The 72089-nt window shown below is 40.2% G+C and overlaps 1 protein-coding gene across 1 annotated transcript; it reads right to left on the bottom strand.

Moving 5' to 3' along the window:
* Positions 1 to 13296: 13296 nt before the first annotated feature.
* Positions 13297 to 47264, bottom strand: LOC126416938 (piggyBac transposable element-derived protein 4-like). The gene is made up of 3 exons (XM_050084819.1): positions 46199 to 47264; positions 16239 to 16478; positions 13297 to 13325 (listed from the first exon to the last, which is right to left on the bottom strand). The coding sequence occupies exons 1-3, from the start codon at positions 47262 to 47264 to the stop codon at positions 13297 to 13299; spliced, it is 1335 nt and encodes a 444-aa protein (XP_049940776.1).
* Positions 47265 to 72089: the final 24825 nt, after the last annotated feature.

Genomic DNA, 72089 nt, shown 5'->3' with positions numbered 1-72089 from the left:
TTAAAAAAAATAAAAAATAAAAAATAAAGAAAACAAAAAAACACAAAAAATAAAGTTGTTCTATTAACTTAAGTATGTTGTTAAATTAACCTAATTATGTCATGTATTGGAAAATTCGACTCATTACACATCATTACGAAATATCGTATTCATGATCCATGGAACTAGTATTAATCTAATCTAATCTAATCTGAACAGACTTTACAGTTACAACAGAGGAGGCTTGGTGATGTTAAAAACCCATCCCAAGCCTTCGAATATCAAAAGGATTAACAAAAAATGGCAGCTCTTACACTCAGGGCCACACAGAATCATGGAGATACCTCATGACGGGTGTTACCCTCTGGCACACACAAAGACAGGAAAAGTAAACGAATTATATCCCCACAAGGATCTAAAGCCATTCATACCCATGGACGCAGAAGCAGATGCTTGAATGAAAACAAACCTCATCTGGAAAGTGTACAGAGATTAGGTATAAAGTGTAAATACATAATTAATTAAGATTTATTTCGTGTATCTTGAATTTTGTGTGTATGCTTATTTTATATATATATATATGTGGTAGTTTTTAAGTATGAGTGTGAGTAAGTTTCTAGGGAATGAGAGTTATGTATTTAATTGTGTGTATGTGCACAGAGGACTAGTAAATGAGTCCGCTTAATGGCGCCTGGGACAAAATCGGAAACAAAAAAGGCATTGTGCATGGTTGCTGGAAACCAGCCGAAAACCATTAACAGAATGCGAGAAATCTGAGGATTTATTCGCTAAACAGTACAATAACTGAAGGTATGACAGATAACTAATATCTGCATAGATTCCAGCTTGGAAGCGCTTGCAGTTGCACCCAGACAAGCAAGGCGACTGCAAGTGCAACAAACAATAAAAGAAATGAATCAGTATTGAATGGCTATACATACTCCATGTAAAAACCTATTGAACTCACGAGTCCAGGTAGACCAATTGGTCGAAACTTTAAATAAGAGGTGCTAGCTAAATCAGTCACTCGATACACAGTGAAAAGTCGTATATGGGAGTAACTCTGATTTAGCTAATGGATGGAATATTACTGTGTAATTTGAGGACTGTTGACTGTATTTCACAGTGTATAACTATTGTTCAAATACAGCGAGTTAAGGTACATGGTGGTGCCTTACGCAAAATACATAATTTAATATGCAAAACAGTACGGCCATTTACAGTGTGAAAAAACGTTTCTGTGTATAAGATGAACTTCCTCTGAATGCAGTATTCCCAGTGGACTGTGAAGGGACGCTACAGGTAGCACACAGCGAACTGCAGATCCCAGAGCCAACAAACACACACTAGAAGCGACGCAGGGCCAACATAGCGAAGTGAGAAAATGTCACAGCTATGTACTCGCATGAACACTCACATCAGTGACAATGTGTAGTGCTGAGTAGTGAACATTTAACAAAAAACAGTAATTAAGTTAAAATAGTGAAATGTATGAGTCCGAGCCAGAAACTTATTTAAAGAACTAGATCTCATACGTTCGTACATTATATCAGTGCAAACAAAAACAAAATACATGAATGTCTGAGGAGTCTTGAAGACTAATAACATTTCTTTTAGCACCTCCAATATGTGTATTTATCCTGTTCTGCCCTTGAACTGATGCTCGGTCCAATTTTTTCATGGTATACGCGAGACTAGCGTCCAGCAGACATTACTGACTGCACAGCTGATGTGCAGAGCCTGGCGACTGATTGTCAGCTGTCGGCTTGGACATCACGGCGTAAGTCAACGAACTGTTGCTGATAGCGGCAGGCTGCTGTACATGCTTCCATCGGCGCGAAACAACTACTCGCCGACATCTCAACCACTACACCAGCAGCGATGGCTCTTACCTTGATGCAACATTGAAATGTACCTAATGTTGATGATGAAAAAATAATTACAAACTACAATGTAAACGTATAACTATCCTAATGTGCAAAGAACACAGAAAGTGAAAAAGTGAGTGCAAATGTTAAGTCTTAACGAATATTCCAAATAACTATATATATATATATATATATATATATATATATATATATATTTCTTGTTGTGATGTAGATGTGCATGTTATGCAAAACATGTGTCAAGACAATTACAAATAATGCAAGTGCAGACAGACATTTTTTGCAAAGATGACATTTAATAGTTCACGACAAACATACTGTGTACATAATTTCAATTAACATCTATTTTTTGTGGTTTTGTGTGTGTGTCTGTGTATGTGTGTCTATTGAATCAATGGACATATTATCAGCATAACTAATATAAAGAGATACTGAATGTCAACAATTCGAAGGCTCCGGGCGAGGTTTATGACCCCTTTTTAATTACGCCTGTAATCCAAATGGGGGAGCGTAAGCCAATTAGTACCAGGTCTGTAGGATTCCGGATTGTTCACATTCCTGGAAAAAAATGTTGGAACTAATAAATGTAATCACCTGTAACAGTGAGATCGAAATATATCTAAAACTCATGAACTATATATGACACATATAATTGTGTATATCACAGTGTATTGAACTAAATGGACCTGCCATATTTATGGGAACATGAACATTGAACTAATGATACAAGACAATAGTAAGACTGTACATAAATATGCAAACAATATTAATTACTCCCGCACTAGGGGGCCCAAGTGACGGTATGTCACATAAATTGACATTTTAAAAAAGAAAAGGGTGTTTGCTTGTGTGATGTGTGAACTATAAATTATTTCAAGACTGTGAACGTATGCACAATGTATAGCAAATATTAAAGAATGTAATTATTACCACCAAAGCTCACAAAAAGCGATGGGATTAACAAAGACCATTTTTGTGTATAATCTCTGTGTAATGAAAATGAGCAGGGAAGCCTAACACACACATCATTGTGGTCCAGAACCACTCGGAAGTGACATCAAAATGATGTGTACGCAAAGGCGCTGCACACTTGTCGACTGATCGAGATCTGTGGTCGAATCAAGTTATCGGGAAAATAGTCTGCTGTGTTCTTCACAATTCACTCAGTAGTGGTGGTGGGCCAAACGGTTATTCTGGAGTAACCGTTATCACATTTCCAGTTATTCTTTGATAACCGTTATTTTTCATATTATATATCTGTAGGTCATCAGTCGCTATTAGAAATATTATTCTCACAGCTGCTATAGAAAGTATGTGGAACATTGCCACAGTACTGTTTAAGTAAAATGTTAACAACATGCATTTTTAAGTATGAAGTAATATGTAAACTGAATACTGTAGGTTAAATTCGAAGCTTAATTTCTTGTGCTGCTCACTTAATAGAATAAGTGAACAGCCTTGTAATACAACAAAAAATATACGTAATGTGCTAGATTCGTTTACTCCTGTCCTGTACAAGATAGGCCTATTGGGGAAAGTGTAAGTACGCTAATCCAAGTTTTATGTGAGCTTGGGAAATCTGCTTGATTTCTCCAGCAACAGATATGTGTATAACATATGAAGATAGGTAGATCGAAAAGGTTGACAGTGTTAGATTTCTGGGACAACAACTCGATAGTAAATTCAGTTGGGAAGGGCATACCACAGAATTGATGAAGTCCGTATTTGCAGTAAGAATGATGTCATATGTAGGAGACATAAATATAAAAAAGCTTACATGCTTTCATTCTTTGTTTCATTAGGGATCATATTCTGGGGCAACTCATCAAATGGAGCAAAAGTTTTAGCCTGTAAAAGCATGTAATAAAAATCGTTTGTGGTATAAATTCAAAAACATCATGTAGGAACCTGTTCGAGGAACTTTATATTCTAACCACTGCTTCCTAGTATATTTATTCCTTAATGAAATTTGTTGCAATTATTTCCAACCAACAGCTCAATACATAACATCAATACAAAAATAGGAACAGGAAACTACATAAAGACCTAAAATCATCTACCTTGGTCCAAAAAGGGGTCCAATATTCAGGAACATGCATTTTCAATAACTGTCAGCAAGTCAGCAACCATTGAAAACTAGTTTTCAGATAAAGCACGGTTTACAGAGTGTGTGAACGACTTTTTGATACAGAAGTGTCCGAGTCCACCAGTGTGCTTTGACTCATGACGTCCTCAATATGGTGGAAATGGCTATTTTAAGTGTCTCTATGACGTCACTACATACACACGGCAACAAACATGGAGATACACATAAATAAGACAATAACATCTCCTTCCAAAAATGTAATCAAACTAACAGGACAACTATGGGAAGTTGGGTGTTTTAGGGTGAGGCCAAGCTAAATACAATAGTAAAAGAAACACACCACGATCCCTAAACACAAAATGCCGAACAAAAAGAAAAAAATTGCAGCATTCTGCTACACCAACAAAATCTGCAGGAATCGGACACTTCCCTTGAACTATATATGTCAACCATAAGTGACGATACCAAAACACCAATACCTACAACTAAAACTACAAAATAGGAATCGGAAATTTCCCTTGACCTATATATGTGAACCACAGGTGATCATACCAAAACAGCACCTACAACTAATAAAATGGGAATCGGTCATTTCCAGAGACCTATAGAGGTCCACCACAACTATTGATGCCAAAAAACCAACACCTACAACTGCAGAAAATAAAACTAAAACCATAACCTCAAAAATCCACAAATTAAACATCCCTAGATAAATTGAAACACATTCAATACACCATAAATACACAAAACAAGACAACTAGAAAAAAAATGTTACTTACCACCAGCAAATTCCGACACTGCTAACTAGATCAGCCAGCCCAACCCCCAACCCCCCCCCTTTCCTCACATACACACACACACACACACACACACACACACACATCAAAATTTTACCACACTACAAATAACATACCAATAACACCTAATAAAAACGCCAAACACATTAACAAAAAAACTTGATAATTCATTGAAAAAACTTCCAAATCTTACGTTTGAAATTACAATTACTGCCGCCAACGACTTCACACATCCAACGCCAAGGCTCAAATAAACCCAATACAACACACACAACACACACACACACACACACACACACACACACACACACACACACACACAGAGACAACCAACTCATAAACACCTGCCGTAATGACATTCACACACCAAAACACCTTTACATCAAAGCAGATGGGTGGAATCAGATGCTTCCATTGACCCCTCCTCCTACTCTGTAGAAGAATATCTTAACAGAGCCTGTTATACCAGCTTAAGTAAAAATTATGCTATATTTCAGTTCTGACAGCACTTGTTCACAACAGTCAATATCAAGTATTCTGTGTATGATAAATTTATTTAAAAAGTGCATAACTGTGTTTTATTCTGAAAGTGTATCAATTCTGTAAATATTAGCAGTTACTGTTATATATTCACATATTTTGACAATCTCCTGACAAATGACAATAATTATTGTATTCAAATGTTTTATGTTATACTTTCTGGTATGTTATTTGTCAATCGCGATGGCCAGCGGCATTTCTGAAGCAGTACGAAAATATTTGTCGCTCCAGTAACTATCCTCTCTGGAAATATCACCGAGTCAGGAAAACAGACATACAGTTATTCCGTTACCAACTTCCAGGTTACCTGTAGTGGTAGCCCGATAACTGCCAGAGAACGAGAACTGTGAGCCAACAACGATAACTGCCAGAGGAAAATACGGATCTCTGACAGTTATTTCCATAGTCGCTCGAATTCCTTATGGTAACTCACTTTGTACTACCCGACCAAGCTAAATGGACATATAAGGCGGTGGCTCAAGGGAACGACCGTATTTGTTAATGCCTGTATTGCAGCTGCTATCAGCAACCGCTCTGATATTAGCTTTATTTAATTGTTTGTGCTAAAAGTAACGAAGGCACACGTAATAGTACACAGATGGCGTGCAGGTTCACAGTTATTCTCATGACCTATAGAACGCCTTCCAAATGGTCTCTCCCTCTCCTTCGTAGCCAGATCTCCGATGAGATGACGCAAAAGCGTAGTACGATATTCGGTCAACAGATGGCGGGAGGCACTGTTGGCAGTTATTGAAATAACTGCCAGTATCAGATGAACGGTTATCACAGTAACCGTTACTTCTCAGTAACCGGTTATTTCTATCAGTCACATTAGTTTTTGCTACCCCTAGGGCCAAACATAGCGTCATCTGGTTTCCCCCTTCAAGCTAGACGAGTTTCTTTCTTTGTCACTATCAATGGACCACCCTGTATATTTTTTGTGTGAGGACTCTATGTTTCATTATTTAGGCACAACACACAAGTATTCTTACTGATTTAACCGTGGTGGAATGAACACAGGAAGAAGTTTTTTAAAGAATTTTATGGTGCCCTTGGAGGTTTCTTTCATGATCCTTTAAAACCGTTTTTGCATGATTAAAATTCATTTGCATGATCATAAAATCTATTATTAATAAACAAGATTAGCTGTCCTGTTTGTAGCCAAACAACCACCACTTAAATGTATAACAAAGGCTGCCGCTTCTGAAAAGTTGTTTAATAATTAACTGAGAAGAATGCAAAAGACATTAATTTCCTGTGAGGCATAATCTAGAAAACATACCTATTTTTTAACACAAGTAACAGCTCTTGGTAAAGCAATATTTCATTATAACTGCATAGGAATCTTACGTATCCCAGGAAATAAAAATTAATGGCCTTAGCGCGATACTATTCTTAAGTTGGTTTTTTCCCATGTATGAGCTGCATACTCGACAACAAATGCTATTTCTCGAAAGCAATGGCAATGTTTAGCTTCCCTCTACGGTTATACAAGATGGTTTATGGGATGTGTTACAGAAATACTGCATTTATTATTTAGGTATATAACATTTTATGCTACCTATTTGGTCCTCGACAGAATAAGCAGATCAATCACAGCAGGGCCAAGAAACAGATCAAACCCGATAAGATGAGAATCCGTATGATTTATTTACTTGTTGTTGTGTTGTTGTTGTCTTCAGTCCTGTGACTGGTTTGATGCAGCTCTCCATGCTACTCTGTCCTGTGCAAGCTTTTTCATCTCCCAGTACTTACTGCAACCTACATCCTTCTGAATTTGCTTAATGTATTCATCTCTTGGTCTCTCTCTACGATTTTTACCCTCCACGCTGCCCTCCAATGCTAAATTTGTGATCCCTTGATGCCTCAGAACATGTCCTACCAACTGGTCCCTTCTTCTTGTCAAGTTGTGCCACAAACACTTCTTCTCCCCAATTCTATTCAATACCTCCTCATTAATTATGTGATCTACTCATCTAATCTTCAGGATTCTGCTGTAGCACGACATTTCGAAAGCTTCTATTCTCTTCTTGTCCAAACTATTTATCGTCCATGTTTCACTTCCATACATGGCTACACTCCATACAAATACTTTCAGAAACGAATTCCTGACACTTAAATCTATACTCGATGTTAACAAATTTCTCTTCAGAAACGCTTTCCTTGCCATTGCCAGTCTATTCCAGTCAACATTGTTAAAAGCTTTCTCTAAGTATACAAATGCTAGAAATGTACGTTTGCCTTTCCTTAATCTATTTTCTAAGATAAGTCGTAGGGTCAGTATTGCCTCACGTGTTCCCATATTTCTGCAGAATCCAAACTGATCTTCGCCGAGGTCGGCTTCTACCAGTTTTTCCATTCGTCTGTAAATAATTTGCGTTAGTATTTTGCAGCTGTGACTTATTATACTGATAGTTTGGTAATTTTCATATCTGTCAACACCTGTTTTCTTTGGGATTGGAATTATTATATTCTTCTTGAAGTCTGAGGATATTTCGCCTGTCTCATACATCTTGCTCACCAGATGGTAGAGTTTTGTCAGGACTGGCTCTCCCAAGGCCATCAGTAGTTCCAATGGAATGTTGTCTACTCCCTTGTTTCGACTGAAGTCTTTCAATGCTCTGTCAAACTCTTCACGCAGTATCGTATCTCCCATTCCATCTTCATCTACATCCTCTTCCATTTCCATAATATTGTACTCAAGTACATCGCCCTTGTATAGACCCTCTATATACTCCTTCCACCTTTCTGCTTTCCCTTTTTTGCTTAGAACTGGGTTTCCATCTGAGCTGTTGATATTCATACAAGTGGTTCTCTTTTCTCCACAGGTCTCTTTAATTTTCCTGTAGGCAGTATCTATCTTACCCCTAGTGAGATAAGCCTCTACATCCTTACATTTGTCCCCTAGCCATGCCTCTTAGCCATTTTGCACTTCCTGTCGATCTCATTTTTGAGACGTTTGTATTCCCTTTTGCCTGCTTCATTTACTGCGTTTTTATATTTTCTCCTTTCATCAATTAAATTCAATATTTCTTCTGTTACCCAAGGATTTCTACTAGCCCTCATCTTTTTACCTACTTGATCCTCTGCTGCCTTCACTACTTCATCCCTCAAAGCTACCCATTCTTTTTCTACTGTATTTCTTTCCCCCATTCCTGTCAATTGTTCCCTTATGCTGTCCCTGAAACTCTGTACAACTTCTGATTTAGTCAGTTTATGCAGGTACTTGTATGAAATTTATAAATACATTTCCATTTCTCCACTACAGTGTAGATGCGATAGCAGCCACATTTCGTTCACATATCAGCGGATCACACTCGTTTCAAGACCACTCAGCAGACACGCACCGACGTGTAACTTAAACTGTTAAACTGACACTTCACACCAACGTGGTCCGAAAAATTTCACCTAACTCGATTCGATCACGGATCTCGATCAGTCCAAAAGTGTGCACCGCGTTTGCTTATACGTCATTTTGACGTCACTTCCGAGTGGTTCTGGACCACAATGGTGTGTGGGGTAGATTTAATCTCACTCTAGGTGAGGAGAACCCTACGTCATAGTGACGTAACGCTACGTCATGGTGACGTAAATAAACCTAAATCGACTTCAAGAGAACGTATATCGATCTTTGCAGTTATACCACAGAGGTTGCACCGATAACGTGAAAGCTAACTGTAAATACATGTGTAGAAAAGATGTTACACAAATTGTGTGGTATGTTGAGCCCAGTTGAATTAGTCATTAAGCTGGAATCCCAACAATTTTGGATGTTATTGTGTGTTTCTTGAACATAATGAATGTCTGAACGGAAAAACTATAACGAAAGTAAAAAAAAGAAACGCTTGCAGTCATTTTTTAAATCCTATGATTAATCGTCCATAAACCATGCGGACAGAAACGTTAAATAATTAATTAATAAGCTGTGGGCGAAAGAATTTGGGATGTTATTGGGTATTTCATGAACATAATGAAAGTAAAAAAAAGAGTGTAGACATTTTTAAAAAATCCCATGAATTGTGCATGACTGTGTCGACAGAAACGCGGAATAATTAATTACAAAGCTCTGATTCCAAGCATGTGGGATGTTATTGTGTGTTTCATGAACATAACGAATATCTGAACGAAGGAACCATAACCACAACGAAAGTAAAAAAAAACCGAGTAGTCCTTTTTTTAAGAAATCCGATTAACTGTACATAAATCGTGTGGATAGAAACGTGAAATAGAGGGAAATTAAAGTGTTTCGTATTTTTATAAAAGCCAATGGATTGTACATAATTCTTCTGGGCAGAAACATTAAACTGAGAAATTAATGTGGTTACAAAGATAATTCAGAATGTTGCTTGAATTTTAACTTGGCTTCATGTTGCAGATCAACTCAGAAAATTTTGCTCTTCATAAATAAATTACTGCTGATGATTATCATGTATAATGTACTCAGTTTATAACATGTCATTATTTTTCTTTTGTATACTTTGAAAACAATGATATTTCGCCTATAATTGTTACATTTTAATATTTGAGCAGTATCAACTATAAAAAAAGTAAGTTTCCTAGTAGTTGCCAAATGATGTTGAACTCTGACTGTCACAATGGTTGAGCAACTTGATAATATAACCTCAATAGCCCACAGTTTTTAGCAGCACTAAGTGATGTTTCATATGCGATGATGGACTGCTGTGTTTGTTTATTCTCTCAATAGACATGGTATAAATTTTGGGGGTGTTTGGTATGATTACTACAGCTATTTCCATATTGCCTAAGAGTAATACAAAAAGTAGCTGAAAATGGCAACAACACTCACTGCTTTAAGTTGCTTAAAATGCTGGTAAATGTGACATGCATGTCATTGTTTTTTCACAGAATACAACGTATAAAGAAAAATAATGACATGTGTTATAACAGGTCAGTACATTATAATCTCAACAATAATTTTTTTCTGAAGAGCAAAACTTTCTGTGCTCATCTACAGCATGAGGACAAAATAAAAATTCCAGCAACATTCTGAATTATCTTTGGTACCACATTAATTTGTCAGTTTAACGTTTCTGCCCAAGAGAATTATGTACAATCCATTGGCTTTTATAAAAATACGAAACACTTTAATTTCTCTCTGTTTCACGTTTCTATCCATATGATTTATGCACAGTTAATCGTATTTTTTTTTCTAAATGACTAGACGCTATTTTTGACTTTCGGTATTGCTATGATTCCTTCGTTCAGACATTCATTACATCAAGAAACACACAATGACATCCAAAATTGTTGAGATTACAGCTTAATAAGTAATTCAGCTGGTATGAGCATACCACACAACTGCTGTCAAATCGTTTGTACACGCCTATTTACATTTAGCCAAGGTTATTTAAGGCATTTAGCTTTCACGTTATGGGTGCAACCTCTGTGGTGCAACTGCAAAGATCGATACACGTACTCATGTAGTCGATTTAGGTTATTTATATCATGGTGATGTAGCGTTACGTCACTATGACGTAGGGTTCTCCTCATCTACCGTGAGATGAATGCTACCCTCGTGTGTGTGTGTTTGACTTCCCAAATCAACGTGACCAGAGACTATTGTTTTATTTAACTCTCTCTTCTATTTTGTTTCGTCTAGCAGAAGGCTGCCATTGTATAGGAGTCTGGTATTTAATGTAAGTTTGGCTGAAATTTAGAAAATATACTTATAATTGTTATGAAAAAGTGTGTATTATTGATTTAGTGGGCACCTCTCATGATAGTAATCATTAATTATAATTAACAAATTTATTTTCAGAACTTCATTTTGCAGGGAGCTTATCTCTCCTAGCAGCATTTGGTCAGCCATTATGCTGACGATATTTTATAATTAGAAATTCATGTCATAATATCAAATGTAAATGAGAGAGATTTCTCTACTTTGATCTTCCAATAGTTTCAGGGTTAACAGAGTAAAAATAAATTTCATTACTAAAATTTAGGCCGGCCAGAGTGGCCGAGCAGTTCTAGGCGCTACAGTCTGGAACTGCGCGACCACTACGGTCACAGGTTCGAATCCTGCCTCGGGCATGGATGTGTGTGATGTCCTTACGTTAGTTAGGTTTAAGTAGTTCTAAGTTCTAGGGGACTGATGACCTCAGAAGTTAAGTCCCATAGTGCTCAGAGCCATTTGAACCATTTTTTTTCTAATATTTAGAATACTGAATGAGTTCAATATGTTTTAAGTTTGACCGCTTAATAGCAAATGAGATTCTCTCCAGTTTTGCCTTGCAAATAACGAATAATAAACAGTGAGAAATATTCGATTCAACGAGCATAACACTATGTCATTGGTACAAAATATCCAGTAGCCCCCTAAGAACCAAAATAATTGTTACAGGTTGCGTAGAAACATAGACATTTTCTTTTTAAAATAGCAGCGCTCACGCGAACTATCTATTAGAAGGCAGTGAGTCGCACGTTGTGTTTAAAATATTATTCCGCACTTACTTCGATATAGCTGAGGTCCGTACGTATGTTATCGTGGTATTGGATAATTTCAGAGTCTCATGCTACCCCACAATATTTAACAAAGTAAATGATATTGCAGTATTTAATAGATATTTTATTTCATTAAGTACCGCGGTAAGAAAAAGAGCCAAAAATACCCATGTACTGTGATAAGCTGAGAGGATATTCTCCAGATCTGAGGACCAGTATGGTGTAGATATATTAAATACCTTGGTGATGGGGCTCCAGTTCGTTCGAAGCTCTAACAGATAAAAATCCATACAATACAACAATAGAAAAGTTGGAATGTTTTGGCCACCAAAAGAGGCTTTGTCGCTTGCCGAAAAGAATAAAGGTGAAATACTTGAGGATGAAAACCACTAGGAGGGAAAAGGCACACTTACTCGGAAAGAAATTGTTTCTCTTCAGTTATTTTATGGGAGAGATATCAAGAAAAACCCACAGAATTTAGAGACAATGCGGCATGCTGTGTGGGCAGTGGTTTTCCACAAACTACCCACTGACCAAACAACAATACACAATCTGTGTCCGAAAGACGATTGGTGTAAGTTCAACAACAGAAATGAGTCGTATTCACATAAACACTCATTATCAGAACCTGTTATGAGTGCAATTAAGCCAATATTCAGGTTTATTGCAAATCCTGAGTTATTGAGAAAGTATCTTCACAGAAAGACACAAAATGCAAATGAAAGCCTCAGTAATTTAATTTGGATTAGATGTTCAAAGAGGACATTCTGTGGACTTGAACTACTCGAAATAGGTGTCTATGATGCAGTTTTATGTTACAATGACGGAAATAATGGCAGAATTGAAGTGCTGAAGAGAGTTGATATAGATCCTGGTCTGTTTACAATAAAAGCATATTACACTATCAAAGTGAGCAGGGTCAGGAAGGCTAACAGATCAGTGTCTTACCTGCAGATGCAGGCCAGGCAGAAGAGAAACCTGGAAGATGAGGAGTATCAATATGGAGGGTTGGGTCAAGGAAAGTGTTCGATTCCAATGTGTTGTCGTACTGTGTTTTGGTTTTGTGGCCTGCTGCTAACCCATATAGGTCAAGGGGAGCGTCTGATTCCAACTTTTGTTGTTTTAGGTGTTGGTTTTGTGGTATTGATGGTTGCAGTGTGATTATAATTTCTCATTAGTTCGATTATAAATCTGGAGGGAGATGTGTTTGTTGGTTTTATATGTATTTTCGTGTTTGTTGTCGTGTTTATGTAATGGCGACATAGGCACGATATTGGAGACGTTAAGAACGGTCGTTTCCGCCATATTGGTGACATCATGAGTCAAAGCAGACAGATGTAATCGGGCGCTTCTGTAATCCATAAATATATTAACTACCATTATCTTACCTTGTAAGTCATAAGCGCAACAGATTCAGTACTAATTGTATATCCTAACAAAAAGTTAGTAAACTCTCAACTAATCTTTCCTTAGCCATGGATGGTCAAGAAGTGCTGTAATTAGTTTTCCAGTCTTAGCATCATAAGCTCATGTACTTCTTTCTATATCATGTGGGAGAAAGTGCCGGTCCCAAACCTGTAAAAAATAATAGATTAGGTTAAAATAGAGTGACAAAAATGTTTCCATATGTATGCCAAGTAATTAATTAATGCAAAAAATAAATAAAAATATTTAATGGATTTATTTACTAATCTATAGGTATAAAATTATCTCAGTGAACCGCTCTTACATAAGAATGAACATCAGATTTTTCATCGTAAATACACTAAAACTTGAAAATATAGATAACTACCTCACCTTCCTTAAGCCCACATTACATGATGCGCTTAAACCGTAGACCTATGCACCAGTGCCCCAAGTGTGCATATCTGTAACTACAGGCTGGTTCATCATCCACGCAGGATATACCTGGCACTGAAATGCAAACAGAACTGTCTGATCTCTTGTAGGAGTCGTTCGTTCGTTCGTTTTACCCCATGCAACATAAGGGGGACCATGTGACATAAAGGAACGTCATACGTTCGAATTATTTTTGTGACTCAAGGTTCCTATTTCATAAGAAAATGTTTATCATTATTTATTAAGTAATTGTTATTCTCTCATCTAGGTTACTACTGTTCTGAATTACAGACCCAACAGTTAGTTTTATATTACGACACTTCGTAACACAGGTATATGTATTTATACAGCATTTTGCACATGGAGGACCCACTTGTTTTTGGAGCTATTGCCCTGGTAGTGACGGCAAATCTTCGGATTAGGGCAGAACGGCGAAGAAAACAAAAAACCAGACGTTGTTGAGTTCGATCCTGGCTGAAAAGAAGGGACGACGGCAGGGGATTATATTCACTGCTTATGAAAGAACTGGGGCTTGAAGATCGGCATGAATTTTGGAGCTTTGTGATGACGCACAGGGCTTGTTTCGAGAAGCTGCTGTCTATGATAGAAGATGAAATTAGCAAGTGTGACACAGTCATGAGGGAGGCTGTCTCACATTCTCGAAAGTAAGAATTAAATAACATGTTTATATGGTTTGTGATTATACCAGCCTAGATCACAAATAAAATACTGGTAAATGCCCTGTTTCGTTGCAGGCTGGATGTAACATTACGTTTCCTGGCGACTGGGAAATCTTTTAAGAGTCTGGGTTTTAGCCACAGAATAGCACAGCCCACCATTTCAAAAGTTGTTGCGGATATATGCACTGCAATTTGCTACACTTTAAAGAACCAATACTTAAAGGTGTACTTGTGTTATTTTTCCATAATAAGGTAGTCGGAAATCGTTTCTTTATGAGTAACATGCATATAACGGTATATATATTATGATACAGTGGGTCATACATACACCTTTCCTCGCTGTATGCCTGATTTAAGACGCTTAATGCCTCCTTGCTCCATTTCATTTCTAGAACACAAAGCTATCAATAGCAAAAATCCTTACACAAATAGCTGGTATAAAAGAGTCTACTGAAAAAAAAGTTTCTTATCTGCATTTGTGAAAACTGCTTACTGAAAAAAATGCGAAAGAACCCCAACGCGATAAATCCCCAACACGAAAATCTGAAATTGGGCACTAGCCGCCTAACAATAACAAAACAACAAGCAGAAAGCACTGTGGTACACCCTTCTGCGCATGCGCGGATTGATGGCAGTTTAGAACTACTCTCTATTCTGGCGTGCAGATAATCTGCCTGCTAATTTTCGTTGTTTCACCCTGGTCCAGTCAAATAGCAGATATACCTTGCAAAAGGTGGGGTAGAAGAGTTTATTTTTCAACTCGTTCATATGGTAGGAAAGATTAGAAAACCGAGTTTTGCCAACAAAATTTCGCTTGGGAAAACTTTCTGCAATCAAAAAAACTTGGAAAATTTCGGCCTTTTTTCAGCTTTTCCAAAATATCTCAGTTTTTTTGCTCCTATCGCTTTAACGTCTATTTTCTTTTTTAAAAAGCACAAAATTCTCTACAAATTTGATTCTTGCCATTTTTTTCTACTCCCAATGTCTAAGGCGTTAAAGCGCCTAAAAAATACCAGTTTTTCAAATTTTGAACATAGTGAGAAGGTACTTTATTTTTGAACACTATTTTTTCAGTTTCTGTTTGTTGGAATTTACCACCTCACTTTCAGGTATTCAATTTCTCTGTATGCAACATGAGGATTGCTGGGCACCCAACTATTGTGATTCTTACATCACAACCTGAAGTTCACTATGGGCCACCTCAGCCCTGGTATTTGTAAAACTACAAATATAAAAATACATCATTGAGACACACACACACACATACACACACACACACACACAGATATATATATATAAAATCTGTCTGAACTATTATTAGCTGCAATAGGCAACCTAATTAGGTACGTAATTATTCTTGTGTATAAAAGCCACACAGTTGACATTAAAAGTAAGTAGCTTTGTTACAATTAAAATGCATTGTCAGTTACTAAAAAATGTTGACAGTTCTAGGTGTGTAATACTTGTAATATCGCACTTTAGCGCACTTGAGGCAGATTATAGCATCACTTCCAACGTTTTGATGGGCCAGGTTCCTCAGTGTCACCATAAATGCCTTGAGTTACGGATTCAGGGTCTGTACATAGAGTTGACCCCAGATTGACCTCCTCTTTAAACAGAGAGTCAGCCTCAGCAAGTTCGTTGATTTCGTCGGCGGTTTCCTCAACATCCTCCATAACATCTTCTTCACTGTCTTCATATAAAAATTTTGGCACGTTTTCACAGTTGACCCCAATACATTTCTTGCACATTGAAGAACATTTCGAACCCGCTTTTCTGCAGGAGCACGCTCCGCCACAGTTCAGCTTGCATGAGCACGAAACAATGTGAAGAAGTGCTTCAGATGCTGGATCTTGGCTCATTATAACGGGCATTGGACCGTGGTCACTGTGATTCCAGCCCCATTTCTCAGGAGGTTCCAGTTTCCCATCCAACTTTGGACTTGTTTTTAAGTCCGCAACGATCTCACCTTTTGCAGGAGCAATTATGTCCAAATCTTCAATTTTTATAGCCTTCAGCCCTCCAACTTGTGTTCTGTGGAATGTCTGCATGTCATTTTCTCCGGCTTCACTAACATGTTGAGCTGAGGGACGATGATTCAACTTTTTAACATTTTTCTGAGGAAGCAATGCATCATGAGGAGTAACACACATTATACCTCGCATTGCATTCAAAGTACCAGTTCCATCTGGGGTGTTTAGATTGAAATCTGCATTATCAAACAATAATTGGCAAAATGCGTCACTTCGTTGTCAAGCTGAAGGATTGAAGACACTTGCAATAGGGCAGCTTCCGTATAAGATGCTGCAAAGCCAAGGGAAGACAAAACCTGGATGAGATGTTTTGAGCCAAACTTCCAGTACAAGTATGCACTAATAGCAGTCAAAAGAGATGAAATAAATGAACGTGGCCTCGCAGCACTTACGAGTGCATGAGCAAGAGAAACACATATTATCCTCCATTTTCTGGGAGACCGCTTGTGTTTCAAAATTATAGTTTCAAAGAGCAATCTTACAGGTTCTGGTATGACAGACTCTACATCACATAAAAAATTATCAGAGGGAGGGTACTGTTTTACATTGTACATTACCGATCTTATATCGTCTAATATGACATTTGCAACTGCTTGGACTATTAGTAGTCTTTCTTGCTGAGGATCTGAATTTCTTTTGGCGTACCTATTTTCACTGAGTAGTTGGTGCCCAAAATTCTTGAAACATACGACTGCTGGCTTTGAAGCTGTTTCAGCTATCGCTACATCGTCGCCATATTTCTGGAACAGGCGAACCTTGACAGTTTTAATTTCAGGACGAGGTGATGTGGGTATTTGCTCTAACAGATCGCCCATAGAAAACTGACATTCTTTCATATTGGTTTCCAGGTAGGCAAATATAGCCTCCATGCCTTCATCTACTTGTGTTGCAGGTCGATAACCTCGTTTCTGTCCAGTAGCTGAAACACGGTGAAAGAACTTTCTGTAGCAAAATCTGTGGTACCACCCATCTGCTGCAACCAAATCATTTACATTTTGAATCCGCTCTATCACTTGTTGACCAAATTCATCACCACGTCGTTTAGCCGATTGCACTTCCAATTTCATTACTTTGTAAACAAAGTTTCGTTTGGCATATGGCATATGGCAATCTTAACTGCTTGGTTAAAAAGTCACCAGAATTCCCTTTTGCACATAAGAAGCATTTCTCTTGGAAATTGAACTGACCTTTTTCCTGCGACCGACGCAGCACGCCTGTTGGTTCCTGAGGATGTCGAAGGCTAGCTGCTATCATTCTCTCATTAATGTACTTCTTGTAGCATGCTTCATGCACCATCACTTCACTGAGCGTTTTCAAGAAACGGGTGTGAGCAGACTCCCTGCGTTTAGCACTACAATAGATAAGTGTGCTCAGTCCTTCCTTTTTCACATTGCGTCCACCACTCACCACAGGTTTTTCGCAAATGAAACACAAATTCATGTCAGATATACTCATTTTCAGCACCACAACATACACTGAATGGAATCGATTCCAAACTGTAGGACCCATATTGTTGTGTGCTAATAGCTGTCAGTGCGCTGTGAACAATCACCAGAGATAATCGCCTTCCGCCCGCCAAAGAATAAATACGCTTTTGTCTGCTAAAGAACAATTCTTACATACTTTTTCTTATAACTGATCATTAACGTCAATCAACTGTAGAAAATGTACGGCACCTGCATGCAATCGTATTACATATTGTAACACAAATAAACTTCACGCAATTCGACATGAATGTGTTCGTAGTTACTGAATATGATGCTGTTTGTCCTGGCGCTGCAGCAGAGAGAGATGGTAAATTCCAATGAATAACATGACGAGTAACATGTTTATACTACACAAATAGTAACTGAAATAACAGTGTTCAAAAATTAGGTAATTTGCCACTTTGCTCGAAATTTGAAAAATTGGTAATTATTGACGCGCTGTGGCGCCTTAGACACTGGGAGTAGAAAAAAATTGTAAGAATCAAATTTGTAGAGAATTTTGTGCTCTTTAAAAAAGAAAATAGACGTCAAAGCGATAGGAGCAAATGAAACTGAGATAATTTGAAAAACTGAAAAAAGTCGGAAAGTTTTTTGACTGCAGAAAGTTTTCCCAAGAGAAATTTTGTTGGCAAAACTTGGTTTTCTAATATTTCCAACAATATGAACGAGTTAAAAAAATAAAATCTTCTACTCCACCTTTTGCAAAGTACAGGCTTTTTTCTGACATTTTCACTGGACTACCCGCATCCGCGCTTGACCAGTACTTCGCGGCGGACCGTCGTGTAATACCCGCTTTAATATCTGCTTTGATCATTGTCCCTGCTTTTGAACATTTCCGATCGAAAGCGCACGATTTCGGTGCATCTCGAATGTTGACTTTCATAGCAAATGACATTTCATTTGCCTTCCATCTGCTCTTTTCATCAGAATGTAACATGCAGTGTCTTTTAGTTACGTATTATTCATATGTACACTCAATTCTTAGCTATGGCATTTTTGGGAAACAAATGCACAAAATATGAACACAGTTTTCAAAGTCCAGAAAAGAGCCATAAGAATAATAACCAAAAATACTAGTCGAGCTCATTGTAAAGATCTGTTCAAAACACTGGGGATTTTAACTGCTCCATGTGAATACAATTACGAGTCAGTTATACACATCAAAAATAACATTGGTAATTACTGCACAAACAGTTCTGTCCATGACCATGCAAAAAAAGATACACTCAACTCACATTTACCAGTAAAAAATAAACATAAAACTCAAAACAGCATTTTCTGCCAAGGAATAAAACTGTGCAATAAATTACCAAAAGACATTAAAGAAACTGCAAAAATACACTTATTTAAAAAGGCAGCTAAGAAGTACCTGTTATGCAATACATTTTATACATTGAAGAATTACTTAGATAAAACAGAGTAGGGGTTTGATAAAAAAATGTTGTACAAATAAATAATAATAATAATGATTATAAAACATCCAACATTCCACATAACACCTTCACTTTATGTTTTATGCTTGGGAGTCACCCAACTTATGCATAGCACAATACTAACACCTCTTCCTGTTTCTGAGCTCAACATCTCACTCCTTATGGAGGGCTGCTGACTCAGTTTTTCAAGATAGCAAATGGGAAGTTGCAGTACAGAAAATGGCCCAGAGATCACCAGTGTGTGTGTGTGTGTGTGTGTGTGTGTGTGTGTGTGTGTGTGTGTGTGTTATGAAACAATGTGTGTATGGTATGTGCAGTGACTGATAGTGAGATATGAGTGAACGGTGTGGCATTACATTATTTAATAAGTTATTTGTAAAAAAGGTATTGTATACCAGGAGTAAATCTAATGATTACGTCTAACTAGAAGTCTGTAAATATATGTGTATATGACTTAGCTTATTTTAAATTGGTCTAAACTTGTAAATACTTTGAAATGTCCTATAACCTTGTAAAGAGAGATTTACAGATGAATAAAGTACTACTACTACTACTAAATTGCAAATCGATGAAATGAAGATTAAACAAACTGTGTGCACTTACACTCTATACAAATATACGGGGTCGTAGTTGTAATTACCTTACTTTTTCCTGCTTCGAATATATAGTAGGTTTTCCATTTGATCCAAAGGTATTACAGAGAACAGCCAGATACTTTTTGCCAAGTTGGTGCTACAATTTGTTGCAGCACACCATCATATTTCAAAATGTTCGATGCCAATAACTCATTCCCTGACGAAATACAACTGCTATACCATCATCAAGTCTATGCAAAGGATCATGGGAGTGTTATCTGACTTCTGCTATGCTGCCATCTGTGAACATCCCCTAGCAAGAGAGTTTTAGTTACATCAAGCTGTTAGAGAGCAGAAACCTAAAATGTTGGCTCAAATGGTTCAAATGGCTCTGAGCACTATGGGACTTAACATCTATGGTCATCAGTCCCATAGAACTTAGAACTACTTAAACTTAACTATCCTAAGGACCCCATCACATAACACCCAGTCATCACGAGGCAGAGAAAATCCCTGACCCCGCCGGGAATCGAACCCGGGAACCCGGGCGTGGGAAGCGAGAACGCTACCGCACGACCACGAGCTGTGGACTAAAATGTTGATTTTGATTTTTATTATGTAGTATCATGGGGAAAAAATGTAAAATTAACAATCGCCAAGGCTATATTAAAAACATGTTTATGTATTATAATTATTTTTATCAAAGTTGCTGTAAGTCTTAGCGTCTTTGCATTTGTTTCATACTCACTTCAACTGCCTGTTATGTATCTTCTTTATACCGCTGAATCCTTCGTATATCAACATCTTTGGTGGAACTCGTGAGAGTTGCACCCTTTGAGGATTGTTGATCACAACTGTCGAAGCGTTAGGCATTGCAGCAGCAGTCGCAGCAGCAGTTCCAGTTCCAGCTCCAGCAGCCGCCGTAGCGCCAGCAGTTCTGGCAGTGCAGGCACTGGTCCCAGCAGCAGCAGCAGCTCCTTTTTCCGGTAGCGCCAGCACCGGTTCAGCAGTAGCAGCCGTCGCCATCCCCGCAGCGCGACACCTGTCACTGGTGCAGCCCTTCCGGCATCCGCTCCTCTGCCCTGCTAGCCACCCTCGTCACTGGCGGGCACTGTCTTCGCCATTCGTCGCCACCTCCACCAGCTCGCAGCTGATGCCCGTCCTCTGCCGTCGCAACAGCAGGGTGGGGCCCCGGCACCCCTCCCCGCTGTCACAGCCAGCATGTCATCATCTGTGTCTTCATGTTAGTCTTCATCTTTGTCTCCGTGCCTTTCATCGTTTCAGTCTCTTCTATCATGTCCAACTCCAGCACCTCTGTGGCCTACATTTCTCCCTCTGCTTCAGCTACCATCATTATGTGGTGTGCACAGGCTAACCCTCCCGTGTCCATCCTCCCACCTCTCATGTCCATCCCCAGCCCCATTCCATTCACTCTCCATTCCACCCCTACAGGCACACCTACTCCCTCTACACAGACTGCTCCTTTTCCTCCCCTTCCTCCTTCCCCTGCCACTCCTGCATCTACAACCCCAGTGCGGGTTGTGGCACGTAGGGCCACAGTACGTGCTGCAGCTTCTCTGTCACCGACACTGCCACCACCACAACCACCAGCAAGGAGACCTTCCACCTCCTGCTGCCTGCCTGTAACTCCCATCCCCCAATCTGCCTCCTACCCTGCTCCCAAGACATGCCCCAATACCATCCCCACCCAGTCCACCAGCTCCAAGAAAACCCTTGCCCCCTCCTCCCTCACCCCTGCCTGAAGATCTCATGGATCTCACCCCTCCCCCTCCAGGTTCTTCTACCACTTCTCCTCCACCTATCCACACCTACATCCTCTCCCACACTGACACCCACCTCCTGGAAGCCTGCAGCCTCACTCTCCTACTCTTTAAATACTATCCTACTGCCTCCATCTCCCTCCTTGTCCTGCACCGTCGTGACTCCGTCCTCATCAAATCCACCAGCCCTACCCTCCACACTGATATCCTTGCCCGTATCCCAATTATCCACTTCGGTCCCCAGGCCACCCTCACCACTGCCCAGCTCGCTTCCTCCTCTCGCCAGCCCCAACCTCCTCACTGCCCACCAACCCTCACCGCTGTTATCACCAAGATCAGCCCGGTGATCATGGCGGTTGAGGTATTGGCGGAGTTCAATTCCCATCCTGACCTGGAGATACGCTTGGCATGCTGTATTAACAGTGCCCCTGGTCCTACCTTCTTGATGGGAATCTGCCCTCTCTATCGACCCCCTCCTCAAAGAGGGAGCCCTCATCTACCATTGTAGATATAAAGTCGACCCCTCCCGTTCCCAGCCCCAATCCTACTGGTGTCAGTATTGCTTAAAATACAATTCCCATCTCACCCTCAACTGCCGTGATCCTCCCACCTGCCCCCACTGCAAAGGGTCCCATTTCCTTTGCCAGTGCCCCAACCTAGACTCTCCCCCCTCCTGTAACACCTGCAACCTGCCCCATCCCACGTACTCACAGAAATGCAAATCCAAACCTCCCCCCATCCCTCCTGAGCTTACCATTCCTGTCTGCCCTGTCGATGATCCCACTCACCCCAGCAACACCCTTTGCCCACTCCCCACAGCCGAGGATGTTATTCGCTTTGTAACCATCATTCTTCAAAACGTCCATCCCTTCCAGTGCCCCCATAACCCTGCATGAGATCTCCCTTGCCGCCAGATCCATCTTTCACCTCAACATCTATGCCACTTACTCCCACAACCTCGCCCACTTTACCTTCTCCTGTCTCGACACCCTAGTCTAGCCTCCCTACTATGGTGCGACAGCAGCACCATATTCTGTTCAACAACATCCACTCCCTCCCCTCCAACAAACATCTCCTACTCCACACCCTCTCCCACCACTGTGTGGGTGCCTTCATCCTCAACGAAACCTTTCTCTGGCCTACTCACACGATTAGCACCTCCCCGTATACCCTTCACCGCATCAACAATCCCCTCCTGTTGCACGTGGTGGAGTTGCCATTGGCCACCTCCACCATCTCCCTGTTCGACCTCAATCTTTCTTCAATGATCCAACCGAAGACCTGATCCTCATTCTATTCTCCCCTGGCCTTAGTGTCGTCTGTGCTGCTATTTATATCCGCCCTAATACCCCGATCCAATATGATTTCCTCGCCCACATAGACTGTACCATCTCCTCCTACATGATTGCCGCCGACCTCAATATCCACAGCCACACACCCGCCCAGTTACGACGGTAGCATTGGTTTATTGCCGCCCTCCAAGGTGACCTCCTCCCTCTCCCTCAACATACCCGCCCAGAATCCAATACCTCCCGACATAGTCCTTGCCTCCCCAAACCTCCTTGGGTGCATTACTGCAGACGTTCTTGACCCTATAGGTAGTGATCACCTTCCCATCCTGCGCACCCTATCAGACAGACCTCACCCTCACTCTGCCCACGACCCAGACCCCCCCTGCCCCCCAAGACTCATCCATGATTACTCCCGTGTCAACTAGGATGCCTACCGGGATACCATAGGTGCCCAGGTTGGATGTCACCCTCTCACCTACCAGCCCTGTAATGACATCACCCATGCTGCTTCCTTTCTCCACCGCACTTTGTCGGAGGCCATTGAGGTGCACAGCCCCACTAAAGCCATCCACCCTCACCATCCTACCTTACCACCACAGACCGTACTCCGCCTCCACAAATCCCATCACGCTTACCACTCCTTCCTGCATACCCGGGACTGGGACACAATCCTTCACCACTGGCAACTCCAACGCCATATTAGAAACTTGCTCGTGGCAATAAACGCTAGACCTGGCGACTGACATGCACCCGTCTTAATGTTTCACTCCCTATTAAATCGTCCAAGTACTGGTCAGCCTTCCACCACCTTACTGGCATGAAACCTTATCCCCACTATCCTCTCCTACATGATGACCACCCTTTCCTGGACAATACCAGTAAGGCCAATCATTTTGCCTCCAACCTGTTGATGTCCTTTTCGTCCCTGATGATCCCCGATTTGATTACTCCCTCTTCCCTGACATCCAGGACCGCACTGACACCTCTCTCCCCACACTTGCTCCTAGCTTCCAGTACTTGGGGGCACACCACAATCTGATCTCAACACCCCCATCGTCACACAAGACATCATCACCACACTATGCACCAAACGCAACACGGCTCCTGGTCATGATTACATTACATACTGCCACGTCAAAGAAGCCCCCGTTTCCTTCCTTACAGTTGTAGCCAGCCTCTATAATGTTATCCTCTCCACCGGCTTCTACCCTGCCTGTGGAAGACTTCCCAGATCCTTATGTTTCCCAGACCTGCCAAACCCCCTTCTGACACCTCCTCTTATCACCCAATCAGTCTCACATCGGTCTTCAGCAAGTTCCTGGAGTCCATCGTTACCCACTGCATTCACCACCACCTCCACCAGCACCGCCTCCTTTCCTTGACCCAATGTGGCTTCCAGCTTTCCTTCTCTGCCAATGATCTCCTCCTCCACCTGACACATCTCCTTTCCACTCACCTCAATTCCCATTGCTCTGTCATCTTTGTGTCCCTTGACCTCTAACGCGCCTACGACCGTGTATGGCATCCCAGTCTCCTCTTCAAACTCCAAACTTATGCCCTCCCATCAACTATGTTCACCTGAGAGCCTCCTTCCTCTCTCACCGCCCCTCTTATGTTACCATCCACAGCTCCAACTCTTACACCTTCTACCCCTCTGCAGGTGTGCCCCAAGGCTCCGTCCTTTCCTCTCTCCTCTACCTCATATACATGACGGACATACTGCAGCCTCCACCACCCTCCCATCTCCTGCAATATGCTGATGACACCGCCTTCCTTGCTCTTGCCCCCTCCCTCCTACATTCCCAGCGCCACCTCCAGTCCCACCTTGACCTGTTCACCGCATGGTGCAACCAATGGCTCCTTAAGATCAATTCCTCCAAGACCCAGGCAATCATCGTAGGCCGCACAACCCCCTCTTTCTGCCACCTAGATTTCTGTCTTAACATCTATGGCCGCCCCATTGCCCTCACTCCCACCCTCAAGTACCTTGGCATCACCCTCGACCGCCGCCTTTCCTGGACCCCCCATCTCCTCACAGTCCAAGCGAAGGCACGTAACCATCTCCGTCTCCTCAAACTCCTCTCTGGTCGAACATGGGGATTAGGGCCTTCCACTATCCTACATACCTATAAGTCCCTCATCTGCCCCATCCTATGTTATGCCCACCCCGCTTGGATCTCCGCCCCCCCCTCCCCCCCCCCCCCCCCACCTACCGCAAACTACTACAAATTGTTGAGTGCCATGCACTCCGCCTCGCTTATCGCATCTGTCTCCCGTCCCCCATGTGGATCCTATATGATCTGATTCCCTTCCCCCATCTCCTCCTCTTCCTTGAACGAATACGGATCCTATACATCCCCCGCAAACTGGATCCCCCTCCCATCCTTTGGTTTCCCCCATCCTCTCCCACCCTAGTCCGCTGCCGCATCTGTACCACAGTGTCCCGCCTGGTCTCCATCTCCACATGCTCCATACCCTCGCCCAAGGTGGCTTCTGCCAACTCCCCCTCCCAGATGATGTCCTTGTGCTTTCCATCTACTCCTGATATCAGATGTAATCCCTACTTCTTCCCCCCCTCCTCCTCAGGGCACCCTGTCTCCCTCCCTCTCCCCCTTCCCTTCTTCTTTCTCCTTTTCCCCTGCCAAACACCTTCTTTTTCCTTTTCACCCCCCCCCCCCTCAGCTTCCAGCTCCTTTCCTTCTCCCCTCCACTGCCCCCTCCTACCCCCCTCCTAGTTCCCCCTACCGTCTTTCCCCCCCTTCTCCGCCCCCCCCCCCCCCCCCGCCCACCTCCCTTCACCCAGTGGTAGGTCCCCTTTGGTGCAGTGATTTTTAACATTTTCGTTGTGGTGTCAGTGTTACTCCAGTACAATGTGCAGTGCTACGTTCCACCAGCACCAGCAGTGTCACCAGCATCATTCATTCGTGTTTCCACTGTGGTGTTTCTTTGTTTTCATGTTGACTCACAGTGTTCAATCTCTGCATGTGTGAGTGGCTCTCGTCTGTGTTGTTTTTAAATCTATCGTTTATACTCATCTATATACTCACTTTGTTCTTGTTTATTCATCACTTTATACCATTCTGTGTTATGGGTTATTTTCTCATTTGACTATGTTTTTTTCTGTAACTCTCTTGGCTGGAGAGTGGCGTATTGGGCCGCTGCCAGACCGCCCCATTTTGGGGAGTGAAATAACAATAAAGAAAAAAGAATCGTATATCAACCATGCTCTGCTACCATTTGGCAGACTGAATTTTTGGAGGGCTCAGATCCTAAGTGATTCCATGCCACCTTAATATCTCATACTTAATTTATTTATGAAAGTAGAACATTTCTTATGTTGATTATGTTTTTGCGACCACAAGGAATTGGTGTTAAAATGTGGGTTATCGAAAACCAGAGCCAATTCTTGGATGGCTCACTTCTTTAGTGATCTCACGCAGTCATAACGCTGATTCTGTGTCTGCGATCTCTAGGAATAGTTGCAAACTTGGGGGTAATCGAAAATCAGGGCCAGTGCTTGGAGGGCTTGGATTTTCAGTGATCTTGTGCCGTCATAACGTAATCGAAATATGTGGAAGAAGTTTATATGGGTGGCATATGTAATGTAGGAGTATGTTGCAAAAAGTTCATATTTTACAAAATTTTGTGTGTAGAACATTTGTTATGTTGATTCCATGTTTGCGACCTTTAGGAATCGATGCTAACTTGGGGGTAATCGAAAATCAGATTAATTTTGGTATAGTGATTTTTTTTTTTTCCTTTTTTTCTCTCTCTCTCTCTCTTACATTATACGATAAGAGGCACTTTGACATTTCTTCTAGAGCGTTGAAGTTCCTGCAGTATGCATTGGTTGAACGTATTTCTCACCTCATTCTCACCAACAGCTACTTCTTAAATAAAATAATTATTTATTTATTTATTTATTTTTTGCTTTCTACAGTTGGTACATGTACAGTAGTTACTCAAAATATTCAGTTCCGTTTTTAAGCAGAGATTATCAAAAGTTTATTATTCACAGCGTAGTTTCTTGATTAGTGAAAACATTAATATTATTATTTCATTGTTTGTCTTTAAAGAAATGTTAGTGATCTTTCATAAATATGATTCATATGAAGGTGAAAGTTTCAGAGAACAAATAGCTGCATTCTGATTTTTCTGAATTCATATAGTTCATCTGAAAGCCTTCATCTTCCTCTTTTCAACAAATGTTTTACTTTTTTTCCAAGAGCTCTTCATATTCCGGTTAAAAAAAATGTGTTCCATACTGTTCAAATCTGAATTTGTGATGTGTGCCATAGTTTTGTAGCCTTATTTTATCTGATTCCAAAAATACCCACTTTCATAAAAAGAACTTAGGGATTACAGAAGTGTCCAATTCCACCTGTTTGCTTTGATCCATGATGTCATCAGTATGGCGGAAATGACCATTCTCAGCGTCTCCAATATGGCGCCTATGATGGCACTACATAAACATGACAACAAACACAAAAATACGTATAAATACAATAGCATCTCCCTCCAAAAATATAATCAAACTAATGGGATAAGTGCGGTAAATTGGCGGTTTCAGGGTGGGGGCAAGCTAAATATAAACATATAAAATCGCACACCAAGATCCCAAGCCACACAAAACGATGAAAAACAACACAAAATTCCCACATTCTGCTATGCAAAACCTAAAACTGTTGTGACTTGGCAAGACAGCCAAGCCACTAGGAGGTAGCCGAAAGGCACGCGTTTAAGCTCACGCAGGCTGGTGTGAGGTCTGGAACAGTTAAAGGAGTTGAGTCTAGTAAAAAAAGTACATAGCTTCTGGAATACTTAACTTTAATCCATAATTGGTGAACATCGGTCTGACGGTACATGCATCACAAGATAAATAGCAATTGATAATGGCTCCTTGCTAGGTCGTAGCAAATGACGTAGCTGAAGGCTATGCTAAATATCGTCTCGGCAAATGAGTGTAATTTGTCAGTGAACTATCGCTAGCAAAGTCGGCTGTACAACTGGGGCGAGTGCTAGGAAGTCTCTCTAGACCTGCCATGTGGCGGCGCTCGGTCTGCAATCACTGATAGTGGTGACACGTGGGTCCAACGTATACTAACGGCCGATTTAAAGGCTACCACCTAGCAAGTGTGGTGTCTGGCGGTGCCACCACAAAAACAACAAAAATTGCAATCAGGCGCTTACCTTAACCTATATAGGTCAATCATAGCTGACGATACGAAAACACACACAGCTACAACTGCAATAAATAAAACCAAACCCACAATACCTTAAAACCCCCACAAAACATCACAACTCATGAACAACAGACCAAGAAAAAAGACTACTTACCACCAATCAATTCTGGCACTACACACTGGGTTGGCCACCCCAACTCACACACACACACACACACACACACACACACACACACACACACACACACACACACACATCACCACCATCACCACTACCACCACCAGAGGGCACCTTCAAACACAACATGACAACATCTATAAACACAACCAACTCATAAATTAAACTACACACCGTAATGACGTCACACACTGAAACACCCTTACGTCACGGGTCAAAGGAGATGGGTGGAATTGGATCCCTCCATTGACCCAGAATTTGTTAGTTTGATAATTATTCAATTTGTAAAATTTCACCTTCTCAAAACATTTTGATGAGCTTTTGGAATTCCCACATAAATTACCTTCATAAAATAATACCTATATTTTTTTCATTTTCTAGTTACCCAGCTCATAGTTAAACTGACTTACATTGTTGCCTATTGTATCTTTGTGTCCTCCAGTTTGTCTACCTTTTATGTTATTATTTTATAGATAATAGCAAATTTTGAGTTTTAATCTTATACATGCCTATAAGCACGAATGTTGTACAGAAACTTGTAACTTGGCTAATCTTGTTGTCTGCCTTCAGTTTGTTCTGTTTTTTATTTTATTGAATCTTGGTCTTGCTATTAAATGAATAGGGTGCCATTTGTTAAAAAAATATACACTACCTTGCAGCACACAGTTTTCAATGTTTTTGTGCTATTGCAATTCAATTCTATTTTGGGCCCTTATTGCATCAGGGTGCCACAAGCAGCTCTCTGGTCCACCTCTATAAGATGACAGAGGAATTTCTTCTGCACTCAATATCAAAATAAATGTAGAAGAACTAGTAGTTTGGAAAAAGAGAATGCAGAAAAAACAAGATGTGTATTGAACATGCAATAAACAGGTTATTTCACACACAGGACAATGATTCAAGAAATTACAGTGTTAATTCTTCAGCTTTGAGAAAATGTTAGTACATTCAGTTGACAAGTTAGTGGATACCTCCCAAGATGAATCAAAGAAAAAGGACACTATTTTAAGGGAAATTATCTTTCCAGAAGAAAAATGTTGGTGACCTATGTAATTAGTATTTATTTATTTAGCCATCTGCAGACATTTTAATATGTATGGGCGTCATCAGTTTGTGTACATTCCCATATTTTTACAGTTTTTTGTATATGTAGCTAAACATTGTGAGACAAAAGTTATTTACAATCATCTTTACTAACGAATTCACTTACAGTGAAAAAACACTGTTTTTGCAAATACAACTTAAGATGTTTCTAAAGCAGTACATGTTATCTGTTTCTTTTATTTTCTGTGGCAATTTATTATACAGTTCTGCACCTTCATACAAGAAACTATTTTAAGTCTTATGTTTATTTTTCCTGTCTAGGTGAAGATAGTGACTTGTTCGTGCACTACAGTTATGAGAACTGCTATTTGTGCTATAATTTTCTATATTTTTCTTGATATTCACTATGGTTTGGAATGTAAATTCACAAGGAACAGTTAGTATTTCTAACATTTTGTAAAGTTCTCTGCAGTGGGTCCACTCACTGCTTTCTGTTATAATTCTTACTGCTCTCTTTTGCATTTTAAATACTATTTGTAAATTCTGTGCACTGTTTCCCCAGAAAATTATACCATAACTAATCACTGAATGTATGTAACTAAAGTATACAGTTCTCAGAAATTCATCATTGAATGTGGATGCAAGGACTCTAAGTGCATAACATGTTGTGGATATCTTTTTTGAGAGTTTCATAGCATGTTCATTCCACTTCATTTGCCTGTCAGTGTGCAACCCTAAGATTTTTGTTGTAGGGACATCATCTATGGAGATGTTATCTAGTTTTAAATTTAAGGGACTTTGTTTCATATTCATTCTAAAGCATATTGTATTTTTTTTCTTTAGGTTGAGGTTTACTTTGTTTTCCTGTGATCATTTGTAGACATCCCTCAGCACTTCAGTAGAATTTTCCAGCATTTCTGCTGGTGCCTTACTGGTGCTTAATATTTTGCTGTCATCAGCAAATAATGTTATCTTCCCTTCATTGCTGATATGTTGTGGGAAATCATTTATATATACCAGAAACAATAATGGGCCTAGTACACTTCCTCAAGGGATCCACATATTGTGGAACTGATATATATTACAAGTAGTTTAAATGTGATTGTAATGTGGATGGGGGGAATTCTTTGAACTGGTCTTCATTTATACATTTATTACTCTCAAGAGCACAAAACCTTCTTCTTCTTCTTTCTCTCTATTTTTTGTTTCTTTATTTACTTTTTGTGGTTTGAATAGTCTTGAATTGACCCAAATTGCCGGTCTCAATTGAATTCAGCAGATAAAAGAGTCAGGTGTCAAAGCTATCCATAGCGCGCATGTGGAATTTAAAGAGGTGAGTGGCATGTACTGTGTGGCAGCTCTGCTGGTGTACTGACGTGGGGCTGACCATAAACAACCATGCATTCCACTGGCAGGCAGAATATCGCAATACCACTTCTGCAGGTAGAACTGCCACACTCAGATAGATGACAGGTGCAGAGCTCCATTGTATCCCATACATTGTGTCTCTGCCAGCAGAAGCCACTGTGGCATTCTAGTGCAGCATGGTCCTTTCTGACAGTCAGCTTTTTAACAGTCAGGAGTCTCAATATTCACACAAGATTGGTGCGCTGGATTCTGCGATAAACAATCCCACATTTCCTTGGCAGCAGATTACATCACAGAGGCTGTACCAGTATCAAAATTTGAATGTAGTAACTTTTGTATATAGTTTGTTAGTGAAATCTGTGGAAGACTTGTTAGGCGTCATGAAACTATTGTATCTCTTAAATGCCACAATGTAAAGTATGCATTGAAAGATATGTTTTTTCCCTCAGATGTAACGCCAGATGTTATTTTATCTATAGTAAATAATTTTAAGCTCTCTCATATTGTAGACATATATGATCTTTCTAGTAATAAAAAGATATTTGGTTGTATAGTATTTCCCATTACTTATTGTGTTAACAAATGTTTAACTGAAGATGTAGTTTGTGAAGGTACATCACATAAATATTGACATTTTTATCAGTTATAATAAGCAGTGAACAATATTGTGAAGTGTTAAGGGTGAACTAAAAATTATTTGTAAACACGTAACGTATTTTATGAACATAATTAGTATAAAAGATACAGTTAATGTTCTTTAATATATATATATAAAAATAGAGGAAACATTCCACGCAGGAAAAATATATCTAAAAACAAAGATGTAGTGACTTACCAAATGAAAGTGCTGGCAGGTTGACAGACACACAAACAAACACAAACATACACACAAAATTCAAGCTTTCGCAACAAACTGTTGCCTCATCAGGAAAGAGGGAAGGAGAGGGAAAGACGAAAGGATGTGGGTTTTAAGGGAGAGGGTAAGGAGTCATTCCAATCCCGGGAGCGGAAAGACTTACCTTAGGGGGAAAAGGACGGGTATCCCCCTAAGGTAAGTCTTTCCGCTCCCGGGATTGGAATGACTCCTTACCCTCTCCCTTAAAACCCACATCCTTTCGTCTTTCCCTCTCCTTCCCTCTTTCCTGATGAGGCAAGCACTTTCATTTGGTAAGTCACTACATCTTTGTTTTTATATATATATATATATATATATATATATATATATATATATATATATATATATATATATATATATATATATATATATATATATATATAGACACACACACACACACACACTCCTGGAAATGGAAAAAAGAACACATCAACACCGGTGTGTCAGACCCACCATACTTGCTCCGGACACTGTGAGAGGGCTGTACAAGCAATGATCACACGCACGGCACAGCGGACACACCAGGAACCGCGGTGTTGGCCGTCGAATGGCGCTAGCTGCGCAGCATTTGTGCACCGCCGCCGTCAGTGTCAGCCAGTTTGCCGTGGCATACGGAGCTCCATCGCAGTCTTTAACACTGGTAGCATGCCGCGACAGCGTGGACGTGAACCGAATGTGCAGTTGACGGACTTTGAGCGAGGGCGTATAGTGGGCATGCGGGAGGCCAGGTGGACGTACCGCTGAATTGCTCAACACGTGGGGCGTGAGGTCTCCACAGTACATCGATGTTGTCGCCAGTGGTCGGTGGAAGGTGCACGTGCCCGTCGACCAGGGACCGGACCGCAGCGACGCACGGATGCACGCCAAGACCGTAGGATCCTACGCAGTGCCGTAGGGGACCGCACCGCCACTTCCCAGCAAATTAGGGACACTGTTGCTCCTGGGGTATCGGCGAGGACCATTCGCAACCATCTCCATGAAGCTGGGCTACGGTCCCGCACACCATTAGGCCGTCTTCCGCTCACGCCCCAACATCGTGCAGCCCGCCTCCAGTGGTGTCGCGACAGGCGTGAATGGAGGGACGAATGGAGACGTGTCGTCTTCAGCGATGAGAGTCGCTTCTGCCTTGGTGCCAATGATGGTCGTATGCGTGTTTGGCGCCGTGCAGGTGAGCGCCACAATCAGGACTGCATACGACCGAGGCACACAGGGCCAACACCCGGCATCATGGTGTGGGGAGCGATCTCCTACACTGGCCGTACACCACTGGTGATCGTCGAGGGGACACTGAATAGTGCACGGTACATCCAAACCGTCATCGAACCCATCGTTCTACCATTCCTAGACCGGCAAGGGAACTTGCTGTTCCAACAGGACAATGCACGTCCGCATGTATCCCGTGCCACCCAACATGCTCTAGAAGGTGTAAGTCAACTACCCTGGCCAGCAAGACCTCCGGATCTGTCCCCCACTGAGCATGTTTGGGACAGGATGAAGCGTCGTCTCACTCGGTCTGCACGTCCAGCACGAACGCTGGTCCAACTGAGGCGCCAGGTGGAAATGGCATGGCAAGCCGTTCCACAGGACTACATCCAGCATCTCTACGATCGTCTCCATGGGAGAATAGCAGCCTGCATTGCTGCAAAAGGTGGATATACACTGTACTAGTGCCGACATTGTGCATGCTCTGTTGCCTGTGTCTATGTGCCTGTGGTTCTGTCAGTGTGATCATGTGATGTATCTGACCCCAGGAATGTGTCAATAAAGTTTCCCCTTCCTGGGACAATGAATTCACGGTGTTCTTATTTCAATTTCCAGGAGTGTATATATATATATATATATATATATACTCCTGGAAATTGAAATAAGAACACCGTGAATTCATTGTCCCAGGAAGGGATATATATATATATATATATATATATATATATATATATATATATATATATATATATATATATATATATATATATATAATAGATGGAAACATTCCACGTGGGAAAAATTTATCAAAAAACAAAGTTGATGTGACCTACCAAACGAAAGCACTGGCAGGTCGAAAGACACACAAACAAATACAGACATACACACAAAATTCAAGCTTTTGCAACAAACTGTTGCCTCATCAGGAAAGAGAGAAGGAGAGGGAAAGATGAAAGGATGTGGGTTTTAAGGGAGAGGGTAAGGAGTCACTCCACTCCCGGGAGCGGAAAGACTTACCTTAGGGGGCAAAAAGGATGGGTATACACTTGCACACACACACACATATCCATCCACACATATACAGACACAAGCAGACATGTAGGAGGGTGGACGTATTTTATCGTACACACACTGTTTTGTTTCGCGATATGGAAGGCAGCCATTGAGCGGCCACACATATTTTATGTAAGTTATTCTGTATTCTGCTAAAATAAACTAATTATTGTTATCACAAAATTAATTTCTTTGTAATAGTTGTCACCTCAAATGGTCACTGTCGCTAATTATTTTTAATAAGCATTTTTTTCAGTAATTTGTGGTGCGGGAAGCTCATTCTCCAATGCAGTCTCTGGTTGGCCATTACGCGCCAAAGTATTAATTTATTTTTCAAAGTGTTAACAGTAACTAAATGCGGGAGATTTCATTGTAAGAACCTTTCCAGATTGCAACAGATAAGTAACTTAACGTTAAAGTTCATTTTTTAAATCATACAGATTCCATGAGTTCATTAAGTTTTATCTTGGCCAATCCATGGCAACAATCGAAATTCTCTTGAGCCTTGCTTTGAAATCAATAAACAGAAATTAACAAAATTACATTCAATTCAGTTAATGGCAACTTTATTTTAGTCATCTTGTTCAAAATCTAAAGTTGGTACATGAATAACAGCGGCCCTTCAAGCACCCGTTTCTTAATTATCTAGAGTTGTGCCCATTTATAAGAAGGGAGAGAGAAACTACCCCTGTAGTTATTGCCCAGTATCTCTGACACCAGTTTTATTTAAAGTATCACAATCCATTATTTATTACCTGTTATGTTATTATTTGGGACGTAATAACATTCTTTCTGCTGCACAATTTGGCTTTAGGAAGGGCAAATCTACTGTTCATGCTACTGAATCTTTGGCAAAGAGATGCTTAGTGCTTATGAGGAGGAAAACTTTGCTCAGGCTACTTTTTGCAACTGTAGCAAGACCTTCAACTGTATAGAGCGTGGTTTGGTTCTCAAATTGGTTTATTATAGAATCAAAAATAACAAAGTTGGTAAAAATTTTTAATTGTTTCTTAATAACCATAAACAAATTGGGTGCAATGAAAAGGAGAGAGCACAGACAGCTGAATTTTAAGTGCGTTAAGTTCTGGAACATTTGTTATTTATCCTAATGATAAATTATTTGCCATTTACATAAATACTCACTCCATTCTCTACACTGATGATATAACTTTTTACAATGTCAGTTCAGACTTTAATAACCTTCAAACTATGGCTAAATACAGCCTATTGCAAGTGTCAATCCAGTTTCAAACTTATCGATTCTTGCTCAGTGAGAGTAAAGTTTAACAAATTGTTTTTTGTCTAAGAGATTTGCCGATAAAAGACTGTTTAGCTAGTGCTAAAGCTTTTAGATATTGTTAAAGATAGTCTTGAGATCCACACATTACATACCACAGTGAAAAGTTATTTTTATTTTGAGGCAATAGCATGCATGTTCATGACACAAAGTTATTAGGATTATTACAAACACAGAGAAAAACTTGCCCACTGCACACCATTGTTTATTGATCTAAAAATAATTACTTATCTTTAAACATTCCCTCCCATACAGCCTTGGTATTCGTGGCAAGTGTATTTGCTCAGATGCACATTCTTTACATTCTCATCTCAGCTTCACTGGATGTAATTACCCCACCTGTCTTGTTCAATAGCAGATTTCCTGGGCCATCACATCCAATCCTAGTACTGCTGATCCCTCCAACAAACAATTTCAGATCACACCACTGATTACTCAATATTATCTGGTCTGGAGAGTGTTAATCAGCTACTTCAACAAGGCCATGACTTCCTAAAATCATGCCCTGATATGAGATCCATTCTGTCCAAGATTTTGCCCACCACACCTAGATAGCTTTTTGCCACCCTCCTAATCTGTACAATATTCTTGTCAGACCCTATGCTCATTCTGTACCTATCTCCCTACCTCTGTGACCACCCCCACTGCAAGACTTGCCTCTTACCACCACCTATACCAGCCCTGTAAGTGGCGAAACATATATTGTCAAAGAAAGAACCACCTGTGAGATGACATGTCATATATCAGCTGTTACGTAAACACTGTTCGACCTTTTACATGGGCATGACTACCACCAAATTATAAGTGTGGATGAATGGACATAGGCAGAGAGTGTAAACAGGCAACATACAATATACCGTTGCAGAGCATTCACTACAACATGACAATCATGACCTTGGTGCCTGTTTCACCACATGCACCATCTGGATTCTCCCCCCAGACACTAGTATCTCAGAACCCCCCAGGTGGAAACTAGCACTACAACATGTCCTTGGTTCTCGCCACCCATCTGGCCTTAATTTACATTAATTTTTTATATCCAATCATTTCTTCACAGTAACTGCTCCTTTCTTCACTCCATTTTAGTTTCCTACACCTTTCATTTTCTTACCTATATACACACATAAAAAAAAAATTTTCCATCACCCCGGTTCCCAGAACTCCTGAAGGTAGATGTTGACTGTGGATATTGTATCACAGACACGGTCCCTTTGACTGTTCAGTGATGTCACTAAACCTGTCCAAAAATGTAAACAACCATGCATGAGCAGTGCCTATGAGACAGAGGGAGTCCGACAGCCAATCAGTTCCAGTCATTCCACCAGGAAGGAGGTACATGGCGTGTGTTGTCTGTAGTTTAACCATGCCTAGATAGTCAATACTGCAATTTGATCATGTCTGCATTGTTAATTTGTGCCAGAAAGGGCTCTCAATGAGGGAAGTGTCCAGGCGTCTCGGAGTGAACCAAATCGATGTTGTTTGGACATGGAGGAGATACAGACAGACAGGAACTGTTGATGACATGTCTCGCTCAGCCTGCCCAAGAGCTACTCCTACAGTGGATGACTGTTACCTATGGATTATGGCTTGGAGGAGCCCTGACAGCAATGCCACAATGTGGAATAATGCTTTTCATGCAGCCACAGGACATCGTGTTACGATTCAAACTGTGCACAATAGACTGCATGATGCACAGCTTCACTCTCGACATCCATGGTGAGGTCCAGCTTTGCAACCACGCAGCACAGTACAGATGGCCCCAACAACATGCCAAATGGACCGCTCGGGATTGGCATCACATTCTCTTCACCAATGAGTGTAGCTTATGCCTTCAACCAGACAATCATCATAGATGTGTTTGGAGGCAAGACAGTCAGGCTGAATGCTTTAGACATACTGTCCAGCGGGTGCAGCAAGGTGGAGGTTCCCTGCTATTTTGGGGTGGCAGTATGTGGGGCCGGCATAAGCCACTGGTGGTCATAGAAGGCACCATAATGGCTGTATGATACATGAATGCCATCCTCCGACTGATGGTGCAACCATATCGGAGCAATTTGGTGAGGCATTCGTCTTCATGGACGACAATTTGTGCCTCCCATCACGCACATCTTGTGAATGACTTCCTTCAGGATAATGACATTGCTCGACTAGAGTGGCCATATGTTCTCCAGACATGAACCTTATCGAACATGCCTGGGACAGATTGAAAAGGGCTGTTTATGGATGACGTGACCCACCAACCACTCTGAGGGATCTACGCCAAATCAACATTGACGAGTGGGACAATCTGGACCAACAGTGCCTTGATGAACTTGTGGATAGCATGCCACAATGAATACAGGCATGCATCAATGCAAGAGGATGTGCTACTGGGTGTTAGAGGTACTGGTGTGTACAGCAATCTGGACAACCACCTCTGAAGGTCTCACTGAATGGTGGTACAACATGCAATGTGTGGTTTTCATGAGCAATAAAAAGGGCACAAATGATGTTTATGTTGATCTCTATTCCAACTTTCTGTACAGGTTCTGGAACTCTGGGAACTGAGCTGATGCGATACTTTTTTTGATGTATGTATTTTATTTAAGTGGTATGATGCATTTAGGAAGTTCTCTTCCATATACTGAGTCATAAATACAGTGGTGGAAATATTTATTACATCACCTCTTACAATCAACAATTTATGTTACACTCATTGAATACTTGAGCTAAATTTGCCTGATTTCTCTTGATTTCTGTCATAAATGAATATACACAATAATTTTTGTCAATTTGTTTTTATTCTTGATTTTTGTTTCTCTAAAAATGTTTGCTTTTTATAACTTAACACTTTCTTGAAAAGTGAGTGTAAGTGGATATGCCAGCTATTCTGTTTGCTATTCTGAAATATGAATACTAATGTTGAAAGAAAGCCGGCCACAGTGGCACTTCAGTCTGGAACTACACGGCTGCTATGGTTGCAGGTTCGAATCCTGCCTCTGGCATGAATGTGTGTGATGTCCTTAGGTTAGTTAGGTTTAAGCAGTTCTAAGTTTAGGGGACTAATGACCTCAGATGTTAAGTCCCATACTGCTTAGAGCCATTTGAACCATTTGTTGAAAGAAACACTGCATATTAATGTTGTAACATAACATTGATGGATTTTAGTGTTTGTATTGCCTCATATGAACACACAGTTGCATTTATACTTTGTTGCTCCACCATGTGCCTTAATCGCCGCTTGGCATCATGAAGGCATTGAAAGAATTGACTTTTTAATGTGCTCCTCACTCATTTCATGAAACTACACTTGCCCAAGGGTCTCCAACAGCTCCTGTTTATTCCGTGGCTCTTTTTGGTGAATACCCGAACCCCATTTTGTTGAAGGAAAGATTTTACCTGGAATGTAGAAGTATGTGATGATTAACCAAGAAAGTAATCTGCTTCATGTTTGGCACAAATATTAGTCATAGGACTCACCTTCAAAGCGCTATGGCAAGGAGCAGAGTCATCCTGAAAAATGCAATTGGAAACATCTCCAAACTGGTCTCTAATGGTTGGCATAAGCTTCCTTTCAAGAATGTTTATGTAGAGATATGAATTGACAGTGTCACTGATGAAGTCCAGACGACTTACTTGGTGACTGGAAATACACCCCCAGACCATCTGTCCTTGTGGGTGTTTGTATGTGTTACGCATGATGGCAAAAATTCTTCACCTTTTCTTCGACGTATGAACACTTTTCCATCTGAGACATGCAGATTAAATTTTGACTTGTCTGAAAAGATTACTTTGTTTCACATCTCTGGTGTCCATGTTGCATGTGCCTTTGCCCATTGTAGTCGCTTTTGTTGTATTATCTTGGTCAATAAAGGCTTCCTTCTAGGACGACGGGCTGAGAGTCTAGCCTCCAGTAGTCTATTTCTTACAGTTCTACTGGTTACTGAGATGTTGCACATTTCATCCCAGTCTCGCTTTAGTTCAGTTGATGATGGGCAATGATCGTTGTGAAAGCCTTTTCAATATCCTGTCCTGTCTGGCAGTAGACATCCTTTTCCCACCTCTTCCTTTCTCATGATCAACATTTACTTTTTCCCTGTATTTTTTCAGTAACCTCGAAATCATTGACTGATTAAATCCTGTCTTAGAGGCTATCTCTCTGGTGCTGAGATCAACAGATGAATAAGTAAGTATTGCAGTTTTCTTTTCTGGTGTTAATTCAAATAACCTGCCCATCTTCTTACTGCAAAGTCTCAACTCAAAATGACAGCATAAACACTGGTTTCATTGTAAAACCAAATGACAACAACAAAGAGTTGTATATTGTTGGAAAACATGCATGAAGAAGTATATTATTAAGGTAAGAATATGTCAACAAAGTTTACCAACAATGGGACTGGTATAACCTGAAGCAAACTGCTGCAGAAGACAAAAAGATGAAGTAATTCATGGTGATGCAATAAATATTTCTACCACTGTGTATCACATGAACATAGTCAAACAATAAACAGTCCAGGGTGGAATATTGACAATATTGTGAAAAAGATAGATTGCTACTCACTGTAAAGATGGCACGTTGAATTGCAGGCAGGCACAATGAAAAGATTGCTACACATTGAGCTTTCAGCCAAAACCTTCTTCAGAAAGGAAACACATACACATTCGCACAAGCAAGCACACATCACTATTTCTGACTGCTCTGCCCAGAATACAATTGTCATGTTGAATGAAAGCAGTAATTCAAGGTGGGATGGGAAAGACAGGGGGGGGGGGGGGGGGGGGGAGAGAGTTGTATAGCAGGGTGCGGGTGAGGAGGAGAGGTCAGCAAAGTCTGCCAGAGTTTGTGAAGACTAGATAGCAGCAGGACAAGGATCCCAGGTGCAGCCTCAGGAGGCTGATGGCTGCTGGGGAGAGGGGGGGGGGGGGAGATAGGGAGTGGGAAAGGAGATGAGCATGGTGGGGGCAAAGAGCAGTGGGTGCATTGGCAGAGAGCTGTGCACATTGAGGGTGTGGGGGCATGAACTGGTTGTGGGTGGAGTATGTGGGGTCAGTAGGATACTGTAACTTGAGAGCAGGATAATTTTGGGAGTGGAGAATATGTTGTATGGCTAACCCTCATCTGCACAGTTCAGGAAAGCTGGTGGTGGATGGCAAAATTCAGATGGGCCAGGTTGTGAAGCAGGCATTGAAATCAACCACATTATATTCAGCTGCATATTGTGCCACAGGGTGGTCCAATTTTCTCTTGGCCACAATTTGGTGGCTGCTATTCATCCTGGTGGACAGCTGGTTGGTTATCATACCAATATGAAAAGCTGGCAGAGTTGGTACATGACATGGCTGCTTTCATGGATGGCTTGCCTTCTGACGGGGTAGGATAAGCCTGTGACATTCCTGGAGTAAGAAGTACTGGGTGGGTGGATTGTGCCTGTCTGGTACCTATGTGTTCCACAGGGATATCATCCACTTGGCAAGGGGTTGGGAGTAGGAGTGTCATAGTGATGGACTGGTATGTTGTGAGTGTTCTGTGGGTGAGAGAGCACCACTTTAGGAGGGGTGGGAAGGATCTTGGGTAGGCTGTCCCTTATTTCAGGGCATGATGATAGATAATCAAAGCCCTGATGAAAGATGTGTTTCAGTTGTTCCAGTTCAGCATGGTATAGGGTGATGAAGGGGACAATCCTTTGTACCGGGTTTTTGGAAGTTCTGGGAGGACTGGGGGTGTGTGGTGACATGACACAGGAAATCTGTTTGTGACCTAAGTCTGGGGTACAGTGCATGTCTATGTAGGCCTTTGTGAGACCTTCAGCATACTGGACAAGGGAGTTCTTGCCACTGCAGATACACCATCCTCATGTGTCCAGGCTGTATGGGAGAGACTTTTTATGTGAATGATATGGCAGCTGTCAAAATGTGGGTACTGTTGCTTGTTGGTGGGTTTAATGTAGAAAGAGTGAATGGAGTAATCAGAGAGGATGAGATTAATGTTCAGGAGGTTGGTGAAGCAGATGGGAGAGAATATGTTGATGTTGTGAAGGAATGAGGATAGGATATCTTGGCCCCTAGTCCATATTATGAACATATCATCAATGAACCTAATACAGGCCAGGGGTTTGGGGTTTTGAGAGGCTAGGAAAGATTCCACCAGATGGCCCATAAAGACGTTGGCTTACTAATGTGCCACATGGGTGTCTGTGACTGTGCTGCAGATTTGTGTGTATACCTTCCTTGCAAAGGAGAGGTAATTATGTATTAGGATAAAGTTAGTATGGTGTATGAGGAATGAGGTAATGTGTTTGGAGTCTGAAGGACTCTGGGAGAGGTAATTTTCAGTAGTGGCAAGACCTTGGCCATGAAGGATGTTGTTGCTAAGGGAAGTGGCATCAACAATGACGATAAAGGATCCAGAATGTGAAGGGGTCTGGGTGGTGGAGAATCAGTGAAGGAAGTGGTTGGTATCTTTGGTGTAGGGGGCTATATTTTGGGCAATTGCTTGGAGGTGTTCATCAAAGAGAGTCAAAATTCTTTCAGTGGGAGGCACAATTACTAACTACAGTGGGGTTTCCAGGATTGTTAGGTTTGTAGATTTTGGGGAGCATGTAGAAGGTGGGGGTGTGGGGTGTCATAGGGATGAAGAGGGAGATTGGTTCAGGGGAGAGGGTCTGGGAAGGGCGTATGGCTTTGAACAAGGATTGCTAGGATTTTTGGTATGGGATCACTCGGCAAAGTTCATAGATGTAGGAGTCAGACAACTGGTAAAGGCCTTCCACAAGGCAGTCACTGTGGTTCATAACAACTGTGGTGGAACCTTTCTCTGCAGGTAGGATGATTAGGTGAGGGTCCGTTTTGAGGCTTTGTATGGCTGTCCTTTCTTCTGCTGAAAGACTGGTGTTCTTAGGAAGGGACCTGTGGAAGGATGGTGGGCCCAAGATGGAAATTAGGAATTCTCTGAAATGTAACCAGGGGTGGTTAAGTGGGAAGGGGTGTGGGGAGGATCATGGTTCAGCAGCAGTGTGAACTGTGTGAGGCAGGGTTCAGTGTTGGGATTAGGGTGACTGTGGTTGGAGGGATTGGTGGCAAAGAAGTGTCTATATTACAGCGATTGGCAGAAGGAGAGACAAGTCCAACATGATTAAATTTGGGTTTAGAGCTGAAAGTGAGGCGTTTGGATAGCATTGAAACTCTTGTGGAGCTAAGGATTTTGTTGAATAGGTTAACAGCAGTGTTGGGGGATTGTTTTGGAACTGGCTTAGTGGAGTGTTGGTAGGGATTTTTGGGGTATGTGGCAAGTTGCAAAGGTCAACTAGGCAGGGTGCTATGAGAGATTGATGAGGAGGAACAGTGAGGGTACAACTGGTGTTGGATTGTGGTGCTCCAAGGTGGCACTTATGGGGGTGGTGTCTGGAATGCTCTTTCAGGTGCTGCAGAGCAAGTGAGTCAATTCCAGAGATGTGATACATGTAGTAGGGACTGCACAGTAGCAGGATCTTTACCAGGGAGGAAAGCTGGAGATGCCTGTGCCATGGAGATGTGTTTCTGCATTACCAGGTTTGTGGGCGACAGGGCCTGGTGGAACCTGAAGAGGTGGAGGTCATTGTGAAAGGAGTGGTGGGATCAAGTGAAAGGAATTTTTGTTAGGCCATTGGGGGAGGGGGGGGGGGGGGGCTAGGGCATGGGAGGAAGGGAGGGGGGGAATTACATGGTTTAGGCAGTATTTAAGGAACAGTATATGTAACTGGGATTTGAAGTGATGCAAAATGATGGAGAAGGGGTCCATTGTCACAGGGATGGCATTAGGGAAACAGGAAGTTACAGAGGAAATGGGTGAATGAAGGCATTAAATGGTTGTAAAAATATGTACAGACCTGCAAAAATATGCACAAATACGTAAAAATACACATAACAATATTATGAAAAGGCAAGTTGCTACTCACCATACAGCGGAGATGCTGAGTAGCAGACAGGCACAACAAAAAGACTGTTCCAAATAAAGATTTTGGCTTATGAGGCCTTCATCAAAAATAGATCTCTCTCTCTCTCTCACGCAAACACAACTCACACTCACATAACTGCAGGTCATTCAGGGTAGCCGCGAGGTCTGGGGGCCTTGCCACGGTTCATGCAGCTCCCCCCATCTGAGGTTCAAGTCCTCCTTTGGGCACGTGTGTGTGTATTGTCCTTAGCGTAAGTTAGATTAAGTAGTGTGTAAGCCTAGGGAATGATGATGTCAGCAGTTTGTTCCCATAGGAACTTACCACAAATTTCCATGACTGCCGTCCAAGGCAACTGTAGCCAAACTACAGAGGCCACAGTTGCCTTAGACTGCAGTCATGTGTGTGTGAGTTGTATTTGCAGGTATGTGTGCGTCTGTGTGTGTTTTGTAATATGACAAACCTGTTAGTTCTCCTATTTAATTGAATGACGTAATTAATTTCCAACCATTTAAATGGAGTTGGAAGTTTTGCAGTGATTGAGTGCCATAAGCACTCTACTTTTAATTATTTTATTATTCTTGAAAATCAAGATTGAATGTAAATTCGAATTCTGGTTAACTTTTTACAAAGAGATTTCTTTTGTGTGGGCAATAAATATGTACCCAATTATTCATTACTTAGTGCACATTTAACCGACAATGCTTTTTAGTCTGAAGATATTTTTAGTCTTTGTATTAAAGTCACTGAATACAATTTCATTTAAAGTAAAAATAATCAGCATTTACTACAATTTCGGTTACAAATGAGAATAGTTGCTCTTCTCATTTTTATCACCTCTGGATGCTTTTGTTTGAAACTTTATTTGGAAAATTAATCATGTTACACTGAAGTGCCAAAGAAACTGGTATAGGCATACATATTCAAATACAGAGATATGTAAACAGGCAAAATATGGCACTGCGGTTGGCGATGCCTATACAAGGCAACAAGTGTCTGGTGCATTTATTGGATTGGTTACTGCTACGATGGCAGCTTATCAAGATTTAAGTGAGTCTGAATGCGGTGATATAGTCTTAACATGAGCGGTGGGTCACAGCATCTCAGAGGTAGCATTGAAGTGGGGATTTTCCTGTATAACCATATCATGAGTCTACTGTGAATATCATGAATCTGGTAAAACATCAAATCTCCAACATCACTATGGCCGGAAAAAGATCCTGAAAGAACGGGATGAATGATGACTAAAGAGAATCATTCAACATGACAGAAGTACAACCCTTCTGCAAATTGCTGCAGATTTCAATGTTGAGTCATGAACAAGTGTCAGCATGCAGACATTCAACAAAACATTATTGATATGGGCTTTAGGAGCCAAACACCCATTCGTGTACCAATGATGACTGCACGACACGTAGCTTTACAACTCACCTGGGCCCGTCAACACCAACATTGGGCTGTTGATGACTGGAAACATGTTACCTGGTCAGACAAGTCTCGTTTCAAATTGTATTGAGCAAATGGACATGTACTGGTATGGAGACAACCTCATGAATTCAAGGACCCCGCATGTCAACAGGGGGCTGTTCAAGCTGGTGGAGGCTCTTTAATGGTTTGGGGCACATGCAGTTGGAGTGATACGGGACCCCTGATACATCTAGATATGACTCTGACAGATGACACATACGTAAGCATCCTGTCTGATTACCTGTATCCATTCATGTCCATTGAGCATTCCGACAAGTTGGCCAATTCCAACAGCGCAATGCAACATGCCACACATTCAGCATTGCTTCGGAGTGAGTTCAGGAACACTCTTTTGAGTTTAAACATTTCCACTGCCCACCAAACTCCCCAGATTTGAAGATTATTGAGCATATCTGGGATGCGTTGCAACATACTGTTCAGAAGAGATCTCAACCCCCCGTACTCTTATGGATCTATGGACAGCCCTGCATTTGGATTCATGGTGTCATTTCTCTTCAGCACAACTTCAGACATTAGTCGAGTCCATACCATGTCGTGTTGCGGCACTTCTGCATGCTCGTGGGGTCATACACAATATTAGGCAGTTGTACGAGTTTCTTTGTCTCTTCAGTGTATGTGAAAGGTACCACTTCAGTACTTTAACTTGTTACTTCCTATATGTTTTTAACTTGGTGAGTAAGATCTTGCAAATGACTTACTCAAAGAAGTTTGCAAACATATTTACATTTTTATAATTAACTCTTTGATGCACAGATTTTATGTTTAATTAATTTTTTAATAAAACATGCATTTTCTATGTCTGGTGGGGTTGCTAATAAAGGAAAACATGAATTAAAATTTTTTATTGTATTGATTTTGGTTTTAGATGGTGGTATATATAATATACCACCATGCCACTTAGGGCCGTACCTAAAGTTTTTGAGATATCTTGGTTTGTGCTTGTAACTCACCTTTAAATTCTACTCTAAGCAGTAATAATTAGTATAATTAATGTAAAATAATTTTATTTCTGGCAATTGGTCATTTACAATACAAAATCAAATTACAAACCTTACAAATAAAATATGTTTCTTATTCCTTTTTGTGAAAATCTTGAAAGCACCTTTTTGTTTTGCTAAGGCACAAAGGCACTTTGCATTCAGCGCACATCCAGAAAGTGCGCACTTGCTTCTTTTTTGTACTGCATTTCGCACAACGTCTGGCGGTAGTACGCTCTGGCTGGTGGGATGAATTGTCGAGACGCTGGCGTGAGGAAACATATGGCTTGTTTTTCTTTACGTGGACTTGACTCTCATGAAGTCTAGATGGCCTCAATGGTGTTTTCTGGGTTACTAAGCTTTGCAGGATACTCATCCTGAAGACTTTGGCAGTCATTTTTTCTCTATCGCCTAGTTCCTTCCAAATTATATAGCTGTTGACGATACTGACATCAAGCAGGTGAAAGAATATTCGGTGCCACCACTTTTTACTTCTCCGGCTTATTTCATATGATTTTTTCAGTTGGTCGAACTTGTCGACATTGTTCATGTGTGCATTGTAATCCATCACTGCTTGAGGACAAGGTAGCTCTATGCGTGAACCATCTCTTTCACGGCGAGTCACTGTAGTAACTTCAGGACTGTGAAAATTTGAAAGGAGATGAACAGCTCTCTTATCTTTCCACTTCAAGTAGAGGATGCCACAGTTGCTGACCCTCCAGTCAAATTCACCTCTGCTTAATTCTTTGTCTGTTTTTAATTTGGGTAAATGTTTCCTTGTTGGTTGAACTGTCCCACAGGCATATATGTTTCTCTGCTGTAAACCAGCCAACAAGTTATAGCTATTGAAATAGTTGTCGAAATAAAGATAATGGCCTTTATTTACGAGTTCAGAGGACAAACTCAGCACTACATGCTCCCCAAGGCCTGTTTGCACTGTGTCACCTACTTTTCCGGTGTAAATATCAAATTTCAAGTTGTAAGAGGTCTTGTCACACAGCATCCACACTTTGTAACCACGCTTTATGGGTTTATCTCTCATGTATTGTTTCATACTGTTGCGGCCTTTGAATTTGATCATTGACTCATCAATTGCTAGGTGTTTGCTGGGTTGGTAACACTTGGAAAAAGATTCAGATAGTATCTTGATCACTGGTCGCAGCTTGTACAGTTTGTCATAACCTGGGTGTCCTTTTTCTGGATGCAATGTGTTATCATTCAGATGAATGTTCCTCAGTAACCATCCAAACCGATTTACTGCCATCAGAGATGCAATATAACGATCATGAAGTTCTGGGGCACTAGACCAGTAGTCTCTGTATGCTGGCATACGCTTTATACCCATCAAAATGTTGATTCCCAGGAAAGTTCGTATTTCATTGTCAGTTGTTGGAGTGAAAGACTTGCCAGATTGCGTCGCATATAAATTTGTTTGGAAAACGATTAGCTCAACTAGCTCTTTTGGAAATATTTTTTCGAATATATCGATAGGTTCTGGATCATCAATGTCCCTAATAAAAGCACTTGGTCCTGATTCACTGTCGAACTGCATTCCTGAGGTAGCATTGAATTGTTGTCCCCAAGTTGGCGCTGTGTCAGCAGCGCGTTTTGGCGGAGTGGACTCACTTTCTTCCTCGCTCTCTGAAACTTCGCCTTCAGACGACACAATAGCCTCCGCAACAATGCTTGCTTCATAATCAGATTCGTCATCTGTGGTGTCAACAGTGGAATCCTCGTCTGATGGAATTTCACACAATAATCGTTCGATTTCTTCATCTCGTAAGCCTCTTCTTGACATTTTCATTTTCAAACAACAGCCTGAATCCAAGTAAAGAATACGTAAGCAAAACAAAATGGAGAAAGAGCTAAAATAAGTCACAACACAATTAAAAACTAAACTTTGTAGCGGAGGATTTCGAATTTTATACTAGGAAACGAAATGCAATAGAATACTGCTACATGCACGGTGGTACAAATAATATACCACCAAAATAAATTGTATATAAATAACGGAAGATTGTGCATATGAATGTATACATGGGTTCATACCGTAGCTGTGACGTCCAAGATATGGAAAAAACACAGGCGCAACAAGAAATTCGTTATAAACCACTATTCACACGCAAAAACCATGCACAACTCAGCACGCAGCTTTCACAGTTGTAATCTATGCAATTCTTGGCGGGAACTGATTCCTTATAGGCAGTGAGTGCCATCTGTCTGATAAGTAGAGAACTAGGTGAGCATATTAGAGTGGTGGTCGTGCAGTTAAACCACTGTGCAAAGAGCCAAGAAAATTTTCAAAAGGTGGTATACTATGTATACCACCGTGCTCCAAAGAGTTAAAAGAGACACTGATTAACCGAGACTGATTAACACTTGGATGTTCACACGTTGGTAGCTAAATGAAGACTACATTAAGCACTATCCAGAATAATTATTTACAGATTTATGTAGGAATAATAATTAATTACAGTTTGTTATTATGTTTTAGCAGACATGAAATTATAATGAGGATAACTCAACTCTGTTTGACTATGGGTTGGACGATGGGAAAATGACAAAATTATAAGTACTAACTGATGGAAACAATTTCTTCTCCTGTGGGAATTCCAGTAGCCCACCAAAATGGCTAAAATGAAATTTTCTAAACCAAATTATTGACAAACTAACAAGCTTTCCCAGTGAAAGTGGACATTTTTGAAATCAGAAAAATCTGTAACTACCAAATTGAAGAGTAAATTGGTTGCAGAATGTTGTTGCAATCAATAAATTTTAGTTTCAATTAATTTATTCACTTAAGAAAGAACAATACATTAGACACACTTTGCAACACATACATACTCACTCAACATACAGAACAACATACATAAGAATTTGAACACCAATACTGCAACTGGATGTCCACTGAGAGGTAACAGGCATTCTTTCCAGATGAATCATGTTTTATGCTCCATCAGACAGATGGCTGTTTATGTGTACAGCATGAAATCTGAAGGCAAATACCTTGCAACAATTGTCAGAGGGGTCCAGACTGGAGGAGGGAGCTTTATGGTATGGGGAATGTTTTTGTGAAATTTCCTGTGTGACGTCATTATTCTGGAAGGTACAATGGATCAACACAAGAATGCATTTATCCTTGGGGTTCATATCCACCCCTACATTCTATAACTACATCTTTACATTTACAAAATTCAGTTTGTTCTTTCCTCGGCATGATGGCATCTACCAGCATGTCAATACAACATGCCACACAGCTCGCAGTTTATGTGTGTGGTTGAAAGAGCATCCGGATGAATTTGCTGTACTTTACTAAATGCCTTCTCTGGAAACTACCTAGAGCAGACAGTTAGGAACCCACCCACGAGGTAAATATATTGGATCTATTAGGAACAAATAGACCTGACATCTTTGAGGATGTCCACATCGAAATTGGTATCAGTGACAATGATGCATTTGTGGCAACAATGGTTACCAAAGAACAAAGGACATCTAAAACAAGCAGAAATTGTCATTGCTATGTTTTCATGTAATAAGTTTTCTGTTTTTGTGCAGAAGACTGATAAGAATTTCGACAATGTTTGTTTGTAGGTCATTTACATATAAGGAATAGCACTTATGCTGGGACTGATCTTTCAAGCACACATTATTTCATCTCTTGGCAATCTGAGAAATGGTTTGTAATTTTGTTGCATTCAGTGTGTTGTATTTCCACTGTTTGGTTAAATCCACAAAGGTATGACCTGATCCAAACATTAGGTGTGCCTCTGATTTAAAACTAAACTGTCTTTCTCTGCCTGAACTATGTTTATTCACATTTATGAGTTTGTTTTACTCTGCATTTTCTGATGACTGAAGCTGTTCCTGTACACACTAAAAACACAGTGTTCTGTTCTGAGTCTACTACAGGTTTCTTCTTACAGTTTGCACATTAACTTTCATGCAATTTAAAAAGTCAATCAGTTTATCTTCATCTGTAAAGTATTACATGTAAGCTATGCATTCTGCCACAGCATTGTTTTCTGAAGAATGATGAAAAGTTGTTCAGTCTTTAAAAATATGCTTTGTTAAACACAGAGCAGAAAAACAAAGTAGAAGTCTTGGATGCTGTTTTTGAAACCCAAGCTTCTCTTTTAGTCATTGCACTAGAATCTGAACTGTCAATTACTTCATTTAAAACCTCAATTAGCCACAGATGGCTTGTGGGGAATGGCAGATATTATTCTGGTATTACAGCAACATCTTGTTTCAGCATTACTGTGAGTTTTGAAGACCAGGAGAAGAAACCAGGAATACCATGAAGCATGGAGGAAGATTGGATTAGATTAGATTATACTCAGTTTTCGTTCCATAGACCCAAAAAATGAGATGATTCTCTTGGGTGTGGAACATGTCAGAAAATATAACATAAAAATGTAAAACATTTGAATATAATACAGGGTGACACAGAATAATGGGCATGTTTGAAACGAAAAGTGGCAGCCATGGGCAGGTGGCAACACAGTGGGTTTGTGACAGTTAACAAGTAAACAGTCCGCCATTTCAGTAATCATGGATTGGTGGAACAGACAACAGTGTGCTTTAGATATAAAAATGTTTTATAAAAACCATGATAGTTTGGTAGCAGTACAGAGGGAGTTCCGGCATTTTTATAATTTAGGACATCATGATGCCGTTCCATCAAAACACGCAATAAAATGTTGGATTAATAAACCTGAAGAGATTGGATCTGCCCTCAAGAAGAAACAAACAGGATGTCCAATAAGTGTGCGTTTTTCACAAATGAAAAGAGAAACACAATAACTGTCAATGCCTATCGTTACGTGGAGAAGTTATGAACTTTCGTTACACCTGCATTGAACAACTTTCAACGTTCAAGAACCCTGGTCTCAGCAGGATGGAGCAACATCACACACTGCATGGCAATCAATGGCATATGTGCAAGAATTGTTTGGCAAATGTGTGATCTCACAATTTGGTAACATTCCATGGGCCCCTAGATCGCCAGATTTATCTGTTTGTGATTTTTTGTTGTGGGGCTACCTCAACAACAAAGTCTACGTGACTCGACCAAGAACCCTGGATGAGTTAAAACAGAAAATTCGGAATGCATTTCACAGTATCCCAGCTGAGATGTTGCAGTGGTCAGTGAGGAATCTCAATAGCAGATTTCATGAATGTATTCGTACAGGAGGACCCAATCCAAAGGATGTAACTTTTAAAAAATGATAAACACCATCAGTTTTTTGTAATTGGTAAAGTTGTAAGATTTGAATTACTATGAATGCAATTTCTTTCCTTCATCACTTCTAGTTTTATTCGATTGTGGAAATGTTTCCATTTTTCTGTGTCACCTTGTACTCACTACCCTGATCATTTGTCAGGAGATTGCTGAAATAGGTACGTACAATGCGATAAACTGGAACAGCTAATATTTACAGAATTAGCATGCTGTCAGAATAAAACATTGTTATTCACTATTAATAAACTTGTCATACAAAAAACACCTAAGCTTGACTGATTGTGACCAAGTGCTGTCAAAACTGAAATCTAACAGATATTTTTACGTAAGTGGTTTAACACTTTCTGTTAAGATATTTGTCTATAGAGTAGGAAGAGTTGCCTATCAAAAAGTCTTTCAAATTCTGTTTAAACCGTGCTTTATCTGAAACCAAGATTTAATAGTTGCTGGCAATTTATTGAAAATGTGTGTTCCTGAATATTGGACACCTTTTGGATCAAGGTAAGTGATTTTAGGTCTTTATGTATATTGTTCTTATTTCTAATGTTGATACTATGTGTTGAGCTATTGGGTGGAAATAAAGATACATTACTTGCAACATATTTCATTAAGGAATAAATATACTGAGAATCAGTGGTTAGAATACCAAGTTCCTTTAACAAGCTTCTACATGATGTTCTTGAATTTACACCACAAACAATTATTATCACATGCTTCTGCACCCTAAAAACTTTTGGGTCAAGGGAAGTGTTTGATTCCAATCTGTTGTCATAGCTGTGTTTTGGTATCGTGAGCTGCTGTTGACCTATATAGATCAAGGGAAGTGTCCGATTCCAATATGCCGTAGCTATGTGTGTTTTGGTATCATGAGGTGCTGTTGACCTATATAGGTCAAGGTTGTGTTCAATTCCAACTTTTGTTGTTTTAGTTGTCAGTTCTGTGGTATCAATAGTTGCAGTGAGATTATAATTTCCTGTTAGTTTGATTATATTTTTGGATGGAGATGTGTTTGTTGGTTTTATATGTATTGTATGTTTGTTGTCATGTTTATGTAATGGCGTCATAGGCGCCATATTGGAGACGTTGAGAATGGTCGTTTCTGCCATATTGGTGACATCATGGGTCAAAGCAGACAGGTGGAATCGGATGCTTCTGTAATTCTGGAGGGTTTTAAAGGTGAGGTAAGATTATTACATGTAGAAGTATTTTACATTTTTTAAGTTATTAGAAGCCTTTACTCAAAAAGTATATACTCTAATGCTATGAAATTTTCAGGAACGGTTCACAACATGTTACTGTCTCCCTAGAACTCAAAAATATGAGATCCTGCAATTACATTCTGATTTTTAGAGGATTGTATGCAGAAAAATGTTACTTTTGGATATGCAAAATTAAAAACTCTGTTAATGATACAATTTCTACCATAAATTAATAACTGTATTTCAGTGGTCTTATAACCTTCCAGGACACAACAATAAAATTTTCACATTAATTGCATGATTAGAATTTGAGTTGTGGCTTTTTATAAAAAAGACAATAAAAAATAAAAAAATCAAATTTCTGGTATAATATTAATCCTGCATATTTTATTATATTCTTCCTTTAAAACACAGCTCTTTTGCTTTACACATGCAAACTTTTAGATTTGTACATTAATTAATATGGCTGTCATGATTTTGTAAATAAATGTTTACATTTCCCTTTAAATCCCTCCTTAACTACAGCATGCACACAGGTGTTTAAGGACTCACTTTTCCCACACTCTATTTGTGAATGGAATGGGAAAAAGCCCTAAGAACTGAAACAGTGGGATGCACCCTCTGCCATGCTCTTCACAGTGGTTTGTAGAGTACGGATGTATATATGGAAAGGTAGCAAATAGGCCTGACCTCTCTGAGGATGACCACATTGTAAATAGTATCAATGAACAGTACCATAATTCCTCACGTCTACATATTTGTAGCCCTCTGACACTAGGCACTCTGTTGCAGAATGTGACATGACAGTTTGTAACATAAATATGTAAGTGGGTGAGAAACAGTGAGCTGTAATCAGATTTCAAATTTGAGGAGTTCGTCTACACATGAAGCACCCTCTTCTTGAGCATGACAATGCCAGACTGACCACACATAAGCACTGCAACAATCTGACACCTTGAATTCACCATCATCGATCATCCTCCATACAGTCCTGACTTGGTGCCATCTGATTTTCATCTGTTTCCAGAACTTAAAGCCACCTTTGAGGACTTCACTTAAGCGACGCAAACAGAGAGGAGAGTGTGGCTCCATCAACAAGTTAAACATTCAGCAGTGATGGTATCAACAAAATGGTCTCTTGTTGGAAGAAATGTGTTCATTACCAGGATGGCTTGTTGAGAAATAAATATGCAGACATGAAGAATAAAGATGTTGAATGATAATAACATTTGTTTTATTTAAAAGAGCTTTAAGAGTATTCTATAAAATATTCAGAGGCATTACTTTCCAATATACCCTTGTACAAAGGGCAGCAAGACAGGTAGAAAGATTTATATGTTCAGCAAATTAGATAGAGAAGCGGTAGTGTTATATCTCGGTGAGGAAATTGAAACATTAGCTCTGGACAGGAGCATATAGAAGAGCTGCGACTCAAGTTCAAAAGACTAGTTTACCACATGCTTGACAGTTATTTACCTAGTAGAACAGTTCATGATGGGAAGGGTCCTCCAGCGTAGTGTGGTGAAACTTCTAAAGAATCAGTGACTACTGTATAATAAATGTAAAATAAAGCACAGTGCAACAGGTAGAGAGATGCTGAATGAAAAATGTTTGGCAGTCAAAAGGCAATGTGTGAAACTTTCAACTACCAATACTGTAACAAAATGTTGTCAAAAGATCTCTCACTAAATGAAAATAAATTGTGGTAATGTGTAAAGGCTGTTAGTGGCATGAAAGTTAATGTCCAGACACTCCTGAACAATGCAGGAACTGAAATTGAGAGCAGCAAAACACAAGCAGTAAAGTTTTTTCTTTACAATGGAAAATTCAAGAGTATTGTTCCAGTTTAATTCTTGCATCATTAAAAAGAGGAGTGCAGTAGATATTAGTGCCAGTGGTACTGAATAACAGTTGAAATCACTAAAATTAAATGAAGCTCCAAGGCCCGATGGAGTCCCTATTAAAGTGTATACCAAATCTGCAGTTGAGTTAGCCTCTCTTTGAACCAAAATATACTGTAGATCCCTCAAACAAAAAATTGTGTCCAGTGATTTTTAAGAAAATACAGACCATACCCATCTACAAGAAGGTTAGCACAAGTGACCCAAAAAACTACTGTGCAGTCTCTCCTTGACGTCCATGTGTCGTAGTATCTTAGAACATATTCTGGGCACAAATGTGATATGATATAATGAACAGAATGATCTTCTCCATGCCAACCAGCATGGATTCTGAAAACATCGACCATGTGAAACACAGTTTGCACTTTTCTCATATGACATCCTAAAAGGTGTGGATCTCGACAGTGACAAACATACATTTTTCCTTTACGTCCAAAAAGCATTTGACTCTGTTCTACACTTATGCTTATTATTGAAAGTTTGATTGTATAAACTACCAAGTGAAATTGGTGATTGGATTGGAGATTTCTTCATAGGGAGGATTCAGCATGTTATCTTGCATGGCGAGTCATTGATGGACATGGAAGTGACTTAGGCGTGTCCTGTGGAAGTATGTTAGACCCACCTCTTTTTATGCTGTATATTAATGACCTTCTAGACAATATTAACAGTAACCTCTGACTTTTTGCAGAGGATGTTGTTATCTATAGTGAGTTACTGTCCAAGAAGTCTGCACAAATATTCAGTCAGATCTTGATAAGATTGCAAAGTGGTGCAAGTTTTGGCAACTTGCTCTAAATGCCAGAAATAAAAAACTGTGCATTTCACAAAATGAAAAAAAGAAAGAGTGGTATTCTACTATGACTACAATATCAATGAGTCTCAACTGGAATTCATCAAGCCATACAAATACCTGGGTATAACTATTTCTAGAATGATCACATACACTCTGTCATAGGTAAAGTTGGTGATAGACTTCAGTTCACTGATAGAATATTAGGGAAATGTAATCAACCTACAAAGGAGAGTGCTTACAAAACACTTGTGCAACCCATCATAGAATATTGCTCAAGTGTGTTAATCAAACAGGACTAACAGGGGATAATGAAAGTCTACAAAGGAAGACCACACGAATGGTCACAGGTGTGTTTTCACCCATGGGAGAATGTCATGAAGACACCTGAACTAGGACACATTTGAAGAGAGGCACTGTAATTATTGATTCATTACTGTGTATCATGAATTTTGTGCAAGTTCAACCTCCAAAACTTCCTTTATCTTATTAATAAGCTCCTTGACAGCAAATAATCACTAAATTTCTCAACACAGTCAAGTTCAATTTTTCTTTCTTCTCCATTGCATTTATTGATATAAATTGATGCTTCATATTTAGGAATTTTAACAGTTAATATTTCTCTGATCTTTACTCTGCATAATCCATGAGCAGCTTAACAGAGTTTCTCAAGTGGTAACACAGATAACAAACGCAGCAACTTAAACATAACTGTCAAACACTGTCTGAATAGCAACGTTACATAGATGTCCAATTTTGATTATGTAATGCAGAATGACTTTCTAACTACACATTTTGATTGACTGGCACTGACTGACCTCAAAACTGCACATGATACCTATTTATAGAGCCTGTATTACCAAAAATTACAAATTGGTAAAACACTAAACTATTCCATATTAGATATTAATATAAAAGAAATGAAAATTAAAAGGGGTAGAGATAAAATAGATAGTGAAGTAAGTTTGTCTGGCTACTATCTGTATAATTGCAAGATTTTAGGGGACAGCAATTTAATGTGCATGATGATTCCAGAAGTTTGTAAGAAAGTTTCGAGAAAGTGAAATTTTCCAATTGGAATAATTCACAAACTAACACATTAATTAAGTGAAAGTATATATCTACATGAAACTCTAATAAATATGAATATGAAGCAATCCAAGGCAGATCCCAGCATTTACTATAAAGGGAGTAAAGGGAGAAAAGAAGAAATAATAATAATGGCGATATGGGTGGACGATTTCTTTATCCTGACTGAAAGTGAAGGCCAAATGAGAATTTTCAAGAAACAGCTGCAAACCGAGTTTAAGGTGCATGATTTGGGACAAGTTAAACGTTATTTAGGTATGCAAATTACTAAGGATGAAGAAAGACAAGAATTGAGCATAAGTCAATCATCATACACGGAAAAAATATTAAAGAAATTTGGCATGAGTGATTGCAAACCCATAAGTACTCCAATGGAAGTAGGAGTGAAGTTAAGTGTAAATGAGACTGATGTGGAATGTGACAAGAATGTTCCTTATTTAGAAGCAGTATGGAGTCTGTTATATTTGTCTCAAACATCACGACCCGACATTGCTTTTGGTACCAATGCAGTGAGCAGATATTGCAGAGACCCAAAGGAAAAGCACTGGAAAGCTGTAAAGAGGATATTCCGATACCTAAGAGGAACCTCAAACTATGAGCTAAAATACCATAGAGATGGTAACGCAAAACTAGAGGGATACAGCGATGCGGACTGGGGGAGTGAATTGGGAGACAGATACTCCACCACTGGCTGCTGTTTTAAATTAATGGGGGGCCTCACATCATGGTCCTGTCAAAAGCAAAAAACTGTTGCATTGAGCACCGTAGAGGCCGAGTATATGGCACTATCCTACACCACACAGGAAGCATTATGGCTACGAACATTAATAAGTGAAATAGGACCCAATTTAATTGAGGAACCTACAACCATCTTCTGTGACAATAAGGGAGCCATAAACCTAGCTAAAAATGATGTTACTAGTGCTAGGACAAAGCATATTGATATATGGCACCATTTCATTTGGGACCACATAGAACGACAGAACATTGCCGTGGACTATCTATGTACAGAAGACATGTTAGCTGACCTTCTGACCAAACCCTTGGAAAGGGAGAAGTTTGAGAAGATTGTGGGACTATTTGGTTTATCTTGTGGAAGCGACACACAAAATATAAGTTCAAGGAGGGGTGTTGGAATTGTGTGAACAATATATTTCGTGTGTGACGGAGCAAAGTGCACTGTGTAAAATAGACCTCTTTGACCTCTTTGGCGTTGCCTAACACTCTTTGTGTGTGTGGATTCTTGTGTTGTGATTGCTGTAATCTTGTTTTGTTCTTGAATGTGCAAATATAGTTATTAGTAAGATGTCTCTTTTCTCCTTAATACTTATTCAGCTGTGCAAACCCCAATAGAAATAAATTTCAAGGAACATGAAAATTTTGAATGTGGAATCTTTTGAAATATTACGTTTTTGAAAAATGTTTGTTGAAAAGTGGAGACTAATCTGTAAACAAACAATGTTTATTGTTTGATATTGCCCACTCATCTTTTATGGGGTGCCTAAGGGATGCTGTGTTCTCAGAATGCTATACAGCAGTTCAAACAAATAACATTAATAGTTTTATTTCTATAAAACAGATTAGCATTACTTAACATGGAGATTTACAAGGAGTAGTCACAAACAATGGCTGACATGCAAACAGTAATATTCTTGGCTATACACAAGGTTCAACAAGTCTGACCACTAATGTGAGTGCTAATGTATGGCTGAGGCTAGCAGGAGTGGTGCATATATTCATTTCTTACAGGTGTCGCTCCTGTCATGGTGTGGTCCTAATCCATGTATCATTGGCCGACGACATTTCACTGACTTCTCTTCTCTTGTATACTTTGTCTTCGTTCCAGCACTTGTGGTTATACCAGAACATTCCAGCCCCCCAAAACAACGGACTGACATCATGTAGGGAGTGCGATCACGATGGGCAATGCAGGTGTGTGTGCGCAACATCGTGTTGGAAGATGTGGCTGCAGGGGACATCAAGCTTCTGGCTGTAACGCACCATCTGGCCTGCGCTCTGGCGGAAACGTCCACTGGAAAGTGACCAGAAGGGTACGCATCCACTTCCTGCTGCCACGAACCAGGTGAAGAATGTGGTGACTGCTGCAGTGCGAATGGGTCCAATTCCATCGGTAGGACGAGAGAAGGTGGAGGAAGCAAAGGTTCCGTCCCCATGGGGTCATCACGCTGTGCCATGATGACACCCTCCGGTGGCTGCTGTGGCCACCCTGCCCACTGGACCTGTGATCTGGGGGAAGAGAGACTGAAAGATTGTTGTGTACTTGACAGAGGCAAAGTTGACTTTGACAGCGATGCTGCAAGCCATCTGGACCTGAAAGACGATACATGCAAGTACCAAGTTGAAGGACGATCTTGCCTCGCGCCCACCGTCTGCTGCCGCTAAAAACCTGTAAAACACAATATCATGTGGCGCGAAGCGATGTTGCAGCCTTCCTTCGGCGGTGGATGCTGAGGAGGGTGGAGCAGTGTCTGATGGCGGTGGCCATGAAGCAATTCAGCCAGCGATGGTCCATCTCGTGGTGCGAGCAATATGAGGCAAGAAACAGTTGCAGTGCTTGATCCCTGGTGTGTGTGTGTGTGTGTGTGTGTGTGTGTAGCAAAGTTTGGCCATCTGCTGTTTGAAGGTTCTGACAAAATACCCTGCTTTGCCATTTGACTGTGGACAGAATGGTGCACTAGTCAAATGCTGTATGCCATTGCATTCATAGAATGTTTCAAATTCATTTGACATGAACAGAGGGCCATTGTCTGACACTGTTACTTCAGGCAAGCCTTCTTGACAAAAAATCGATGACAACACCTGAATTGTACTACATGAAGTAGTTGAGTTCATTGGTATAGTAAAAGGAAACTTATGAGTCAAGAAGGTCCCGCAAAGTCTATGTGTTGCCTTGGTGATTGCAACTTAGGCCAAGCAGAGAATTTTTGTGGCAAAGTGGACTGATTTTCCACACATGCTTGACACTGTCGTGTCATCTGTTCTATTTGGACATCCATACCCTGCCAAGTACAGTTTTGACACTAACTGTTTTGTATGAACAATCCCCTTGTGTCCTTGGTGAAGTAATTGCAACACTTCTTTTTGCAAAGCTTTAGGGATCAACACACATGACTGCCCACAGTAATTTTGAACAAGAATCACCCCTTTCTGTACAGCAAGGCTGTGCTTACATGCAAAGTATCGGCACACTGAGGAGTTTTTTATGCAGCGCAAGGAAAGAGGCGAAATGTGTGAATGTATGTCAGCAAAATGTTCAAATCTGATCAGTTTCCGTGGCCTATGCAATATTCTTATCGTTCAGCAAAAAGGACTGAAGCAAATCAGAATCCTAAGCCTTGGTATGACAACAAGATGCAGCAGAAGTGTCAAAGTCTATATCAGGGCCAATTGGAAGACTTGAAAGTGTGTCCACATTACTATGTTGAGCTGTCGGATGATACACAAACTCGTATTGGTATTACGACAAAAACTTTGGGCAATTCGTGAAGGAACCGGTTTTGTCAGATGAAACAAGGACTGCAAAGGCTTGTAATCCATTACTAAGTTGAATTTTCTGCCATACAAATAGTTTTGGAATTTCGTGACACCATACACAATAGCCAAAGCCTCTTTCTCAATTTGTGAATAGTTACACTAAGCTTTGATGCGAAAGCGATAGGTCTGTCTTTATCAACATTTCTGTGCAAAAGCACTGCACCGATTTTGTAAGTGGAAGCATCAACTTGTAATACCACTGTTTTTTCCAGATCAAAGTGAACTAAGCATTGATCACTGAGCAATGCATCTTTAAGTTTTTGAAAAGCAACTTGGCTTGTGATGCAAACAATGCAATGGAGCTGTGATTTGCACAGCATTCGGTATGAACCAAATGTAATAGCTCATTTTCCCTAAGACTGACTGCAGTTCTGTGAGACTGCGAGAAACTGGCAAATCTCGTATGGTTAACAAATGCAACTGAAGAGGATGTACACTTTGACTGTTTATGACGTGGCCAAGATACTTCAACTCAGGTTTAAAAATATCACACTTGTCCAGTCTACACTTTAGTCCTGCCTCAGGCAACACACAAAATAAAGCACGTAAATTTGCAATATGTTCTTCAGGTGTTTGATCTGCTACGACAATGTCGTCCAGATAGTTTTCACAGTTTGGTACTTGCACAGTCAGCTGTTCCAAATACCACTGAAAAATGGCGGGTGTGGAAGCCCGCCGAAAGTCAAACACAAAGATTTAAACAAGCCCAAATGAATATTTACTACACACACATTCTAAGATTCTTCATCTGATGGTATTTGAACATATGCATTGTGCAAATCAGTTTTTGGAAAATAGCGCCCAGTGCCTAATTTGTCCATGAAATTCTCTTGGTGTGGCAATGGATAAGTATCAATGACAGTTTGTGCATTGACTGTAGACTTAAAGTCAACACAGACACGAATCTGACATGAAGGTTTGGAGAGCAAAACCAGTGGACTTGCCCATTGACTAGCTGATATGGGTGTAATAACTCCACTATCTTGCAGTTTTTTAAGTTCAGCCATAACTTTGTCCTGTAATGCAATGGGAACAGTTCTGGTCTGGCAAAATTTTGGCTGAGCATTTTCTTCCAGTGTAATATGTGCAAAACAATTGTTAACTTTGCCTAAACCCTCAGAAAAGAGTTCCGGAAATTCTTTTAGCAAGCTAGCTATGCTGTCTTTTGCATTGAATGCAGACACTGACAACACATTGTCCTGAACGTTAAATTCAAACAAATCAAAAGACTCAAGACCAAATATGTTGTCACACACATGTGATTGTAGCACTGCAAAAGTCACTATTCGTGTATGTGAGCGATACATGGCAGGCAAACTACATGTTCTGAGAACGGGAATGTCATGTCCATTATAAGCTGTCAGTTGTGTGCTAGTTTTAGACAGGTGTGGGGAGCCTAATAGTTCATATGTGTGATGGCTGAGCAGTATGACAGACACCTGTGTCCAACTGAAATTTCACACGTTTCTTACAAATAAGTAATTGAACAAAAAATTTGTTTGACTGACGTAGCACTGGCGAAACTGCTTGCTTACTAGTAGCAGATTTGGAATATACTGCATTAATGAGATGGACCTTGTGACTAGATTTTTGTTAGTGAGTTGAATTCTTATGTTTTTTTCCGATGCAAACATATGGATTGCACATGTCCTTTCCTACCTTTCCTGAGCCTGTCAGGAGGGGCAGTCTTGGTGTTTGTGCCATGAATAGCACCTAGGGCAAGACTTAATTCTGTTCACCTGCATAGCCACCTGTTTAGTGAACACCTTAAGCAGTGTGGCTAGAGCACGCCGTGATTTTGGACTGGAGCATTTGCAACTAAGGGACTCAACCCGACAAATAACTTGCTGCTCAAATGTATGAGCCAACAAGGCACAGGAATCGTACTGATCTAGTATTTGCACTACCTGCTGAAATGATGGATCAGACTGTTTCAAAATTTGTTCTCTGACTTTGACATCGGTTACATTGTACATGATTGCATCACACAATATAACATCTGAAATAAAGCACCGTAAGCACATTTGAATTTTGCATTTCCTTGTCATACCCTGCAAATCTGTTACCCACTCATGATAAGTTTGTTCTGACCATTTTTTGTAATTAAAGAATTGATACCTAGCTGCTCCACATTCACTTGTTGGTCATAATAGTTTGTTGGGACTGTGCTAGTTGGTCGGACGGCAGTTCACTCAGAGTGGCGTTGGGATATAACTTCTGGATAAATCTGAAAACTGCATTTCCTACTGTGGATAATAGATATGGAAGCTTCACAGTACCTGGGACGTTGTAAGCGATGATATGTGATTCTAACTGGGACAGCTACCTGAGCCAATAGAGAGAGGAAAAAAAAAAAAAAAAAAAAAAAAAAAAAGAAAAAAAGCAAAGAAAATTTCTGCAACGACCACCACACTGGTTAGCAAAAATGACAAGAAACTGTTAAAGCAATATGCACCCCTGCAAAGTAAAGACAAGAGAGAATGAAGGCACGAGCACAAAAAACACACAAATTTCTGTGGCCATTGGCATGTAGTTCACATTGAAGTCTTATCATCAGTTGTTGGGTCTTGCCCACTCGTTTTGTATAGGGTGCTTAAGGGATGCTGCATTCTCGGATGCTATACAACAGTTCTAACAAGTAACATTAATAGTTTTATTCCTATAAAGCAGGTTAACAATACTTAACTTGGAGATTTGCAAGCAGTAGTTGCAAATGAGGGGTGACATGCAAACAGTAATATTCTTGGCTATATACAAGGTTCAACAAGCCTGTCCACTAATATCGGTATACTGAGCTGATCTGAGCATTAATGTCTGGCTGAGGCTGGCAGGAGTGGTGCTTATATTTACTTCTTGCAGGTGTTGTGGTGTGGTCCAAATCGGCACACCATTGGCTGACATCATTTCACCGCCCTCTCTTCTCTTTGCATACTTTGTTCTAGTTCCGGCACTTGTGGTTATTCTAGAACATTTATCAACACTGAATTTTGAGTTAGTTAGTGTTCCATTGATCAAACTCACGGAAACTCTTATGATGTGTAACATGCCAAGGGCATAAGAAACACACACATGAATCAAGTTTCTTTTTTTTTTTAGCTTAGCTTAGCTTAAAATTTTTATTACCTACCACATTCCCTTAAATGGCACAAAATGCATATATTATAACTATAGATTTATTTATTCCTATTCAAGAATTCATCTATGGTATAGATGGAGTTGTCAAGGAGATATGATTTCAATTATTTTTTGAAATGATTACTGCTGTCTGTCAGACATGTTATTTCATTTGGAAATTTGTCAAAAAGTTTTACAGCAGCATATTTTACACCATTCTGTGACAAGGATAGGTTAAGTATAGGCTAGTATAAGTCTTTCTGTCTTCTGGTATTATAATCAAGAATGCCACTGCTGGTTCTGTTGTTGAAAACAAATTTCATTACTGAGTAAATGTACTGTGAGGTTATTGTAAGAATTCCTAACCTTTTAAACAGATGCCTACAAGATGTGCAACTATGAGCCCCACATATTATTCTAACCACTTTCTATCAGCAGTGAATACTTTTTGCCTAAGAGTTGAGTTACCCCAGAATATTATTTCATATGACATCAGAGAGTAAAAGTATGCAAAGTATGTTAGCGTGCTAATTTCTGTATCCTCAAAATTAGCAATTATTCTGATTGCAAAAGTTGCTGAACCCAGTTCCTTTAGGAGATCCAAAATATGAATTTTCCACTTAAGATTCTCATCAATATGTACACCCAAAAACTTAGTATACTCTACCCTGGCTACTGACTTCTGTTGACGTGTTATATTTATTGGAAAAACTGTATTCCTTGCAGTAGAAAACTGGATGTACTGTGTTTTTTCAAGGTTCAGAGCAAGCCCATTCACAGAAGACCAATCAATAACTTTTCCAAAGACATTATTTGTATCATTTTCTATTGGAGTTTCTTTTACAGGTTTAATAAGGATGCTTGTATCATCAGCAGACAGTGTCAGTTTAGCTTCTTGTTTCAGATAAGAAGGGAGGTCATTCACATATATCAAGAACAGAAGGGGACCCATGATTGAAGCCTGTGGAACACCTAATGTAATTTCACCCCAGTTAGATGAAATGGGAAAATTCCTTAAATCACTTAAACCATATTAAGAAACTTTTTGCTTCCTGTTCTGTAGGTATGACTTAAACCACTCATATGCTGTTCCATTTATACCACAGAACTATAATTTCTGTAACATAATGTCATGGTTCACTCAATCAAACGCTTTGGATAAGTCACAAAAATTCCTATTGGTGACATTTTAGTATTTAAAGACTCTGTTATGTGGGCAGTGACACTGTATATTGCTGTTTCAGTGGAACAGCATTTTTAGAATCCAAACGGTGATTTACTAAGTATCCCATCAGTCCTGAGATGGCTAACCACTTTTTAGCACATTACTTTCATGACAGTTTTTGAACTTGCTGTGAGCAAGGATACTGGCCGGTAATTATTGATTTCTGTGGTGTCCCGTTTTTTGTAGATAGGCTTGACAATAGCATATTTTAACCTGTCTGGAAAAATACCTTGAGTTAGTGATGCATTACAGATGTGACTCAGAACATCATCTGCAACTGCTCCATTGTTTTAACATTTTGTTAGAGATGCTGTCTACTCCAACAGAACATTTATTTTTCAAGGATTTAAAGATTTTCCTTATTTCACAAGAGGTTGTTAGATGAAAATGTATCTGACAATGATTTTTCAAAACTGACTCTTCCATGTACTGCTTGGCTTTTTTTAAAACTATTCTCACCAAATTTTTCATCTACACTTAGGGACAGAGTTCTTGAAAGTGTTGACAGCACTAAATTTCTGGGACTCTGGCTCCAGAACAACACAAAATGGGAGGTACACATTGAATATTTGCAAAGAAAACTAAGCAAAACCTGTTACATGATACGGATCTTAAAAACTTGTTGCAGCAAAGCCAGCCTGTTAAATGTATACTACACCTATGTGCATTCTGTAATTAAATATGGCATAATCTTCTGGGGCAATACACCAACAAATATTAAACTTTTCAGGATGCAAAAGAGAATATTAAGAATTATTGAAGGGGTAAACAATACGAAATCATGCAGACCCATATTCAAAAAACTGTCAGTTCTTCCTCTTCCTCGCATTTTTATCCACGAAACATCAGTTATCATCAAACAATATATCGATAGACATCCAGATATCTTATTAAAAAATGAAGATGTACATGCACACAATACAAGGCAAAAATCTGACTTTCATATGAAACAGGTGAGAACATCATTGTGCTAAAAAGTCACACTACATACTGGGATAAAGATTTTCAATAATCTACCTAACCATATTAAATCAATGGGTAAACTCTGTAGTTTTAAGGCTGAAGTAAAGGCATATTTAATTTATCATTGCTTTTACAGTCTGACAGAATATATAAAAGCCGAACAACAAAAATAAAGATTAATTATTAATATTCTACTTTGTATGTTGCCTGTAATGTTTGTTGTATGTATGGATCTTTGTTAAATTACTTCAATATCTAGTCCTTAGGATTGCAATACAAACTGTATTTTATCTTGTAAATACCTAACCATGTCCAATATCCTTGTATATACTCTATACATATAGGATTTGAAGGACTAAATAAATAAATGGTTGTTAAATACATTAGCTACTTGTGTAGTGTTGGTTAAGATGGTCTTATTCTCTTTAATAGTAATACTACCTACCCCAGGGGTTACTTTTCCTGTCTCTCTTCTAACAACATTCCATATTGATCTGATATTGCCAAAGTTGTTAATTTCAACTCTAATATACATAATTTTTTGATTTTCTGACAAATTTTCTCAGTATGTTACAAAAATTTTTATGGTGTAAAATTATTTCTGGGTCTTTACTCATTCTTGCTGTCTAATACTATTTTCTTTTTCTTTCTGAAGACACTTTAATACCTGTAGTTATCCAAGGGTTTTTTGAAAACTGTTTGATATTACATTTAGTAACTTTTTGGGCAACAGTGTTCAAAACGGGACATAAATTTATCAAGAAATATGCTGCATTTATCATCAGCATTTGGCTCATTATATACACCTCCCCAATTAACATTTCTTAAACTTTCTCTGAATTGCTTATAGATACTGGGTTGACCAGCCTTACACTTTTACTTAATGGTTTCTGAACTGTACACCCTGCTAGGTTTTGTAAGTTAATCAACTGTGCACCATGGTCTGATAATCCATTTATCACAGGGAAAGCATGTGTTAGGTTTACATCTTCTTGCTGTACAAATACATTATCTATTAGAATGCTACTGTCTTGAGCTATATGTGTAGGGAAGTTGATCACAGATTCTAAGTTATACATCATTAATAACACTTCTAGTTCACTTTTTGTAACAGAATTGCTTAGAAAGTTTACTTTGAAATCACAACAGATTAATAACTTCTTCTTTTTGTATGACAGACAGCATGATAGGAAGTCAAACTTTTTTATGAATACTGTACACTGTTGCTAATATCAACACTAAATTATCTATCTGCAGTTCACATGCACAAACTTCAAAATGCTGATCGACACAAAATTTGCTTACTTCTACAGTTTTGTAATTATACCCTTGTTTTGTGTAAATTGCAACTCCTCTTTTACCCATGCTAGATCTGCAAGTGAAAGATGCTAAATTATACCCATTTATTCTGACACTTACCATCCCCACATTTACATGGTGTTCAGACAGACAATGTATATCAATCTCATTCTTATTTCTGAGATCATCTAAACACAGTAACAGTTAATCTACTTTATTTTTTATTTCCCTGATAGTTTGATGAAGTAAATTGATACTGCCCTTAGCTTTATCCCTATTTAGTGTATATGAGGCTTCTTTTATTCTATTTTTCTTGGTTGTTGTCTGTCTGGACTTTGGCTTTAACGTAAGAATCCTCTCTGCCTGGTCCCGTTAACTACAGGGCTCATCCCTTGCATGACTGTGGCCCCGCTTACAGTATCTGCTAGCAGAGAAGCTAACTTACCTTTCCTCTTCCTATTTAGATGCCAGTCATTGTATCCCCACATATCAATAGCATCAATTTGAGCAACACTTACGTGAGATTTTGCCGGTGTCTGGGGCATTCTGTTCAGCTCAATGATAAAATGCCTTACAGCAGTGTTTACACAGGGCAGATCATGGCACTGAAAGACCTCCACAAACCCCATATTCGTGTGCCCAGTTTCTGCTCATATTTTGTCCAAGTCACTCCTAAACTATATCTTGGATTCATAGCCAGGCTGTTTCCTGCCCCCCCTCCCTCCCCCCCCCCCCCCCCCCCCCCATAATTACCTGATCTTCCTTCTCAAAGTCCCTGCATAGCTGACTTAAGTTTTCTGTCACCTGGCAATTAAGACATGTCACCTGGTCGAGTGACTCATGTTTCTTGCCACACCGCGTCAACAGTCACATCCGGATGTGACATCATCCACACAAATGGGTGCTTGAAACATGGACCACACCATGGGCACAGGCCAGTAGAGGCAGTATTATGCTATGGGGGACATTCAGCTGGGTTTCCATGGGACCCACAGTAATAATGAAAACACTATAACAGCTGTTTACTTTGTGTACTTTACTGTGGACCACCTGCATCCCTTTGTGCTTGATGTCTTCCACAAAGGCAATAGCATCTTCAAGCAGGATAAATGTCCATGTCACAAGGTCAGAATCACTCTACAGTGGTTTGTGGAGTGTGACAATGAACTTACACTGATAGCTTGCCCATCAAATTAGCCTGATTTGGACCCAAAGGAAGATATCCAGAATGCCATCACTTACTAACTCCACATCCACAGACTATCAGCCTGTAATTTATGCCTGGCCGGTGTGGCCGAGCGGTTCTAGGCACTACAGCCTGGAACCGCATGACCACTACGGTCGCAGGTTGGAATCCTGCCTCGAGCATGGATGTGTGTGATGTTCTTAGGTTAGTTAGATTTAAGTAGTTCTAAGCTCTAGGGGACTGATGACCTCAGAAGTTAAGTCCCATAGTACTCAGAGCCATTTGAGCCATTTGTAATTTATGGGTCTTACATGACCTGTGCATACAAGAGTGCCCATATGATAGTTTGTATGGTGTATGGTGGTGGTGGTGGGAGGATGGGGGGAGGCAAACTGGGGGTATGAAGTATTTTCAATATCTTGGAATAAAAATGGTGACTTACAGGTAGTGATAAAAAAGTTCCAGTTCAGATTCCATTAAAAAATACCAACTTTTAAACCATTTTCTTGAAAGAAAAACATCTGATTACACTACATTTCTCTCCTTCCCTGAGAGGTGGGGTGGAGAGGGGGGTGGGGCAGCAGCATGGCCTCCCCTTGCCCCACTTTATGAGGGCCCTTGTGTGCAGAGACATGTGGTGTCACATATCTCCAGAAGCCTACCGTGCCAAATTCATACCACCTAGATTCGCAGCTATATTGCATTCCAGAGGTGGACCAACACACTATTAAGCTGGTGGTCATAATGTTTCCTCTCTTCCATGTATGTAGCACACCAAAACATTTTAGACTCTTAATGTCTTGGCTTTGTCACATTTGATTGGTAAGCACTACATAATACAGTAAAACTTGCTTAAATAGGTTTGCATGGGACTAAAATAATTTTCCAAACTGGACAAGTTTCTGAATTATACAAAACTCACTAAAATTTGTCATGTGTCATCCACAAAAGTACAAATTTGTAATTATCCAGCACAGTAGATGTTCATTTACTGTATATTGTTCTCTGATAAATAATAAGATATTTCAGCATTTTTACTCTATTATTCCTGTGTTTATTTGCTTTATATTTCACTTTTTTCGCCACTTATCAAGGAGAGAAACCTGTTCAAATTTCCTGTTCAAAATTGTTTTTTCTATGTAATTTTTTTGCAGTACACAATATTTCCTGCAACATGAGAGAATTTGTATGTGCTGCAAATAGCATAACATCGTTTATGCGTTCATTCGCTTCTTCATGCATATCAATTTTTCAGGGACATCATTTTGCTCCTCTTCTTCTTCCTTTGTTTCTTCTTGATCATCTTCTGTGTTGCTGAAGTAAAAGTGGAGTGAGTTGACAGAAAGTCGTTAATTAGAATGTAGTCATCTGGGCTACATAAAATGTTTCACAGTTTCTTCAACTTTGGTGGCAAAAGAAGCCTCTTGTTCTTGACTACCAAATCCCACTTTGTTGAAGCACTTGGTAACAGTTTTTGGCTTTATTTCTCTTATTGCCAAGCCAATCCAATTTACAGCATCCCGGACAAAAACTGATTGTGCAAGAGCAAATGAAGACACGTGCAGAAAAATGGGCTAACCCTCAAATTAAAAGCTCAGAGATAAGTGTTGCTGAGTACGGGAAGTTTCAAAATTAACATTGGTCTCACCCCTAATGATATTTAGGGGTGAGACCACAATCAATTTTGATAGTTCCTGTACCCACCAACAGATGGCAACACTTACGTAGCAGCACCACCGTTTATGATAGGGAAGTTAGATTTGGTGCGATATTTCTGAGCGCACAAGTTACAGGCAGGCACAGGCCTGTTGACATTAAGTTATGCTGACCACCAGTTGCAAAATAGATTGGAGGCCACAGGGCCGTCAAACTGCTGAAAAGAATAAACACCAAGGTTTGCATGGCGCAAGTTACAGGCAGAAGGGGCCCACTGGCACAACCTAGGTTTTATGAGTATGTGACTCGAAGCAGCTCGTTAGCAAAACAAAGGTGTACAGCCATGTATAAATATGTGCCAGTTTTCTAACGAGGGGATTCAAGTGTGGCAACTCTCCTGGATGGCAGGGCGTGTTACACCACTGGCTACACACAGCAGCAGATTGGACGCCAGCGTTCCAGTCCATGGCAGGTTGCTGGTTCAACCCTCTGAAGCTAACGTGGGGTCCATAGCCCGCCAGCAGCAGGCCACTTGATGGCTTGCTACCGCAGGCAGTCTTGTTGGCTCCCAACACGCGCCAGAGGCATTCCGAAGTGAGGGCCATAGATTTGGCTGTCGGATTGCAGGTGCTTGCTGTCGCCGCAATCTTAACCATGACGATGAAGAAGCACGCAGTGGGCCGCGCTGTGATTCCCCGCGAGTGGTGCTGAGGCAACGGGGATGGAGGCCACTGAGTTGGCTGCCAGCACATCCTGACATTGTCAAAACTCCACGGCTGTACACGGCCAGCACGCCGCAGTACTTTGCATGGGTCACTGCGGTAGTCCTTCCATGCCAAGCTGATTTGCAGACAGCAAAGTGGGGTCCTCGGCATTGCAGGACCCTGTGACATAGAAAGAGAGAATGCGGCACTGTAGCTGGGAATAATAAAACACTTGAAGATCACGGCCGAGTTTTAATATGGCGCATCCTGACAGTTTCCACCCATGTCCAGCATTCCTCCACCGCATGCTAACATCTACATTTGGCAGTGATGGCTACATTTGGTGTCAGAATAGAGGGTGTTGTCTGTACAGTACAATGTGCAAGCCCACCACCTGCATTACAGTCACAAAATGTGGTGAATGTTGACCAATTTTTCTTTTTGAGTGTTGGACATTTTCTTTCTTTCTGTTGCCAGAGTAAGTGTTAGTGTGTTTGGGGCAGTAAGATTTTTTTCTGTCATGGCATTTAATTATTTTTGTATTGGGTTGAGTGTGATGCTTTATTTATCTCCTCCTATTACATCATCACATAAAACGTAAGATGAGATACTGAGCTGTAGGAAGTCAGTTTATTTTTGTAGTTAAACATTTTGTTTCTGTGGGATTTTATAATTTGAAATGGGACTAACTGAGAACGAATGGCAGAGTCAAGGATGCAAGGTGTGTTGGAACCAGAAGTGGTATGGATTTAGTTGGAAAAGGTAGCATAAATAACAGTGGACAATACACAGCTGAGAAGTGAATTAACATCTAGGAGTGAGTGGGAAACCACATCTGATCAGTTGTTGTTGCCTAGGGTGCCACAGCAGGAGATTGATCCAGCTGCCATGAGTTTGATTATTCCGTTTTCTGGCATGGCATCTGAGGATGTGTGTTCATTTGTAGAGGACTTGGAAACTTCAGCTGTGATGAATGGTTGGTCTGATGAACAGTTGTTACATGTAGCCAGGATTAGATTAACGGTTGAAGCGAAGACATATGTAAGGTCTTCTCAGGCCTTAAGGAAGGTACGACAGTTTAAGCAGCTGAATGAGGGGCTTTTACAGAGGTACAAGAAACAAAGTAGCACTCAGTACTTTAGGGAGAGATTGAGTACAAATACGAAGAGACGGGGAGAAGGTTTGTGGACAGAATAGGAGAAATTAATGAGTATACTTACGAGATGGGTCAGAGTGATGAAGAAAATGGTGTCCTGTTGTAGGATGTCGAGAGAAGGGCACTTGATGTATTTTTGAGGGGGTTACCAGAAAGCGTGTGAAGGGACTCTGAAAGATTTGTATTCAGCCATTCAGCTGGCAATCCAATGTGAGGAAATATTTGTGGCAATGGGGGTACGTGATAGACAAACAGTGTTTACAGCGGGTATAAAATGTTATGAGTGTGGTCGTATGGGGCATGTGTAGAGGCAATGTAACCAGTCACCGAGGAATAGAGGAAGGGGTGGAAATCAGCAGCGTAGAGGATAGAGAAGTGTAGTTAATAGAGGTGGACAATAGTTAAATGGCAGAAGGTGCAAGACCCACCAAAGGGAGCTCCTATTTAATTTCAGCGCAACAAATATGTATGCAGAGGTGGAATGTTCATGGTAGGATTCATGGGAACTAAAAATTTAAATTTTGTTGGACACAGGGGCGCAAGTGCCAGTGGCTACTAAGAGTTTAATGGGATGAAGGAAGTTAGACCCACCACGTTATAGGTTGCATGGAATGGGGGATGAGGAGGTCACACCTTTGGGGTCAGTGATAGTTGACTTTTGCATGGGGAAAGTCCGATTTGATGCTTGCATGGAGGTAGTATCATGGGTAAGCGCGGTATACAACATGATCCTAGGAGTAGATTTCTTGCATTGACATCATGCCAAAATTGACCTTGGACAACAAACTGTGGAACTTGGTGGAATGTTATTTCAGCTATGGGAAACTGTTGTTGATGCAGAGCTGTGGTGTTCAAGAGGTAGGCATAGTGATCAGCCACTAACTGTCAATTGAACTGCATTGTGTAACAAAGCTAAACATTTGAAAGGAGGAGAAGAAGAGCATAAGGAAGAATTGTTGTGGGAATTTAAGGATTTGTTTTTTCCACTAGGGCCATTGCCAGCAACTCCATTAGTTCAACATAGGATACCAACAGGGAACGAAGTACCTGTGTGCCATAAACGATACAGAATACCAAGGTATTTGCAGCCAATTGTGGAGGATTTCATTGATCAACAGCTTGCAGATGGTATTACAGAGCATAGTAATAGTTGCTGTGGAGCGAGCATTGTCATTGTGCCTAGAAAATCTATGGATGGAACTAAGAAATACAGGTTCTGTTGTGACTACTGATACCTCAATAACAAGACAATAATGGATGCATACCCCATTCCAAACATATCGGAGACTTTGGATCACTTTGGACAGTGCCAGAACTTTTCTACAATGGATTTGACAAGTGGTTATCACCAGTTAGAGGTTGCTCCAGAGGATTTTCCAAAAACTGCTTTCTCTACTCCTGGAGGCCATTAACAGTACATCAGAATGCCATTTGGTTTGAAAAATGCTCCGGCAACATTTCAGAGGTTGCTAGACAGTGCGCTGAGTGGTTTGAGACCATGGTAGTGTCTTGTCTATTTGGATGACATTATAATATTTTCA

This window comes from Schistocerca serialis, chromosome 8 (genome assembly GCF_023864345.2).
Source record: "Schistocerca serialis cubense isolate TAMUIC-IGC-003099 chromosome 8, iqSchSeri2.2, whole genome shotgun sequence".
Taxonomy (NCBI): domain Eukaryota; kingdom Metazoa; phylum Arthropoda; class Insecta; order Orthoptera; family Acrididae; genus Schistocerca; species Schistocerca serialis.
This window is presented reverse-complemented; position numbering and strand designations above follow the sequence as displayed.

Bases quoted from the DNA above. Each gene is read 5' to 3' on its own strand.
- LOC126416938 (XM_050084819.1), bottom strand. From the start codon at position 47,264: ATGTCAAGAAGAGGCTTACGAGATGAAGAAATCGAACGATTATTGTGT. The intron at 16,479-46,198 runs GTGAATTTGACT...TTGATAATGCAG, and splicing joins AGACAAAGAATTAAGCAGAG to ATTTCAATCTAAACACCCCA. The intron at 13,326-16,238 runs GTGAGATCGTTG...TATTTTTTACAG, and splicing joins CATAATTGCTCCTGCAAAAG to GTTTGGGACCGGCACTTTCT.